General features: G+C 34.7%; 2 long non-coding RNA genes across 2 annotated transcripts in view; both read left to right on the forward strand.

Annotated features, from left to right (window-relative positions):
• The window catches only part of LOC140253466 (uncharacterized), a 14437-nt gene extending 6486 nt beyond the window's left edge, over positions 1–7951 (forward strand). The window contains exons 2-3 of the long non-coding RNA XR_011903858.1: positions 5187–5273; positions 7843–7951. This is a non-coding gene — a long non-coding RNA (uncharacterized lncRNA). The remainder of the gene's footprint in view (positions 1–5186; positions 5274–7842) is intronic.
• A 20613-nt stretch (positions 7952–28564) lies between these two features.
• Positions 28565–55371, forward strand: LOC140253394 (uncharacterized). Its single transcript, XR_011903843.1, has 5 exons — positions 28565–28592; positions 48350–48436; positions 50679–50760; positions 51363–51402; positions 54337–55371. It is a non-coding gene; the product is annotated as an uncharacterized lncRNA (long non-coding RNA).
• Positions 55372–72089: the final 16718 nt, after the last annotated feature.

The following is a 72089-nucleotide window of genomic DNA, read 5'->3' on the forward strand; positions in this document are numbered from 1 at the left end:
TAAAGGCCAAATGTGAGTAATGGGATAAACTGCAGTTCCCTAGAAGCTTGATAAGGATATTCTCAAGAGGGCAAGTAAAAACTATATAAATAAGACCAGAAGACTAGAATGTGATTATCTGTCTAGTGTTCAGAAGTATCGCAAAAAAGTATGCTCAAAAAGTAGAAAGATGAGCCAACTCTCTCTACTGGCTTCTTAAAAACAAACAAACAAAAAAAAACCCAAATTGAATATAATCATTGTGCATAAGAAAGAAAATATACAAAATATGAATAAAATTTTGTCTTCAGATTTCAACCTGTAAGCACATGAAAAGACAGTTTTATAAGGATAGAGTTAAATGCTGCTCAAAAGGACAGCAAAATAGATAATGTTAAAATATAATACCCTGCATATTTGATTTTTCATGCTAATGATCTATCATTATTGAACTCAGCTTCAAACTTGCAAGATCCTGAATTTCCCAGTAGTTCATAATGATTTATGGCAAACTGCTCTCTGGAGACTCCATACTTTACAAACTTGCCTTAGGAATGTTGCATGTGTATCTTTTTACATGTTTGTTAGCATTTTGAACTCTGTGAATAGGGTGAAGTAAAAATGCATACTCCTATTAGATGTTATTTTATACGTAAAGAATTTTGAAGTAAATATTTGTGTACTTATATATCACATTTCACATAGAAGGCAGGCAGCAGCTGCAGTCCATCATTAGTGTAGTTCAGTGACAGCAGAGTTTTCTTTTTTCATTACACATCAATGATGTAATGGTGCACAATATGTTTTATAGAGAGGACAGGAGAGAACATTTAATTTGATGTATGTTTCAGATAGATAACAGCTGCCTGTTTTGGAAGGTTAACATCAGATTTCATTCAGATTGTATGTGCTTCTAAAGAAGGAAACAAATCTTTCTCCCTTGTCCATTCTACTTTTATCAGAGTATGTTACCTAAATCATTACTTTTTTTTCTTTTGAAACTGAGAGGTCGCTATTGAGTCTCTCTGGAGCCCTTTCTTCACCAGGCTGAACAGTCCCACCTCTCTCAGCCTTTCCTTGTGGGGAAAGACTTCTACATAAACATAATGTAAAACATAAAACAGTAGAATATGAATTTGAGATTACTGGAAATGTGCTATTGAAAAACTTATTTCGTCTTGCAACTTAGTTGCAGTTCCATGAACACTCAGAATAAACAGTGTCAGGTATATACTGGGCTTTCTACCATTAATGCATATTCCCAGTTGGTAAAAGCTCAGCAAAGTAATGCAAACTTGTGAAATATTTTATACGTTTCTGTGAATTTTTTCCATTTCACATTCTAGTACTATTTGAGTTCTTTCCCAAATCAATTATATTCCATATTTTTTAATACATGAATTGATGTTTAAAATTTTCATCCTTAACATCTTATCATCAACTTAAAACTTCTCATTATATTGGACATACTCAGATAATAGCATATGAGAAATATACAAGGAAAATCATATGCAAGATATTTTGGTGGGTAATGACTGTATAGCTTTTGGAAATTGCCTTTTATTTTTTGACATTTCAGTGACCACAATATGAGGAAGAGACTATATTACACTAAAGCATTTTCAGTGCAGCCATCAATGAAATATATATTTTGTGAAAATTTTATCTTAATAAGATCATGGCTGCAATCAGATTACACTTGACAATAGTGTCATAATGACAGCAAGATGTATTCTGCAATATAGTTTTTTAAAAAAATCTTTTCTAGGAGTCATTGCTGTCAGACTGAATGAGCTGAAGTTATATGTAGTATTTCTTAGTGAAACAGGTTAGAAAATGAGGATGTTCGGAACTCATGGACTGTGTTCAGGAACCAGCACTGAATGACCTTTTCAAGCAGCAGTCCTACCTTGTATGTGGTCAGCAACTTCAGCTGCTTATGTTAATATTTCAAGATGGAAATGAGTAGAAGTGAAAATAAGGAGTGTGATGTTGATCAGGAACAAATAAAACAGTTTTTTGTATTTTCTGTACTAATTTACAAACACTCAGCAAGTGTAATCTTTATTTAGAAATCATGCCTACATCCTATTGTATGAAGTTATCTTTCAAAATAATTTTTAATATGTACATATGTGAACCTTTGTGGTATTTAAATACAACAATACTCCTAACTGGCTCTGTCAGGATTCAGAAAGGTGCATCTGCAATGATTCAAGCCCAAATCACTTTTAAAAATGAGATTTGGGTTTCTATATTATTTCTGTGGCACTTTCAAAAATTCTACTTCCTTTCCCAAACACATATTAACACTTACTGAGACTTCTAAAGATATGACATCTAATATGTAAAATAATATAAATACAGTGGGGAGTTTGTGTACTTGGGAATGGTTAATATTATTTGTAACTAACTGAAATACTGACATTTAAATATCTACAGTACTTAATGTACTCGGTGCCTCTCTGTCTAATCAGCCCAGCTCAGTCAGGGGAAATGTATGTTTCAATATTATCCTGCAAGTAACGCTGAACAATAAAACAGATAATTTTATAATGATTGAAAACGTTTTAAATGATTTAGTTAGTAGATATTATTGCATTACACAGTAGAACCAAAATTACTTGTTAGTGATTAAAGGTAAAAGAGGAATGAAGCAAATGTTTTTTCCCTATGTCATTTATTTACTAATTATCATAAAAACAAATTTTTTATACATTATCATCTGATTTCATAGTGAGTGTCATTTAGTACTGAAAATTCTTCAGACAAAAGAAATTGATGGCTTGTTCCTAATTACTGATTATGGCCCTTACACTATTTTAATTTTATTTGACCTTTCAGAAGCATTTAATAACAGTAGTCATGGGATCTTGCTATAAATTTTTAAGACATATAGTAGCACTTATGTTTCTGACTTTTTCAGTGTGCCTCTTCCTCCACTTTATCACATTATCAGAGTTACTGATGTGGCCATTTGTATCATTTTGCAACTATTTTAATTGAAAATCTAATCTTGGTTTAAAATTTATCTACTGCACAAGTTTTATTACATTTCAATATTTATTAACACATATTCGCAATAAATACTGGTACCTATGTGAAGATATTTGCACTGAAACTTAGCTATGAAAACAAGATTCTGGCAAAAGAATCCATTATAGAAAGACTAGAAAATGATTTGTTTAGTGAAATCATGTTTACATACTTGCTTCCGTTTTACTCAGTGAAAACAAAAAGATGATTTGTAGTAGAAGATTATTCTTATCTATGTCAAGGAAATCTTGTATATAATTTAGAAAAATCTATTTTGGACCTGCTAGTGGAAGGAAGTCCTATTGTCACATTTATTTGGTCCAACACACAGAAATAAACTGTCACAAAAAACAGCATTCAAATGTTTACCAGGGGAACACTGAAGAAAGAGTACTGAATGCACCCCATCCCCCTCTTTTTGTCCCCACAGCTTGCAAGAGAATAAGCTACTAGTGTACTAATGGTGTTTATGAATGCCTGCTTCTCTTCCAAGTATTGAACAAGATTTTCATCTTCATGTTTTTCTACAAAGTAGGGATGATTCTCAAAAGTAGCATGGATAGTAATTTCAGTGGCAAGTGAAATAGAAAAACAAGATTCTGATGGCATTGATGAATTTGAGACTGTATATTGATCAAACAGAAATACTGTTATTCAAGAAGGGTTACCTCCTAAATGTAGAATTCAAAAATTTTTGGCTGTTATCCCTGAGTAAAGTTTAAAAAATGGCTTATTTTGTAGTCCTGTTTGCTTATTCAGGGGATGCATAATTTAAAAGGAAGTTATTTTCCTGTTTGAATTGGGTTGCTTGCTGCTTAACTTCTTGTCAGTAACCTATCTCCATTTTGATCAAAAAGAATAAGATTGCTGTTTAAAATCTTTTTCTGCATTACTATCTTTCTTCTTTTACAATAATTTTGTGACAGTTACCAGGAACATAGCATTCAATCTAGGAAGCAGCTGATTATGATGTTCACTCATATATTCAAAAGAGAAGTCATTTCAAATAAACTTGTACCTGTTCTGTACATACATCTGTATGGACTGTGGATTAGGAAAGAGTACTTAGCTCTTCATTCTTGAGTACATTCTTGGCTTATAAAAAAAAAATAGGACAGCAGCTACATCTTTGTAGCTTAAAGACTATCTCTTTAATCTTTACTGACAACCAAGGTGAGGTAACTTTTGTTGACCACCCACATGAAAATTATAGATTGTAACCAAAATTTATTCTTTTACAGTTCAAGATGTCCCATTGTAATATATGAGAGGTATTTTGTTATTATTTTTAAATAATTTTGTGGGTCAAATAGGAAAAATACAAAATCTCAAAGTGGCTGTATGAATGGTCTCTAGGTATCATTAAAAGTGTGGACTGATGTGCTAAAGAACATAACTTCAAAAAAGGAAAGAACTTCCTTTGCCTAGGATTGATTGCCTCCCTCCAGCCCCAATAAACTTGTTCATAATGTAATTCAGATAATGTCAGAGGACAAAGGATATAGTGAGAAAACTGATATTGAAATGGACCAAACAACAGTAGTTAGAACACAAAACTACTATTTGATATTTCTTCATTAATCAATTAAATGTCAACTGAGTTAAACCAAGCACTAAACAATTCACCTTTCTTTAGCTATGACAGTAAAGACTTTTGGCTAGTTTGATTTTGAAATTGTAAGTTGTCAGTACTTGGTAGAGGACAATGAGTGAGAGTGTGTGGAACACAGAAGCAGCTTGCTCATATTACTGAGCATTTTTGTAGATATGAACAAAATAAGAAAACTGTCTCTTTTGAAAATCGTTAAGAATTACATCAATGTCCATTGTATTTTTTTTCTAAAAACTTTGATTAAGAAACAGAGATATATCGGCATTATGTTGCATTTGCTTCCATTTTATTAGTTTAAAATATTCTTACCTTAGAAAAAGAAGATAAAATGTCATGCACTTTGTAATATATAGAGAATGAAATTTTATACTTACAGAAACACAGTTGTACACAAGAGAATGCACCTTGTAGTTATTCATTGAATCACATTTGTTATGCATTGGTAATAATGCCAGTCTTACTTTTTCTTTTCTATCAATGGAAAGAACATCCTTGCATTCTAAATAGACCCTCTAATTTGTGACATTATCCAGCTTAATTACCTATTTGATACTTGCAGAAAGAAATGTTTGCTATATAGCAAAATCACTGAAGTGCATTTTCAGCATGAGAATGATACAAGATCTATGGACTCTGAACTTTAAAGGTTAGAAATGTAAAATTTTTCAAGAAATGAAAGTGTTACCAGATGATATAGGATGATGATGGTGTTGATGTAGTAATCTTTAGAATATTTATTTACTTATTTTGGCTATGTGTTAAACCTAGAAAATATTGAATATACTGATGGAAAAAGGGAGAAGTTTCTTTTTAAGTTTCTCTTACCTAAGTCCTTAACTAAACGTGAATAAAAATGACTATAATGAAAGCATCTGTCTAAAATATTTTTTTAAGTATGAGACAGTAGCTATGAGAATCTGGGGGAAGAAATTATCAGTACATTTTAAGAATTACCTTCATTATATTTCATTATATTACTTGAGATATCTGAAAGGAAAAAAAAAAAAAAGACAATTTGTCGTTACATACTACTGCATTTAATGAAAATTTAGAAACTCAGATTCACCACAGGCTTTTCATTTAATTAGTATTGTATTTCACTACAATAAATTTAATAGTTTTTATGGTGACTGTAATAGTTGCCAGACTGAATTAACTATATATTCTGTAACTATATAATACCAATATATTAGCAATCTGTTACTGATGTAGAAATCAGATATGGTGGTTTTCAAGTACTGTAGATCCCACAAGTAATTGTATCTAAAATATCTTCCATTGCATGGAATTTTCAGCTCATCTTAATAATAAATTCTAGAAATGCATTTGTTTGAAACCACATCTATTGAACAGAACAATAATGAATACACATTGTACAACTGAGCACATTTTCTTTTATTGCATTTAATCTTAAAGAAGTGTTCTGTACTTCTTCATTTTGACAAATCAACGTAAATCTAATCAGAAACTAAAAGTGATAAGTAGATCTTTGCAAACTTCTTCATTCGGACCTTAATGTGCTTGGTATTAGCCAAGGCTGATCTATAGTAAAAGAGAAGCATTCATTTCCCAATATTTTTGTAAGAACTTCCCTAATTGCTCAGTGAAATCCCTTGGACCCCTTTTCTTGCATGAATATGTCTTAGAATGAACATATTTTCAGAGGAAGAGGTATTTCAAGTTGCAGGAATGGTTTATATGCTTATATTCTCCTGTGAAATTTATAAAAATGTACTTTGATATAAACACTGCATAAAAGCAAAAACTTTTTCTCCATTTTATTCCTCAGGAAGAGATCTTTATGGATCTCTGTTTCTTTAATATTTTACATACATACTTAGCCATTAGTTTGGGTGCTCTTTTTGATTGTTTGCACGCATTGAATTTTTTCCTTTTACATATTTTTTTCAGATATCCAGAGGTAGTAGCAGTGTAGTAGTAGTAGTAGCAGTGAACCTCAAACATTTTTGCACTTTTCTTCCTTTTAACTTCTAGCTTCTGAAGTACCAGGAGGAAAAAAGTTCTTAATGTAATAGAAATATGTGAGACTTAACTGCAAATATAAATGGTATTTAAGAAAATGAGAATTCAGTTTTGCAAATATATGCTGGGGCAGTTTTCCAAGGAACAGAAAATTCAAGTCTTGATCTGAAGGTAATACTGTGCTTTCAGAAACTTGTAAATGAGCTGTGAACCACCTGAAATCCTGGATGTTATTACTGATTAAATAGTAAAGTGTGAGTTTATTCCCTATAAGTTCTCATCACAAGTTCTCTAGAAGTAATGTGTTCTAGAAATAATGAGCACTACTGTTCGTATAAAACAAAACAGATTTAAAAAAGAAAAAAATCAAGCATTATAAAACACTGTCATAAATGTTACCCAAGCAGGGAAAATGTAATTATTTTGGAACTACATTATGTCTCCTTCTGTGAAGAGATTAGAAACCTTGAAGAATATAATCTGCTGCCCAAGGCAGCTGCGAACCATTAAAATCTATTTCCTTTCTCCCAGAGAGGAAGATAAGCTTCATATGAAGTGACAAAATCATTGTCAGGAAACTGCAGTTGGATATGATTATGGTTATTATGCTTTGCACTTTGTTTCAAACCATAAATATTGCTTGAACAACTAATATTCAGAAACTGAAAAGCCAAATAAATAAAATTAATAGTACCTCCATGGTAACAGCTTTATGGATTTGTCATAGAATCCTAGAATTATTTGGTTTGGAAGAGACCTGTAAGATCACCTAGTCCCAACCCCCTGATATAGGCAAAGACAGCTGGGAATTAAACCAGGTTTTTCAAAGGCTCATCAAGGCTGGCCTTGAATGTTTTCAGGGAGGGAGCATCCACAGCTTTTCTGAGCAAAGTGTTCCAGTTTCTCACCACCCTCACAGAAAATAATTTCTTCATAATGTCTGGTCTGAATCTACTTCTTACCTTTTACAATTTAAAAATAAATAAAGGAAAACAGACTTTTCTGTGTAGTTGACATTTTGAAACTACTATGGATATTATCTGGTATTATTTGGATTGAAATTATTAGAGCTTTATTAGAACTTTCTGTCTTCGCTGTGGTTTTCTCAGTTTATTTTACATCTGTTTACATCTATAATCTGAGAATGGACTGCAATGGCCACAGTGTACCTCATTGTATCCTTGATGCAAATGCAGAACAAGAATTTTTAATCTCTGTGTATCTTTTCACAGATAGGATCTACTCTAGAAAGAAGCTTAAATTCTAGATAACACTTAATGCAAACCACAGAAGAAAATGTTGAAGCATTGCCTTACCCAAATTAGTGCTACAACAGATCCAAATGTAAGTATCTTTAATACAGTAAAGAAAAAAGAAAGTATCTTGATCTATTAAAAGGAGTTCACAACTTCAACCAAAACTTTCTGAATGGAACATTTGACAGGAAAAGCCCATGTTTACAGTTATGGAATGGAAATTTTTGTCAACATTGTCTATTTGGTGTGAAAGTTAATATTAAAATGTATCCTATTCCTGGACTTTGTTTATTTTTATTTTTTTTTAAAGAACCTAATCATATTAAAATCATATACGTGATAGAATAGTTAATGTTTTTATGTGAATGTAGCATTTTGTATTATTAAAGAAGGGAATGTGCAGAATACATGTTTGTAGACTGTGGGCGTAAATTAACCAGTTTTTAGTTTCAATCCCTTTTTTACTTGTTGGGTGTTCCCACAAATAATATTTAAACATTCCTTAAGTGTTATGAAACTTTCAACATTTGCTTGTTGCCCTGGTTGCAGTCTGTAACAGATGTGTCAAAACATAAGCCAGGTCATGAGCCAAAGAACTAAATAAATAGCTTAAAAAAAAAAAAAAAAAAAAGTTATGAAATTGTATCTTAGTTCATTATGTCAGCTAAGTTGCAAAATTTCCACTGACTTAGCTCTACCTTTGAGTCCTCCTTTGTACAGAGCCAATAACATACTCTGAGTCAGGCAGGCTGTTTTTTATATTATTCTGTGAAGTTTCAGACATAATGTATGATGTCTTTAAAATATACAGACATTTCACTGATTGAACGTATAGACATTAGAAAGAATGGTCCAAAACCATTTATTTTAGAATTAAGAGAGAATGAAAGAGCATATTTCTAATAGTCTTGGACCACTCTTCAAGGGAGAAATAAAGTAGATTTTCCACAATGTGTATCTCTCTCAGATGCTCAGATTTTTGTTGTTGTTGTTTTGGTTTGGTTTTTTCCTCTCTCTTTTTTTTTTTTTTTTTTTTTTTTTTTTTCATATAAATAACTATCACATTTCTGCTGAACATCTTGGGTCATTCTTTCGTGACTGGGTTCCTTGTTTGCTTTTTCCCTTGCTAATGTACTTGTATTTTTAGTTGCAAACAGAAACCTGAGCATATTTTCATAATCTAGAATTTTCTCAAGACAGGATACTTCATTCCCTGATTCTGCAAACAATGTTTCAGACCAAAACAAAGCTGCTTTTGCTTTGAGATTCTGACTAGAAATGATTATTGATCAGATACTCTATTTAAAAATCCCAGTGTTCTTAATAGAAAAAAAAGTAAAGATGTTTATGATATTTGTGATGTGCAATTAGATACTCAAGGTATTATGTGTTAATACAGTGTTCTTCACCAAATGATTTTGATTAGGAATTTGTGCTGAATAGAGGACAAAGGAAATAGGCAATTATTTTATATATTTTCCAGTTACATGTGACTGAATTTGACAGAAAGTAGATGACCTAGAGGTTAAAGCATTTAGAGCACTTCATTCCCAATTCTCTTATTATTTTTTCCATTGATCTTGTTGAAATTTGGAGGAGAGCTGTGAACACTGTAGGTCTGCAGGCTTTTGAATACAACCAGAAGCTATGTAAAAGAGACTCTCTGAATCCAGTTAAAACACTTACAGCTGACTGCTCACTGATTCCCTTTCAGTGATATGCTTGCGATTGTTAATATTATTGTCAACAATACTTCTTCTGGCAGCACAATATGTGACTTGCACTTACAAAGGTCAGACAGCTCCTATAGTTATTTGGATTGAGAACAGTAACACCAGCTAGGTTAAATCCAACCTACAAATTACAAAACACAGGGATCTGCAGAGCCAGGAGTTCAGCCAAGTTAAAAGTTCTTCCCTGCAAACACAAATGTGACTTCAGTATTGCTCAAGAAGAAGGGAAAAAAAAAATCACATAATTTGATGGATAAAGAATCTAAGAGATATAGCAGGCATTTTATTTACTTTTTAAAAGATTAATTGAATGCATGGAAAGTGTTGCTTTTGGATTTCTCAGCTTTCAAAACAAATATCTCCCTTAGCTTTTAAGAAGCTTACATGGAATGATAAACCATTCCATACATTCCTTTTCTCTTTTGTTTTGACATTAGACAAAAGAAGTTTGGTAACAGCAAAGCACAGCAACCAACTTGCTCACCTTTGAAAATTCATCTGTTTTTCCTGTCATTTGGACTTCTGCGTGGAGCACTGCTGAGGTAATTTAAGGTCTGTAGGAATTTAGTTGTGTATTAAGGACATGTCCTGCTGTACAATATAAAAAGAATGACAGCGTAGATACAAAAATGAGAATGGAGGCTCACTTTTCATGTCAATAGAATGTAAAAAATAATATTTAAAATTTTTAGTGCTACACATTTATACTGTGGCAGTAGTGGCATTAGGCTCACATTGCATATAGATGGTGATGGTACTTTGGTTAGTAGAAGAAGGAAATACTATGAAGAGTGTATTAGACAAGTAATAACTAGGAAGAATTACACATGAGCCTTCGTTGCCTAGGATTGCTTTCTGCATTTGAACATGTTGTTGTTATTATTAATATTATTATTTTAGAAATGTGATATAACATTCATACCTTTAGGTTTGACATCTGGCAGATTTTAGGTAGCATATAAACCATCTTTAATGGATTTCTGCCTGATCAGAGGGGCCATCTTTCAAGCAACAGTGACAATAAGTAGCTCTTGTTCCCCTTTAACTTCAAAACTTATTATATTCTCTTTATATGAAATTAACAAAATATTGGACTTCTTTACATCTGTTGTTATAACATTAAATATTCTGTGCTGAAAACTGTTAAAGTATCATAAGAAGATATGAAAAACGGTACTGTTCACTGATACTTGAACCAAATGTCACCAGATTTGTGATTTGTATTTTATTTTAAAAATCAATACATAATTTATAAAACAGAAGTATGTATTTTTATATATTGCTCTGAGTAAAATACTGTAGTCTGTCAACAGTTTATAGGATGGTTTGGCCTGGTTTGATGACTGGTGGGGTGAGGGGACTCACAGACCCATGCCCCACAAGAGGGAAAAGGGGAAACGGTAGGCAGCTGGGCCTAAAAACATAACAATATGAGAAGGAAAGCTAATTTACTAGAAAAGAATATCAGAATGCAAGATAACACTGTACAATACAGTATAACCAGAACTGAAGCTAATAGATCAAATAAAATGTGAGAGAGAATGTCCAAAAATCAAAGGCCTTACTCTAATGCTGAATGTGAAATGTGTAGGGAGCACACGCTGCCAAGAAGAGCAGAAAGGGAAAGGGAGGAGTCTTGGTATCTGCGAACAGTTTTTATCTGAATGGAAAACAGAAATGCAAAGTCCCCTGGGGTGTGTTGTTTTTCCCAGGTAGCTGGAAATACTGGCATTCCCTGAAATTGGAGCATTAACTCTTTAACTCCCAATCCACTACATGAAGCTAGGATGTGGACAAAAAGTCATAAACTCACGGCATAGACAAAAATTTATTTTTTCAATTTACAATGAAAAGCTAAGGGGAAACTCAGAATAAGGTGCTGCACTTGACCTGGGACAATTACAGGTATTTATACAAAGTGGTGGAAGATCTCCTTGAGAGCAGCCCTATGGAGAAGGGCTTGGGGATCATGATGGATGAGAAGCTGGACATGAGCCAGCAGTGTGAGCTCACAGCCTGGAAGGCCAACTAAATTCTGGGTTGCATTAAAAAAGGGGTGGCCAGCAGGGATAGAAAGGTGATTGTCCCCTCTACTCAGCTCTTGTGAGGAGGCCCCATCTGGAGTACTGCATCCAGGCCTGGGGCCCCCACAATAGAAAAGATGCAGTGCACTTGGAACAGGTCCAGAGGATGTCACATCCCTGGAGGCAATCAAGGCAAGGCTGGACATAGCTCTGCGCAGCGTGGTCTAATGGTTGGTGACCCTGCTCATGGCAGGAGGGTTGAAACTAGAAGATCTTTGAGGTCCTTTTCAACCCAGGTCATTCTATGATTCTATTATTTCATGATGATTCATTGAAAACTTTTAAACTGAATTTTCTGAAAAACAGTGTGCATAGAAACATTTCAACTAGCTTTGTTGATCCTAAAGCTCCTGGTTTATACTGTTGAAACTTTTGTGTACTTTCACAACTCATCTTTATATATATATATATATATATATATATATGTATGTATATATATATATATATCTTGTGTGTGTGTGTGTGTCTGGGTTAGATATAGTGTAGGTTTCTTAAAGTTACATTTTCTTGTGTTCTGTTTCTCAACAAGTTTGGAGTTGCTCTGAATTTTCTGTAACTTCTATATCCCTTTGTCTATCAGTCTGTGAGCTTCTAAAATAAGAAGCCACCAGTGTATCTTACTTGTTCTTTTATTTCAAGGGGACAAACGATTTCTTCCAATTGCAGCAAGACACAGGGGGGAGAAGGAACAGCAGCAAAAATCCACAGCATTTTCCTAGACCTGTTTTTAGTTTACTTAATAGGAGAGTAATGGCTTGAAATCCATTACTAGTTTTGTTATCTTGCAGGTCTTGTACTCTCAAAAGAGAGTGATGATCATGTTGTGACAGACCCAGCTGGAAGCAATGTCACATACAGGGTGTAATATAACACTTCAGATCATGAGTGGGAGGAGGGCAGATTTTTATCTATGGCAGTTCTCAAAGAAAGCTGTTCATAAGTGGTCGAAGTTTCTTTGTGTTCTCTTAGGTCTGCACTCTAACACAGGCTCAGGTGCCAATGTTAAGAGAGAACGAACTGCAACTAAGATGTAATTCGCAGGATGAGTACAATAGCTAAGAAACTGTTAGGAGGTGCGGTAGAGTTGTGAAATTATGCTGCTTGTTGATGTTGTCTTTCAGCATTCTCTAACTGTGTGAGTAAATGTGGATACTTTTGGAGAATCTGGAAGCTGTCTTCTAGAAATGCCTTTGTGAAAACAAAGCAATAGCTCCTCATTACAGCACAAAAAATTAAAACCTTATGTTACTCTTACAAGAATATTCTCACATGCCAACTTGGCAAGTAAAGGAATAAATAGTTAGATTTCCATTAGTATTGTCCTCTTAGTGAAAAAATATCCAATGACTAGAGGGCATCTTTCCTTGTAGATCTGTTCTACCTTCTGCTAACTCAGCTTTCTTGTTGTAATGCAAAAATTCAAATAATAAAACTTTTACTTCTTTTTTTTTTTTTTTTTTTTCTTGAGGTAATTGTTCTCTGCAACTCCATGAACAGAGTAAATGGAGAGGCACAGCTCTGCAATGGCAAGATGCACAGAAATGGTGCAAAGCTACCCAAGGGGAGATTTGGATTGAACTTTTGGAAACGTATCTTGAGTTTGGTCAAACCCTTAAAGTTTCTAGTGAGGTGGTTAATGTCCCATTCTTGTCAGTGTTCAAGAAAAAACTGAACAATGTCCACATTAATATGTGTAAACTTTTGGTTAGCCCTGAAGGGGTCTAGATGATCTTTGAAGGATCCTTCTAACTGAGCTGAGCTATTCTATTCTAGTCTGTTCTATTCTGTTCTGTCTGTTCTGTTCCATTCACTCCACTCCACCCCACCTAATCCCACACAATTCCATTTTAATTTTCTCTACTCTGCTCTACTCTATAGCTTCATACTCCAACTATTATTATCATTAATCTTGTAGTATCTAATAAAGTATGCTTGTGCAGTAACTGCTGATTGTTTTATTGTTTGTTTTATTCTGTTTGTATATTATCACTAATGCACTAGCAGGTTCCTTGCCTGGCAAACGACTACCAGAGATCCTGAAGGCAGACAACTTGAGCTGCATTTGTTCCTCAGCTTTGCAGATTTGAGATGTGACCTTATGACACTCAGTTACCTTCTCTACCTTAGTAGTCACCACTTGGTGAAAGACAAACATAAAGTACATTACTGACATACTTACGTACTGATTATGTAACTGCATTCTAACTTCCTTTCAAGGTTAGTGATGAAATACATTCATTGTTGCCTTTGCATTATAATGAAAAGTTTTCACTGTGGCTTGAACAACTGGTTGATTTACCTACTGGAAATATATAGAATACCTAGGCCTTGCAGTCTATGTAATGCAGGAGACCCTGCAAGTTCTGAAAGCTCCACTGAGAAAGACAGCTACCTTTAAAGATCTCTATTCTGCAGGAGGTTTGATGTGTAATTTAAAAATACATTCTATTAAGAAGCATGCATGGTTTTGGTTTGTTTGTTTTTGTTTATTTTATTTTATTTTATTTTGTTTGTCTTATATGTGGCACTTGTGTTTTAAAATAACAGAGCAAAAGAGCTTTATTATATCTAATAAATTATTACGCAGTACATGTAGAGTATTTGACTCGTCACTTATGCACCAGACACAACAGGTTTCAGAAAAGAGCTCTCCAAGATACAGAAAGGATTCTTCACCATCTACTACTGTAGATGTTGTCTTCAAGAAGACATTAACTTCACAGGTGAGGAACTGCATTTTTCCCCATAGAGACCCTTTGGAAGCAGAATTTAAAATATTGTTAAGAAATGTAATTCTGGACTTGCATGATACAATTGAAGCTTGCAGGGTCTGTTGCTAAAACAGAAGTAACAGAAATCACACAGATTGATTATTTGGAGATCCAGTTATCAAATTGTTGCAGACTTTCACTAATTTCCAATGTAGCAACATTCCTTGTGAAAATTTATGGTTGGATATTCTCTTGGGCAGCCACTAGAGGACAACATGATCACATACTTTTAAGTTAGACTTCTGTTAGTATCCACAGTAGTACACAAGCAACAATAGCCTTTGCTCTGCAACTCCTTCCCTCTGACAAAATTAATCTTTAAAATTACAAAAGTCAAAAGTCTTTAAAGTGTGAAGTAACAAGCATCTCACAGCTCTGCGTGAGAATCCTTATGATCCTGACCCCTAAGTTCTGATCCTTAAATTGAAGGTAGATTTTTGTACAGGTGGCAGGAAAAACAAACCAAAGGATTTTTCCCCCCTTTTTGTAAAGGAAGTAAATATATAGGAAACAGAGAATAATGCAAACTCTGATTTGTTGGGCTTCAATGCATCTGGTTAATTTGAAGTACCTTAATTCTATTCTTATAGTATTTTGCATAATATATAGTAACTAATCTGATGAAATAATGTTTATTAAATGCCAAAATAATTCAATTTTCCACATGCAGAAGTAAATAGAGTTTCTTCTCTTGAAACCTTACTATCTGAACTGCTAAGACTCAAAGGATGGGAAAAGGAAAGTGACAAGGGAAAAGAAAGACAAAAAGGAAAAGAATAAGGAAAAGGAAAGGGAAAAGTAAATGGAAAAGAAAAGGAAATGGAAAAGGAAAGGAAAAGGAAAGGGAAAAGTGAAAATAAAAATAAAAACAAAAATGAGTGTAGGGGGAGCTCTGCACCATGAAGCGGAAGATGAACAGAGAAGTAGAAATAAGCGTCTATTCCACAGTCGTGTTCTAACTGGCTCCCTGTGCCTATGTATCTGCACAAGGAACAGCAAACACTTTTTCCCTGCAGTGATTTCTCTTAATTTGAGATAAAGGTATTTGATATCTACTGTCATTGTAAAAACTGGAAGAACCTGTGTGTGCATGCAATTGTGTTTATATAAATCACTTGTTTATATTGTTGTACATGTGTTGTATGTGTACATTAGAGAAAGGCTGTCAGAATGAAAATTACCCATTGTTCTAGCATACCTTTCTCCTGTGTGTGGCGTCTAACCCCAGATTTTTCTCTGACAGCAATTTGATGCAAACTTCTTTTCTAAGATAGGAATGTTTTCCTTCTTCATATCTATCCACATAAAGCATACTGCGCAATCTTTAAACTTCCTGCTTTCCAATGCTTTTCCTTCTTTTCCCATTTTTGAGATTCTCCCCTGTAGTAACTTTCATTACATCCAATTTCCATCTGTCCACAATTTGCACAATGTGAGCCCCCCCGCCAAAGACCTCTTTGTCACAAGGATATGAAAAGGATTTTGCCTCATTTTACATTGCATTAGAATTTGCAACGGCAAGTCAGGGCTTCTGGCCCTTAAAGGGTTAGTAACTAAATGTGCGCTGAAGGCTCACTGGGGTGGGAACAGTAAAAGCACAAAGCATTAAGTCAGAACAGTAACAGAGAAACAATGTCAGCACAAGGACAATAAACGCTGTTATTCTTAGTGCTCCAGGAATAACAGCGATTATTGTTCTTATGTTATCATCATGTTGTTTTCATAATTTTACTGGACAACAGCATAGTGAAAGAGGAAGCTCTGAGGTGACCTATATGAAGATTTTAAATTTGTGAAATGAAGAGGGAGACAAATGCATTTTTATTCACGTTATTTTTGCATTGATGGAACAGTAAGTCTGCTAAATCACAAACATCTAGGCAGATGTGCGAATGCTTATTTAATTATTCTTGACAACAACACCTTCTGAATTATCACTGCACAAAAACAGCTATGAGGATGGCCTCATAAAGGAATATGGCCCCATAAAGGAATTCTTTCCCTCATTTACCTCCTCAGCCATTCACTGCTCTCCTACACATTTCCTTTTAATAAAAGATTTTAAGACTTAGAAAGGAAGATCCTGTGCTTTAGTAATACCACAGTCATGTTGAATGCTATTGAAAAACACCCAGAAATTCTGTGTTGACAGTGTGCCACCATTTCCCACATGAATGTTAATACTGAAAAGGTAATAGTGAAAAAGCTGCCTTCTATACATTTATTTTGTCTTTAACACTAGGATTAAGTGGATGCTGTGAATCACTATAAAGATTATCTGTAATGATGCTTGCTGGAATTGTAATCCCCTGTTTTTTTCTGTTCACAATCAAACCATATGCAGTAGTGTCTGCAGTGCCTGCACTGTTGATCAAAATCCACCTCATCACATAATAAGGGAATTTTCCCAAAGAAAATTTCAGTACTTCGTTGTATGCTGAGGTATACACTGCATACCACTGCACTGTTACAGTAGACCCAGAAGCACAGTATAGCAGCTGTAAAGTTACAGCTTAGTTTTCCCAGTGTTATTCTTCAGTGTTCCAACTCACATTTCACTGATGGTTTGAACAGCTGAAAACCAAGTGCCAGCTGTACAGAACAACGGTTTCAGGCCTGAAAGCATAGCTCAGCATAGTTCAGGCTTCTAATTTTCTTTAATGCCCATTTTGAAACACTTTCGTTAGCACCTGGCTCAATCAGACATCCTTCAACAGGATTAATTCCTAGGAGACCAGGGCTGATCACCAGAATAACATATCAAAACACTTTTAAAAATGAATGAATAGTAGCTCTTCTCTTTCTTTTCACATTTTTTCTTTTAATTGACAAACTTATGACTGTTGCTCCAAAAGTAATGCCTCCTATTTTATAATCTTGGCACACAACATCAAAGGTGCATAGTGGTGGCATGGCAGGAGAGGCTGAACATTCCCACCAATATTTCATTACATTTTGTTGCCACAAGACAGGTGGCAGCAGGGGGGCAGTCTGATAAATTGTCTGACATGCAAGTCCAGATGAAGCAAAAGTGTGTCACTGGATTCCTCTATACAGGAAAAAATGGCACCCACTGATATTCATTGATGCTTGTTGAATGTTTCTGGAGACAAAACAGTGGATGCAAGCACAGTGAGTTGGTGAGTGTTGCCAGCACTGGGGGAAGGGACATGAAAGGGAAGACACATTCCACACACAGCTGTCACATCATGAATTGAAGAGTGTCTTGATCAACTCATCCATGTGAACTGGCAAATTATGACCATGGAACTGTGTATTGAGTTGAATACAAGCTTGAATGCATTGGAAATGTTGGTGGCAACGTTGGAATATTGCAAAGTTTTTGTCAAGTTGGTCTCATAAATGATCACACAGAAACGAAAAGAACACCATTTGCATGTTTTTCAGAACCTACTGAACCAATACAAAGGTGGCATTTGCCTGGATTGCATCATTACTGGTGATTAGATGTTGAGTTATTACTATAAGCGAGAGTGAAAATGACAGTTTGGAGTAGCAGCATTTGAATTTCCCATTGAAGAAAAAGTTCAAGATGCAGAACTAAGAGGGTAAAGTAATGTGCAGTGGTACATTTTGGAATACAAAAGGAGTGAGATTTCTGGATTTCCTGGAGTCAGGACAGACCATCAATTCTCACAGCTACATCACACCCATCATATAGTCTGACTTCCATCTGTTTGGGCTGATGAAAGATGGAATGCATGAGCAACCTTTTCCTAGTAATAATGCCATCATAGCAGCTGTGAAACAGTGGGTCACCTCCACTGGTACTGACTTTTACAAACGCAGCATGCAGACTCATTCATTGTGGGCGAAAATACACATCTAATGGAATTGACTATGTAGAAAAATAGCGCTTTGTAAATGAGAATTTTCACTATCAAATAGTGTTATTGTGCTCTTTGTATCTGTTGAAATTTCCATGGAAATAAATAGGAAGCATTACAGTAAGTACAGGGTGACCTATGTACTTGACAAGACCAGTACCACTGAAGAGTACAATAAGCAGAATAATTGACTGGCTATTGAATATGCTTATTCTGTCTATTATGGCAATTTTCTTATTTTCCTGAAAACTCTGAAAAATAAAAGGCATAGAGATTAAGTAAATTATTATGTGTTCCAGACTAAAGCCACTCTGTTTCTTTCTCTCCAGAAAGCCCAAATTACTTCTAATTTCATGGTGTTTTATAAATACTTTGTCTTTATCCCTTTTGATTTCTACTGCTGTGGAAGCAAAGGAGAGGTGTGACACAGACTGAGTTATATTGGAAGAACTTTAACCTCCAGAATATTTTACCTTCAGAGCTCAGCCACTTCCATCTTGGATCCTTGTCAGAAAGCAGAAGGAAGGAGAGCATAACTAATAAAGCTATCAAGAAGCAGCAGAAAAAAAAGGATAAAGACAAAAAAAGCATGGACAGTGTAAACTAAATTGATCAGACCAGATAACTAACAAGAAGTCATTCAAACAAAAATCTAGCTCACTTTTTAACATGAAGAACTTAGGTTAGAACTTAATGCAGAAGCTGCATTTACACAAGACTTGAAACATTCTGGTCCTTGACATTCACAAGGCATGGAAAAATCTTTGTGCAGACATCATTTCAAATTAAGGAAGAAATAACAATAGATGCAGCAAGAGATTTCATATAAGGATTCACTTTGCACTTACACTGGAAACTGGTGCTGGATGTTTTAGGGGAGTCATGAATATGAGAGGTCATCCAGCATATGCCTTCTACAAAATACTGGTGCTTTGTGCATTCATGAAAAAAAAAAAAAAAAAAAAAAAAAAAGCCAGCAGGTATTATTTTAGCTGATATAAGTATAGTCTCTAATGCATAACTAAAATACAAGTAAGTCTTGTACAGAATGAGATTTGGAGGAGTGGTGAGATGGACTTGTAATTAAGTTATTGTAATTACTGGTGTTAATTTAGAAATCTTGAGCATTCAGTTCTATCACATGATGTTTGTCAATCTAGGACTGGAAAAGCATCTGTCCAAATAAACCTTGGAGAACAAGATCTCACCTGTTTCTAGGTAACTGTTTGGCTGCTGATGTGCCTGTGTAAGACATGAGTTTACATAGAGTGATCAAGCACATAGGCATTTCTAACCTTTCCATTACTGAATAATACTCAGAAGACTATATTGCCAGCAAAGGTACCAGTCAAAGCTGTGATTAAACGGTCATATTCTAACACTATTTTAAGTTCTGCATCCAGAAATACAAGTATTTACCTCAGGTCTGCTGTCCATATAGTTCTCTATACTCTAAATTACATGCATTTACATATTTCTTCTCCAAGACTTACCAGAAATATTTCTAAACAATGTGCCCAGAAATGCCTCCACTTTTCAATTCAGTGAAATTCAAGCATCACAAAGGCTGGTCACGCTTTCAATCTTTTACAGTCAATAACTTTCAAGTTATTTCTTAAGACTGACAAAGTTTACATTAGCAAAGGCTGTTTATTACTAGAATTTCCATTAGTTTGTGCCCTACTCTTCTGACTGACTTTGGTATGCTTAGCCAAAGACTGCCAGTAATCACATAAATGTAATAATTATTGACACAAAAGGATTTTGCAATGTTGACTCTAATAGCCAAACTAGCTGTTGGTGGTAATGGCTACAAGACATCTGTTATTCTTCCACTTCTTAAAAACAATTTGTTGAAACCCGTGGTGTTTATGGTCTTAAAATTAAACACTGGAATAAATCCCTGATTTCAAGCACTCCAGACATATTAAATTACTCTGCAGCTACTTAACCTTATCTCTGGAGAAATGAAGAAATGGGAGTTGAAAATGTTCTTTTTTTTTTTTTTTTTTTTTTTTTTTTTTTTTACTACATACCAGAATGCTTTGGTGAAGAAAATGTAAAATGTAACTATTTTTGCTATGTAGTCTTCCAGCTAAGCATGTATGGACATGAGAAAGAACAGAATGGAAACAAAAAGTAAACAGAAGAAAAGAGGGCAAGAAAAATAATAGGGAAAAGAGAAATATTAACTGATCTTAAAACAGATGAAATTCTGGAAAGTTTCCAAACTGCTGTAGTTTACCCCAGCAGGCAGTTAAGTACCGTACAGTCAATCAATCACAATGTGATGGGGGAAAGAATCATGGAAAAAGGACAAAGTAGAACTTGTGGGTTTGAGACACCAAAAACAAAACAAACAAAAAACCAACCCAAATCACTATTTACTAAGACAAGGCATGAAGGGAAAAAGAAAGTAAGAATAGTAATGACAATTATATTTTTTTTTACAAAACAGGTGATGTACAATACGATTGCTCACCACCTGCCAACCCATGCCCAGCCAGTGTCTCAGCAGTGACTGCCCACTGGCTGACTCCCCACTGTTTTGTAATTTTTTGCATGATGCCATCTGGTAGGGGACATCCCAGTTTATGTCAATTGTCCTGATTCTATGGCCTCCCAGCTCTTTTTGCCTCCCCTTTTGCCTGCCCTTTTGCTGGCAGGACACCATGTGGAGCTAAGATGTTGTCTCCATGCAGCACTGCTCAGCAACCACTAAATCATTGGTGTGTTATCAACATTGTTTTTCTCTTAAACATAGCATTTTCTCCTAAAACACAGCATCATATCAGACACGATGAAGAAAAATCAGTTCTGTCCCAGATGAAATTAGAACATAAACAAAGCTACCACATAGAAAATTTTACACATCATTGTGTGGTAAAAAATGTAAATTCTTCACCAGTGGTTGCAATAATCCCATTGGATTTCCTGTTTCAGATATTAGGAAGCTATCTAATTAGAAGGGGTTTATAACTCTTATTTTCCACTGTCTTATTTGCTTTGCTGCTCTTTTCTACCCCAGTCATAGAGCAGTAACTATGGACAGAGTAGATTGTAGGCCTTTTTAGCTAACATTTTCACAGAATCACAGAATTGTAGGGGTTGGAAGGGACCTCTAGAGATCATCCAGTCCAACCACCCTGCCAAAGCAGACTCCCTACACCATGATTTTAATTCAGAATAATTGCAGAACTTCATCAGCTGGAGCTCTGGTTCAAAATAATAATAAAATGAATAAATAAATAAATTAAATAACCCAATAGCCTTTAGTAAATTTCTACCTGAAGTGTGGATGCAGAGGTCAGAGTTCACTTTTTGACTGTATTACCTTTAGTCAGTTAATTATAACTGAGAACACCCTTGTGCTCTCATATGTAGATAGTTTTCCATCATCTTTTTTTCTTGAATTCTCTTTCTACATAAATTATGCTCTTTACAGTACTTTGTTTAACTTTTATGTTGTGAGCTAAAAGAGGTCACATCTGCCTTTGAACAGTTCTCCAGATGACCCTGGGAACACTTTCTGTCAGTGTCACTTAACATTTCCAACCTAGGGCAGAACTACATGCTGAGTCTGATGAGTTTTTATTACTAGTGATATCAGCGCTGCTCCCCTGCTGGGTATCAAGATCATGTATCTAAATTCCAACCCTATGGCAGTTTTCCCCTTAACTAAGCATGAGCTCGTTTGTCCCTACAGACTCTTTTAGACATATAATGCTTCCTAGATTTCACATAGAATGAAAAACTGTGCCTTGGGGGCATCCTAATTTATATGCTTTATCTGAAATTGCCCCTCCAGCAAAAGTCACTTTGTAAAAGTGATATTATGGCATCATATAAATGTACTCCCAATATATTTTTTAATATCCAATATTCATTTACTCATCAAAACATTTTTTTGTCTCTTTTCTGTAATTCTAATTCCAGCTCCAGTGTGGCAAAGATAAAATCAATGTGCTTCTGATTTATTTTATTGATGAGCTAAGTCCTTTAAAACTAACTTTGATACCAGCTGAAAAATTGTTTACAGGTTGCTCATAGTGATTTTTATAGTTTGAGTACCTCAAGGGCTTTCTATGCTGTACTGACTTTCACTAGATTGTGCCAGATTTAGTAAAGCAAGTAATTATTTTCCTGAAGGCATGAGTATGTTTTTAAAGACTTAATAAATGTTTATAGTTTTAAAGTTCAAAAATATTTAGACCAGGTGTCGAGAGTAATCAAATAGTTTTAAATGTGATGCTCTCACAGTTTATCTCCGTCCCTTTGCACCTGGTATAAATCAAAGAATGTTGCTGAGTGGGAAGAGGCTACCCTGGAGATTGGTCTCTGGAATCACTATTGGGTTGACATAGCTTTTTGTAAGACTATTTCTGTCATATTAATCTTATCCAGATAAACTTAGCATCAAATGAGCACATAGTTCAAAATATTAATTATAAAGAGAAAGACTGTTTCCAACATCCAAACTTTACTTCCTAAATGACATAACCATGATTATTAGAAGCATTTTGATTTTTTTTTAATTATTTTTTCTCTTTAGTTGGAAATTTAAGAATCTTTTAAACTCTTTTTGTGTCCTTATTTAAACAGCTAATGCATATTTCTTCACACAGATGTTCAGGACAGGGAGAACTTCTTTTTCAGATACAGTATGTTTTATACATCTAATACATTTAAGACAGGAATTAGCGCAGTAAAGCAAGATACCATTACTTCTCATTCTGTGTGACCTCTTACTAATGTACTGGAATCGTAAAATTCAGGACAATGTGATATTACTCACCACTGTTACCACTAAGAACATCCTGTGCAAAAAGTTAAGATTAAATTTATCTTAGCATGGATACTCAAGTGTTTTTGTTTTAATAAAGATAGGTAGTGGTCTGTTTCATTTCTGTTTGTATTCCTATAAAGTGTTCATATACTGAAAACTTCTAGGAACTAATGCAAATCTCCAAAATAATGAAGAGGTATATTAAAGACAATCTAAAGTTATTTAAACTGAACTCAAAAATTCATATCTCTGATCAACCTGCAGCAATATTTACACTGTACATCACAAGAAAATATATACATTGAATGAAAAATTAAAGTATTTCAAGACAAATTTATTTGACTTATTTTTGTTAAGGAAAAATGAGAAAGAAATATTAAACAACACCTGCCCTGTCCAATTTTCCTAGTTCAAATGACCCTTAGTGGGAATCTCTATGCTTCACAGCAGTGATTCTTTTTCTTTAGATGGTTACCTATATATCCTTTTGCATAAATGCAATACAGTTCACCAACAGGAAAAGAATTCTGAAGCTGTCCAGAGAAAATTAATGCATCTTTTTCCCAGCCTCCCTCAAAACAAGATCCTCATTTAGACTTTATTTTATTTTCCTTATCAGAGTGACCATTTGACTTGTCTATTTAATAAAGACATTGACTTATATCCATAATTTACCTAGAGACACTGACATCAACTTGATAATGCCAAGCAGGCTAGCCAAGCTTATGGTTGTTTTGTCTCACTAGATAGTTCCATGAAATACATAATTTATAAAATCTGATGCTTAACCAGTATAGTTGTATCTGTCAATAATGGGGCAAAATGTGAAATAATTATGCTTCTAGTGCATATTTTCATGGACTACAAAATATCTGAGATAAACATTTCCAGCTTCCAGTTCTAGACATATGTGGAATAAAAATCAAAATACAAATACTATTAACTAGTTGAAAATCTATATTCCTATCAGACACTAAATTTGCAGTAGGTGTCAGTTTAAATCAGTTTAACTAGTATTATCTGAAGTTTGGGTGTTTTGTCTCAGCCTTTACTTCTACAACAGACTGCCCTACACTTCATGTATTTCAACATACCTTTGAGAAGTACATGCCAGAGCCTCCATCATGTAATTTTATGGTTTTATTAGTATACAGTTTTAAGATACATTTTTCAGGAACTGCTATAATTATCTTGCAAAAATGGTCAAGACTGAAGTAAATCGCTAGCTCTCATGTTTTGTCTAATCTGGTTACTATCATCCTGATTATTTTTCATTCTTCTGTCTTCTGCTCTTCCTTTTGTACTAGTTCTGTATATGACCTGAGCAGAATGAGAAGCAAATTAAACAAAACATTTGCTAAGAAAACCTGCTGTGATATTTCCACAAGAAATTCCTCCACAAAGACAAGATAATCCAATTTTTTTTTTCTTTTTCTTTCCTTTTCTTATTTTCTTTTTTCTTTTTTTTTTCTTAGGTGATTAGTTTTTACTAGTATTCTAATTTAGTACCAACACCACAATATACTTCTGATTGTTTTCAGGCTGAGTTAGTGCTCTGTAAATGCTCAAAGGCCAGAGTCTTAAGGGCAGACTGGATTGTCCTAATGTATTAACTAGAATTAGTAGTTTAGTAGTTCCTTCTGGCAATGAAATATCATCCAGTTTGTATTTGTGATGGGTCAGCCTAACCCTGAACTTCACAGCAGTATGGTTTTGACCTGTGAATGAACTAGGACAATGACTGCCAAAATTCTCTTTTCACACAATGATTTTGAAGGACTTTTTAGGATCTTCCAACACCCTTGCACCCTCATATTTTCTTTACAGTGTATTTAAAACTAGTGATGCACTATCTCTTTTCTGTCATGGGTATAAAAATGTATTGACAGTTTCAAAAAAGTTGTCAAGGTACAGTTTGTATCATTCCTTAATGGTCTTCAGTCTGTGTCACAGCTAAATGAGGAAGATTTATTTAGGGAGTAGAATGTGGAGTTTAAATGGTTGATTTTGTCTATTTTGTTCCCTGTAGAAAGGCGCTTACTTAGTGAACAATAAGTACATTTACTGTGTGCACCTTTTCACCTATTTGCTGGATAAATTCATATGGTAGATAATAGAAGAACTAATGTACCCTGTTGTTTTTTTATTATTATTATTATTTTATAATTTAATTATTTTGAGTGAATATTATAAAAAAGTCAATCACACAGTTAAATAGTGCAAATCCAAATAATTACTTAAAAACATGAATTTGCCCCCCAAATCCTATGTAAATAGAAATGAATTGATCATTCAGTGTTGATCAGAGAGACATCATTACATATTTCTCACAAACCATTGATAGGAAAGGGTCAGTGCATTTTTATTCCTTAGTGCATTTTTATTCTTAGCTATCATTTGGACAGATGGCTAGTCATTGCAGTTGCTGAAACTTTTTTTCCCCTAATTTAAATTTAATGAAGTGCAAGAGATCAACCAAAATGTTTTTGTTTTTTAAATATTTCCTGGGGGAAATAAATTGCTCTCTTTTGCATCCCTCATACTCCAGCAGCATCTCTGTCTCACTGTGCAGCTGCTGCTTAGAAAATTATCAAAATTACCTAAAAAATCCTCATTCTAAAAAAAATGCTCAATAGAATGTAAAGTTTTATCAACATTTCCACAGTGAAGCCAAGACTTACTTGGAATCACTGGTTGTTTCTTCAGTATTTATTTAGTGGTTTAGGACAAATTTTGATGTAGGTAAAATCTTCCAAATTTTAAATATGTTTACTAATTTTTGAGTGCATTTTTGGATTGGGAACTTTTGACTTTTAAAAAATACTATACTTCTCTAGCATCTCTGATTTGCATACAGAAATGCAGTCTTTCAGTCAGAACAGTTAGCTCAGAAAGTCTATTCTCAGAACAATGCTGACCTCACTGATGATGTAATCACAGATGCTTTTGACAAATAATATAAGACAGTCATAAATAACTTAGTCTTTCTGGCTGGGAATTAGGGAGAAACAGGCAGAAATGTTTATTGGAATGGAAATAATGAACCTGGAAAAGAATGAAGTTTCTAGGAGGATAATACAAACACTGGAGGAAGAAAACTAAACACTGAATGATTGACCAAAAAAAACCTCTTGGATTTCAGCACTCCAGAGCTTCAATAAAATGTGGACAAAACAGATGGATTTGTTTCAAAGAAGTTGTTTGAAACAAGCTCTAGTAGTAACTATTAAGCACAGTCCTTACCAGTCAGCATTTTTACACACTGGTACTATTTCACCAGATACAAGTGAAAATCATTTTGCTGGCATTCAAAAAATTATTTTCATTTTGAATAAAACAATTGCTTGCTTTGCATTTTAGTTCCAGAAAATATAGTTTTGAAATTCATGTTACATGGCTCCATGGTAGGTGTGGAGTCTATTAAATGTTTTTGTTTACTGGACAGGTAATTGCAAAGGAACAAACTCAGGACTGTTAGATAAGTCTTTAATACCATCTTCTCTGAGTATATGAAACAAAGCACAGGCATTCTAGACATAAAACAGTGCTGGCTCTGAAGAAAAATATTATGCAAAGTAAAATTTATCTCCTCTAATTGCTATTAAAAATAATGAATTTAAGGCCTCGCTGTCTGCTGAACTGATGGAAACAGCTGGTCCACAGGCTAAGCTTTTTGATGCCAAAGGGAGCATCAACTTGACTATCTCCTCAGAATAGCTTCATCTATTAGATTAAAAATAAACAATGATTGTTGAAGAGAATGAGAACAGCAGTCAGAAATCTAAAAGTTTTGGCAATACATAATTAGTCTCTACTACTTTGGTAGAGAAACAGTTAATATGACCTAGTGAGCTCAGCCTGAACTCAGTGTGTTGACACAGCTGCAGACTGTGAGAATATAATCAAATTAAGTAACAGTAGCTTCTGGCCATGATAACTTTGGGATGGAAGTAGATTTTTGTGAGGTACCTCTGTGCGTCACTGCTAGTTAAGTAACTGGGAGATATTTTCAGAAGGAGCCAGAAATGCCTGTTGTGTAGAGAGAAGAAATACACTTTTATTTGTCCTTAATTTCTAAACAGAAATTAGAATTCTGGTGACAGTCTCAGCGTAGGACAAGCAAATAATTATTTGAGACCCATATTTTGATATGAAATTTTGTGGAGGGATGTTAATTGAGAAAGATTAATTACTTGTTGCTTAGATGAGATGTTCTGGAAGATGTACGCCTTTGCAAGGTGTATGAGAGCAGTAGACATGTATGAGTGTCATAGTATCCTCTTTCAAATGAGGAGGGTGCTGCTCTTTTAATAGCATGCCTTCTCCCACAGAGCAATATTTTTACCATAAGTGGTGCAAGGGACTCTGTGTTACCAAGTTCATGGAAGCAAGAAGCCATATGCTGTCTATCTCCTTTCCTAATTGATGAGAAATGTGTGCTTTATAGCTCTGATTTGAAAATTGCAGTTTTAACAAATTTTCAGCCTTGATCACAGTTTATTAAACAGAGGAAAAACTTTTAAGAATTGCATCAGAGGGGTTTTGTTTTTATTTTAATTGCAAAAATAAAAGTGAAATTAGTTTTAACTCGGTCTACTGAAAAACAAAATTTTAAGTACAAAATTTAGTATATTTGCTGAGCAAGGAAAAGAAGTTTGCAGTTTCTAACTGCACTTTCACCAGCCTGTGCTGGCATGTCAGCTGTGCTGACTGGGTGCTTTCAGGCTTTATGCTGCTTTCTTGCTCAAGTATTGTAGGTAGAAGCTCTGCTTTTCAGCTAACCCCAGCTAACTTCTCATGCCTTCAGACTGCTAAGAAGAATCTCATAGTGGTTACTTCTGTTTCATGTAATTCCTCTATAATGAAAATATAATAAACAAAAGCTTGTTTCAAATCAATTTGAAAATTTTGACTATGTAATATAATGACAATTATAATATTTCTATGCATTTCTATGCATACTTGCCTTATCGAAAACCAAAATTATAAGAAATGTCCGCTGTAATAAAGAAGGATAAAGAACAATGACATTTTACCTCTCTTTGGAATCTAGTTGTCAGTTGTCCTAAATGACACATCTTACAACATCACTCTAGCTGACCCTTATCTTTTCTTAGTCACAGGAAGTAATGATAGCAGAAAAACAAGAGGGCATTTGATCTTCATAGGATAGATAAACCCTGAGGACATGCTCCTTTTTTTTTTTTTTTTTTTTTTTTTTTTTTGTTATTTATTTATTTATTTTTATTTTTATTTTTTCCAGACAACCACTATCTGTCTTAGAGTTCTTGTGTAGTGGAAATGCTAAGTCTCAGCTTGAAACAGTGATTGTGCACCTGATGGGAAGGCAGGGTCAACCCATGGGAGCTCAGGTGCATGCAATGAACCAGAGAGACCGGATGGGGTAGAGACAGGATCCACCTCTTCCCAGACTTCATTTAGGGGTTGGCAGTGGAGGCAAGGGTTTTTGCTGGAGGTCCCTGCCTGCCTGAGGTCTTCTAAAGGTAAGCTGCATTTTTTGTTGCTGGTTTTTTTTTGTTTATTTGTTTTGTTTTCCTTTCTTTGTTTATGTGTCTACAGATGCTGTTTTTGGGCTTGTTCTCATTACTGTAGCCAAAGGCTTTGCTACTCTGCTATTATTGCTGTACTTTCATTGCATTATAGTGTTACACCTTGAAACTATTGCACAGCTGTTGAAGATGGAAATTTATTACTGCTCAGTCCTACACCTTTTCTTTCTCTTTTGTAATGACTTTTGTAAAAGCATTACTTTCAACATGGAAATGCAAATGTTGTTCTTGATTGTAGGTAGTTTTGCAGATAAAAGCACAAAATGGTTCAGTTTTGGTCATTACTGGGAATAAAATATTCAAAGGGTTACAGGAATTTTTCTTCCTTACCCATTGCATGCAGCAGTGATGAATGTGACACAAAACCCTCCACTGTGAGGACTGACAAGCCCATTTTTGGTCTGATGGAGCCAGACTTGGCAGACGCTGGGGCTGTTTTCACTAGGGATAGCCTTAGTACAGGGGCTCAGTCTTACATCCCTTCTGATAAGTGTATGCCTGCTTTCCTTGTAATGAGACTCCTTGGAATTTTAACTTTGAAGATATTCTTCTTGGGAACTATTAGTATCTATCTTTGCCTCACCTACAGATTGTGAAGTTTTTTTCAGTCAGAAGAATAAAAGGTTTCACATCAGAAATTAGTTGCATGTATTTGTCAATATTGTTTCCAGCATTGTTGTCTCAGTGAGGAAGCTGCAAAAGTCTAAGGTGTATTTTGTGTTTTCTAGCTTATTAAGGTCATCAATTTATATATTTTGCTTGAGAACTATACTTCAAATCTAATCTAATAAGTTACAGGTTTCAGAACTATCACTACCTGTCTGTATTTCCTCCTACACAAATCTTGATTCTGTCCTACAGTTTTTGGCAGTTTCCATTTGCTTTCAGCTCTTGGTGGAAAACACCAGTGAAAAGGAGAATATGCTATTGGTTTGGAAACTAGTGACACCATGCAGTGTAGGTTTCTGACACCATCGCTCCACCCCAGTATTTCAAGTGTTAGCACAGTCTTTCCATCACCACACCCTTTTCTCAGTCATTAGTAGTTTTGTTCTGGTGCCATGTTCTCTGCTAGACAGCCTTCCATGCCTATTTATTCTGTCCTTACCTTCCCCTGTAAATCCAGCATTGTTCATTGGTTTTATTTCTGATTTCCTCAGGCTTGAGGAGGGTGCATTTTGATACACAGATTGAGAGTATTCCTGCAGTTTCTAGTAAACAGTTTATATGCTGCTGTTCCAGCAAGTCCTCTTTTATGGCTTTTACCCTCTGTGTTTTAATCCTGAAAAAAGTCTTTGGCTTAATTCAGTCCTGTCAGCAAAAATGTTGAAAACTACCATACTTGACTGGGGGGCAGGAAGTGTTATTTGCACCACTATTTCTATGATCTATCTTCTATGATGTTGTGTGGTACGTGAACTGTTAAGCTCGAGTTAGGAGGAAGTGGAAGTAAGATTGAAGCCAAATACATAACTGTGGAAAAGGAATAAAAGGAATAGAATTTTCTTAAACAGCTGCGTGTATAGGCTTTCTTAGATCATATTTAAAAAAAAAAAAAGTGTGGAGTGAGCTTTCAATATAGAATAGGAGAAAAATCACAGAGTCATAGGTGTTGGAAGGGTCACAGAATCACAGAATGACCTGGGTTGGAAGGGACCTCAAGGATCATGAAGCTCCAACCCCCCTGCCTGGCAGGGCCACCAAATTTCCATGTTTACAAGATCAGGTTGCCCAGGGCCATCCAACCTGGTCTTGAACACCTCCAGGGATGGGGCATCCACAATGTCCCTGGGCAGCCTGTTCCAGCACCTCACCACTCTCTTAGTCCAACCTAAATCTTCCCTCTTTCAACTTAATTTTTTTCCCCCTTGTCCTGCTATTATTGGCCCTTTCAAAGAGTTTACTTCCCTCCTGATTATAGGTTTCCTTCAGGTACTGAAAGGCTGCAATGAGGTCACCCTGCAGCCTTTCTTTCTTCAGGCTGAACAAGCTCAGCTCCCTCAGCCTGTCTGCATAGGGGAGGTGCTCCAGCCCCCTGATCATCTTTGTGGCCCTCCTCTGGACTCCCTGGGTCCTCTGGAGATCGCCTAGTCCAACTCTTGGCAGAAGCAGATTGCCTATAATAGGTTATATCTGCATCCAGGTGGGTTTTAAATACCTCCAGAAAGGAAAACTCCCTTGGCCCACAGGAGAATAACCTCATTAACCCTAAGTTTAGCCAATGGGAAAATAATTCTGTGTCTGAAGAGGTATTATGTATGGTCATTCTCTTGCCATATTCAGAAAAGAATGCCTCACCAAGAAGGTACCATCATATTTTACAATACCTAAGATTTTTTTTTTTTTATTTTTCACCCACAAAGCTGGCCAGTATCTGCTACTTATGATTTTCAGTGTTTCTCTTAGTTTTCTTTAGGAAGTACTTCTGTGATCAGTAACAAAGGAAAGCAGGAAAGTAAAAGGTTTTTGTTTTCATCAAAGAAAACCTATTGAAGCAGCTGTATTTTGATTATCAGACATATTTAAAAAATAAAATTAAAAAAAAAAATCTACTCCTATGGATATGTTCTATAAAGTTAATATTATATATGAAATGCTTACTGATTTTATTTACTATTTACTTCTCTTTTTATTCTTGAATATATTAGTGCTGATGTTTTAAGATGCAATACAAATAACATCTTAGCCTAATCTCAGCCAGAATATGCAGTATAGCCACAATAGGAAAGTCAAGTTAGAAGAAGCAAAATCAATCTCCAGAGAGAAATAATTATTTAAATAGACGATTTAAAAAAAAAAAAAAAAAAAATTAAAAAAAAAAATCAATTTCCTCTGAAGAAGATAAGGAATTGCATGGGAATAAAATTACATAATATGGCAAAATGCCTCGCTGCCCAAAGGAGATGCAAGCAATCTATAATAGAAGAAAAAGATTACAAAGCTACAAGGACAATCAAAGCAGGAAAATAAAAGAATGTTTCAGCATATTCTGTGATATGAACTTGGGACATGGAAAATAGATGAAAGAAAATAAATTTTAGAGGAAAATACATGAATGCATTTTTGTATAAACTTGTTCATGCACTCATTTTCTTGCTGTGCAGATCCATGCTGCAATGAAAGGTAACAGAAATTGTCTGGTTTTTTTTCTTCTTTATTTTTTTTTTTGTTTTGTTTTTAAAATTGCTGCAAACAAACAAAAAATCAATATTTCAGGATCCTTTTGGAATTCCTTTTGTATTTGGACTGTTGGATACAAATTGCATTTCACAACAATTAGCCTAACAAAGTAGTGTGTGTGATATAGAAAACTTTGATTACTTTCCTTTTCACAGATAGTAACAAGATATTTTTCCTGTAATATCGTGTTTTTCTGCATTTACTGGTAGTTTGCCTATTCTTGTTGAATCTTCAATGCTAATGTTGCACTGATTGCCTTAGCATGTAAGTTAATATGTAGGTCTTTCTGAAAATAATACCTCTTATTTAATTCCATGGAGATTACGTACGAAGAGCATAATAACACTCTTTGATGGAGAAAATTCTCAGCTACAAAACAAAGTTTTCAATATCCTTGCTACCATTAGCTACACATTTTCTACAATGAACTAGAGCCTGAATGCCATACTCATGGAAATCTGAATGGCTGTCCAGAACATGGAATATTTTTCATGTTGCTGTTACTGCTGTTAAAATGCACCACACACAACCTTGCTGTTCTCTTGTCTACTGTGATGTCTCTACTGTTATGTCTCCATGAATATTAACAGTCACAAATGTTTGCAGAATTTTGCAGTGACCCAGAAGAGTTAACTGAGTTAACTGAGTTCACTCGTGAATCTTTAAAAAACAAATGTAATGATTCATCCATTCAGACTGCAACTTGTAAATGTTGACTACAATATCATATTAATGTAATTCTATTAATAACTTAAATTTTAGGAAAAATACATCATTAATGCTTCTCAGCTTAAAGTAGAAGGCAGGAGTAAATTATTACTTCTCATGCTGGATGTTATCTGCTGCAATACCTGTTTAGTATAAATGACCTGGGAAAGGTAATGAATGATGCTGTGACAAGGTCTGCTGATCGTTTTTATTGCTCTGAATTAATTTGTATCATAATTGATGGTAAAATAATGGGGAAGTCTTTCAAAGAGCTAAGTGACAAAATGATAAAATGACGGATGAAATTCAATGACAATAAATGCTAACTAATGCATGTGGGGAAAAAAACAGCCCTAACTAAAAATACCCAGTGATGAACTCTGATTTGGTTATTACTGCCTAGGTAACAGATTTTGATTTCATTGTCTCTCCATCAAAATGTTATCTCAGCGCTCAACAGCATTCAAACCAGAAAATAGAATGCACGAAAGTTTAAAAAATGGTTAGAGGACAAAACAGTAATGCTATCTGAAAAATTGTGATGTAGGTATATACTAAATACTGTATGAAGTTCTAGTTATACCCAAACTGGAAACAGTATTGTCTCAAAACTAGATAAGAACACTGGCAAGAATCTGTGTGTTAGGTTTTAAAGAATTTGGACTGTAAAATAACTGAATTTTAAATAGTGTTCTTAAAAAGGAAGATTCTTAATAATTATCTAATTTGTGCAGTGCTTGCTCTCTCATAGGTGTGAATTAAAACCAATACTAAACAATGATGTGAGCATGGGTCATTAAGAGATATGGTGATATGAAATTGAAATAGTAGGGAAATGGAACAAAGACAGAGGAAACTTTTACATTTTAGTCACAGAAGTCTAAGACTGAATATGTAAATGTTGGGATTAAGAATGCAATATGTCTAAACATCAGATTAGGCCTGTAAAGAGCAGAGAAGGTAGATGGTGTAAATGAGGAATACTTCAGAGGGTCATGGCAAGGGCAAATACCAAGATAAATTGTCTCTGAATCATTAGACAAAGACTTACCAATAAAGACTCTCATATCTTTTATGCTAGCTATAGTTGCCAGGCTGTCACAGTTCATTTTATGCTAAGGATTGTTTTAGTATGTGTCTATTGTAAACTAGCTTTGGGCTTTAAAACTGGAATGAAATCAATGTTCTTTATAGCCTTGTTATTAAGATTCAATGTTTCTGCAACAATGAAAAATGCTTTAGAAAAAAGAATTAAATTTAATAATCAGACTATTAACCAAGGATATTCACTGCACATTACACAGAGACAAATTAAAAAGTCTGCAATAGTTTCCAGAAAACATCTGTTAAACAATGTCAAATTGATGATAAAGAAAATTGAGTTCCCTTTGCTGTTAAGTTTAATGCATATGTACGCAGCTATAAAAGAGCTATCAAAGACAAATTTCCATTTGTTGTTAATTCAGAAATGTTATCACAGGGAATCCTTAACACCCTTAACTTTCTGCCAAGTTTTTCTTTTTCTTAATTGGTGGAATATTTAGATTGATTTCTAGCTTTCATACTAGAAGACAGAGGTGCACGTATGTTCTCTACCACTAGAAGGAAAAGATATGCTTTTAGTTTTCATTTTCATGTAATGTCAAGTGAAGAAAAGTGATACCATTTGCTAAAAATAGCAAATCATGAAAGAAGTATGATTTTACCCATCCTTTTAAAACACTGGTGATTCCAAATATAAGATTTTGTGTGGATGAGTTGCAGCCTGTTTTTCAATCCAGTACTAAGTCAATAGAAGAATTTCACTTAATTTTGTTGAATTTTCATCTGTTTAAAATCTGCTTTAGGTGAGACTCTTTGGGTGTTTTTTTGTTTGTTTGTTTTGTTGTTTTTGTTTGTTTGTTTGTTTTTTGGTTTTTAGTTACGTTCAAGTGCTTTAACTCCTGAAAACAACTGCTGTGCCCTTGTCAGCAATTGGAGCGTACTAGAGAGAAAATAACCAAAGACAGAAACTTGATATTGATGCATTTCAGAAGGATCTGCTTTTGACCAATTCTACTCTGGTCATGGTGACTAAGTGCCCATCAGTAGTTACAGGGTTTTTAAATCTAGTTTTATACAAAATAAATAAAATCAGTAGCCTCTAAGACCTGCCTGCACCATGAACCAAAACAAAGGGAGAGAGGATGATCAGGAGACTGAGCTTCTCCAGACTAAAATACTAACATGAAACCCCACCATGACTAGTTATTAGAAATTAAATAGTATTAGCTAATATCTAAATGAGCTATTTCCATTATTTCTATTTCTGATAGGTATGAATAGCTCCCCATTTTACTTTTTTCTTAGGAAGCTATGTATTTACTTTCTCTACTGTTCAATTTATTAGATTTTGCTTATCATGGAAAATTCAGATATAATTAGTTCCTGTTTCCAGAGCCTCTTTTTCCACAGAACTCTGAAAGACTTCTGTGACACAAATGTGGGAGCATGGCAGATACGTTAATTTCAACAACCTTTATCTCACAGTTTCACACAAGAAAATCAGAGACCTAAAGATTTTTGCCTGATCACTTCTATTTCAGCTGTTGGAAATGTTAAATAGGAATATGGTACAAAACCAAAAAATCTTATAAGATTAATTCTATGTATTCTTTAAGCTTATCAAAAATGAACCACCTGAATTAAGTCTCTGTGTGTGTACCTTTTTGAAAATTTGACAAACTATTCCATGTCAACATTTCCTGTAGGAAAAAACAGCAGACTCAATACCAATTAGTCTACCGATTAAACTAAAGAAAAGATGTTCCCTTAAGGAAGAAATAAAAAAGTAATATTAAATTGATAGTCTGGGTTTTGATCCTCCTATTAACCTGTAGTTCTTGTTACCTGCTGACATCTCTATAAAGTGAGTACTGAATATGTTCATGTTGAATTAGTAGGTTTTTATGCTCCACTTTGCAGCTGTAAATGTCTACAGTATCTTAATATTCTAGCTTCCATTTCTGAAGAAAAAAAGTCACCAATTTCTTACATCTAGGATCAAGGAAGGCATCACTGCAATTCATGATGCAGTTGCTATAGCTACCAGTTACCTACTAAGGTCTGTTGTTGTTTCCTTAGAATAATCTTAGAAAATAAACATAGCTGCTCAAATATTTTAGTTTTGGGGTATTCACTTCTTAACAAGTAGAAAATCTTCTTTACTGAAGAGAATGGTATGTGAGTTTCTAAATAACTAATAATCCAAATGTATTCGTGTCAAGTAGCAATTTGAGGTTTAGAAAAAAACTGCCTTCAACACAGGATTGAAGCATTTGAAATACATTATCACTATTCATCTGTATATTTTATTTTACATTTGTGGATTTCTAAGGAATAACTTAATAGTATTAGGCACGTAACAGTGAACAGCATACTCTCATTCCAATAGTTCCCAGAATCTGCTTTGGATAACGACTGTTACAGTGATTAGATTATGAGAAAAAATAAAAAAATAAAATAAAATGGTGAGCACCATGTCTCTAACACCTTTCAGTCTTGAAATGATAATGAGAAAATGATAGACATTGCATTGAATGGAAAATTACTGTCCAAGACACAAAGGTATATTAAAAAGGTGTACAAGAATTCAGAGGCTAAGTTTTCTTAGTTTACTTTTAGTTTCATTTACTAGTAAGCTTCCACACTTTTTTTTTTTTTTCAGTCCTTTGAACAGAAGAACTGTGGGGAGAATGAGAAATTTGAGAGAAAAATGAGTCCCAACTGCTTTGTTTTGTATCATATCCCTTCATCCCTTCATTTTCTCTTCATTTACTTCAATATAAACAATATAATATGTATGTAATGAAAAATCTTTACTGGTATCCAGACTTCACAATTTCAAATTTTTATGGTATTCTGAGATTTACAAAACCTAACCACAATTCACAACTTTTTTTTTTTTTTCCAAAGCATGAAATATTAATTTACTTAATTTTAACTAATTTTACTTTTTTTCATTAGATATTTCATACTTTTGACCAAATATGATGGCTTTATTTTTAAGTTTGCATGTGTTTTTCTATAATTCTGAACTCAGTTCAATCCTTCCAATATGGGTGCTTACCAAAGTAAGCCATAGAGTAGTGCCATAGAGTTTCTCTCTATTCTTTCTCAGTAATTGCTAATATCCTATTTACCATATTAATAGCTACAGAATCTTGACAATTTTAAAAGCTGTTGAATCCAGAAGTTTTCGAAAAACCATTTGTCGTGATTCTAAAACCTTCTCATTTTATGGAAATAGATTAATTAGAGCCCATAATTGAATTTCACCTATCGTTTTATCATGTGTCTATACTTAAAATATCACAAGACCTTTTTGTATACCTTTTGTTTTTCATCTCTTTGCAGAGAAAAATCAAAGAGAGCTTTGATTTCCTTTACTAATTTTATATTGTGCAAATTTTGTTATTTCAATCTCTATCCATTATCCAGCCTGTACATTTTTTATATAAGCCTGTACAGGAACAGTGCAGATCCCTAGATGACTCGATATAAGCTATTCTACTTGTCAATCACCACATTTTTGCTTAGTCTGTTGTCTTTTAAACATATCCTTTAAGTCAAGAAGATTTCCCCATCCACCCCCCTCTCATTTTGAGAGCTTTGTTTCTGTCAGAGTGATCTTGTGAGATTTGTTTTTCAGTTCAGAAACATTCAAGTCATGCATTTTGCCTTCTTTGCATCTTCTCTTTCTGTAGTCCCTGTCTATATCTCACTTACATTGCATCTTCTCCTCTAGTTCATGACCTGTGAGCCAGAGAGAGGTTTTTGACAGGACCTGTGATCAGCTCTAACTAATGTGCAGAGTAACCCATGAGAGAGAAGTCATTGAGTTCCAGCTGGTAAAGGTGGAAGATGGGACCTTCAAAGCCCCCTCCAAAGTCTTATTCCCTAGTAGCCATTTAATGTCACTTACTGTCTCCATTTTTAAGAATGGTGTAGGGAACCTGCTGTGGCAGGGGGTTGGACTCAATGATCTCTAGAGGTCCCTTCCAACCCCTACCATTCTGTGAATGATATTTAAGGGTGAACTGATGAGAATGTCATATTATCATGCTTCTACTTGTCCATGAATTCAGTTTACCTAGTAGAATATGCATTTTTAATGTTTAAAATATTTCTCCTCTATCTTGTACCAATCTTCCAGAATCTCTAGTACAGAATAGCATAGATTTCTAAATGTCATATGCACTTCCTGGAATTATCTTTGATGAGACTATGAACAATTATGAAGGAATTGTGAAGGAATGTTATTTAACTTTCTGCTAACGTCTCCTCTTGACCTGTGGCTACACAGATAATGTTGACTCTATTTCATTTTGAACCTTCTATCTTCACTTGGCTCAAGGTCAACAAGATGATACAATAACAAGAAGGTAGAACAAACACTGTCTACTGGAACCAACATTTATTAGAAAGCTGTGATAGCAACCAAAGACAGCAAAGGAATGTAACTTTTTAACTGAACAATGGCTGACAGATTCAATAATCAGGGGAAAGCTTTAATTGATGACATTTCATTAGCATAATGAGTTGAAGCTGGGAAAAGAGAGTCTCTTATTAATTAATCAAACGAAGCACAAACTGTTTCAGTCCCTTACTGTCTGCCATTTTCCATTAATCGTAAGACTGTATATTAAAATCCTTTGAATTCACTGGATGGCAAGTGTTTCTGTGGGAAAAAATATTGGCCGTGTGACATACTCAAGTGAATGCACTTATGCAGGTATAAACCACATTAGAAATTCATGTTTGCGGAATTAAACTATCATCGCTACAGGAAGTTTTGATAGTATTTCTTCAAAAGCCACCGGCCCTCAAAAGCCACTGTCAGAAAGCATGAAACTGTCTCTTCTCTAACAGTCTCCAACAATTAGCTGGCTGCAGGTGTTTAATCCCTGGGAGTGGATTTGTGGTACAAAATATACAGGGGACTATGTTGACTGCTGTCAAAGTAACCTTTTTCTAATACTATTTGCCATGGAGCATTTTTCTTATTACTCCCAGTAGAATTTTCTTTGTCTTTTACTCTGCTTTTAAAATGCATATATGTTGCTCTAAATATAATGCATCTGATTTATTTCCATGGAAACTACAGCAGATACAAAGATCACAATAACACTGTTTGATAGAGAAAATTCTCAGCTAAAAAATATTATTTTTTGACACAGTCAACACCATAAGTATGCAATTTTGCCAGTGATGAATGAAAGCCTTCATGCTGTACTTATAAAAAATCTTCACCATTGAAGGTAAACAACTGTTTCACAGCTGCTACAACAGTGTTGTTGCTAGGAAAATGTTACCCATGTAGTCCATTGTTCATTTAGGTGGACAGATGGAAGTCAAAAGGTTTCAAATCCTAACTGTACTGTGGGTGTAGAAGGAAAATCCTGCCAGGATTGGCAATGTGCTCCACAGTCTTCAAGCTGGTATGGGGCCTGCTGTAATTGTGTTGCAAGACAAAGGTTGTCATCTTTTCTAGCCTGGTTGGAAGTCTGAGCCTTCAGTTTAGTCAGCACAATAGATATGCCTTTGCAGTTTAGGATTTCATAAAGACAGCTTCAGATATTTACTGATGAGGAAGTGAATGATTTGAGGTTAGATACACCTACCAATTTGTTTAAGAGGAAAAATACTGTCATATTCCTATTTGTTTATTTATTTATTTCAGGATGCTATGTTTTGAATACAGCTTACTTCTTCATGCTCATTGTCTCTGAGCACAGCTCCATGACTGGGCCATGAGACAGTACAAGCAAATTTTCACATGACATTATTAATTGCTTGGTCCTCCTGAGCTTTAGATTTGGTTGTTCAAGTTCCTTTTTCAAATATACTTCTGTGTCTAAATATCATTGTAAATCTTGACACAAATATTTCTATGTTCATTGGGTGACAAATTCCATTCCCTTCCCATTTGAAAATACAATCACTAGATAAGAATCATTTCTGATAATCCTCTAATTTAATTAAGTAAGGGCAGAGGAGAAAGACATTTATTGGTTTGAGACTTCAGACTTCTGCCATTGTGCTTGGATATTGCTATAGCAGATAAATTCTTAAAAACAAACTGCAATGCACTAATATAAATTAATTTGATATCGAAAGATTCCACAACATATGTACACACATTCTACATTATCTAGGTTTGTATTCAGTGAAAGATTTGATGAGCTGCTCTGTATCATAGAGCAACATCAAAATTGTAGTACTGTATGCTTTTCTGCTTTCCAGTTTAAATATCTAGGCTCTTATGAACTTTGTACTGCCAGAAATGTTGTATGTGTTTTATAGTCATCATAGTTAGTGTAGAACAGCATTTTTTCCTTAGTTTCAAAACTTTTAAATTTGAAGTTAACTGTATTCAGGCTTCCAATTGTATGTCTGTTTCTCTGTATTCACATATAGGGCATGTTCATAGTTCACACAGAAGTGAATAATATTCACGTAGCTAGCATGCAGCAGATTTTTTTAGATGTACTCTCAATGGAAATCAAGCTGTAGAGTAGAATGAATCAATACACCTTGCTTAAAATGGGAAGATATATTTCATTAAAAAATGCAGATTTTTTGCATAATGAAGTAGCATTTTTTTCTCTGTTCACAAATATTTTATTGTCTGTAAAAGCATATCTGAGGAAAAAGGAAAGCTTCATTTTCAAAACTAATCTTTGTGTATCCTCATTAGAATTAATCAATTTGTAATTACCTCGAAATCTTTGTCCATTTTTATCTATCTAATATTTACGGATTTTTTATTTTCAGAAAAGTTTCTCTAAATATTTCTATTGCAATCTATTTTTTAAAGCTGTCAGAAGTTATTTGGTATTGAGCTTATTTTATTGTGGAATGACTAAATATTCATGATTTGTAAAAAGATATTCATACTTCTAGTGAATACTACAAAAAGTTGAAGTAAGATACGGCCATTATACTTTTCCTTTATTTGATATTGATAATGTAGATCTATCAAGATGGCTACAAGGTTTTTTTGTGCAATACTGAAGGTGCATCATAGCTGCCCTTTCTTCCATATTAGTGAAATGCATTCTATAATCAGTAGCAATAGTTCCTTAGCTGACGAGTAGACACCATGAGTTTCTGGGGTTAAATGGCTGGTATTCTCTGGAGACACCCTCTAGCAAGAAATAAGCAATGCTATTTTGGCTTTATTTACAATAGAAGTTTCACATTCTTTGAAATTCAAGAAAAGTCTGAGAGAACCATATATGATTAGAATAATATGGACCATTGCCCATAAATTTCTGAGTTAATATGAAATAAATTAAGTCATTATGTGCCATAAAATCAATGTGATTTGAAATTGACCAGCTCTTTTTATCAGTTTTTAAAGTGAGACTTGAGAGTGCTTCTCTCTTGCTTTTCTCCAGTCTTTTCTACTATATGCCAGGACATATAGTATCCTCTTCTTTTAATTCCTTAGTTACCAAACATGTATGATTATTCTTTTTCAGTCTATCCAAATATTAAGGACTTCCATGCCTTCCTTTTTTCCCCTCTCTGCAACCCGTCCATTTATTTATTTATTTATTTTGTGTAAGTGTGTTTGATCTTTTTTCGATACTTCAACAGATAGATCAGTAATCAATTCTCCCTCAGTATTCTTCTTCAGCTTTAATAGGAACAGAATGATTTGTGTTGGGTGGGACCTTAAAGATTACTCAATTCAAAATTCCCTAGCATGATGAGGGACATCTTCCACTAGACAAGGTTGCTCAAAGCTTCACACAGCCAGGTCCTGAAGACGTCCAGAGATGGGCTATTCACAACTTCCCTGGGCAACCTGATCTAGCACCTCAACGCTTCCATAGTGAAAAATTTCTTCCTTACACATAAACTAAATCTACTTTCTTTCAGTTAAAGCTATTACCTGATTTCCTTTCACAACATCCTCTTAGAAGGCATTAATCCTGACTTTAGAGGAGGTGATCCTTGAATATTAGGCACCATTCCTGAGCCCCTCTTACCTCCAGGTCTTTATCCCATGTTATTCTACTAATCGGATACTTCAAGAAGCCCATCTGCTTTCCTGAAAACCATGGTACTGAGTTTACTGTATGCACTTCTCTAGTTGCCCTAAGGATCTTTTGAAACTCCACCATTTCATGGTCAGAAAACTGTCCTTGAACTTCATACCCTCTTAATGTTGAATAATTAAATGACTTACAATTTACTTAATTTCTATGCCTTTAGAAGCTTTATATATATATATATATATATATATATCAGATTGTCTTATCTAGTTTAAACCTTCTTATCTAGTTTAAACCAGTTTTGAAAAACATTGCTGTATGCTATTCCTGTGTATTTCTATGCATCATATGTATATATGGTAAACAAACATGTTTGACTCAGTGTAACTAGGATGCCTGAAAAATGTACATGAAAGGTATTGATAGCAGCTGGTTTCAAAGTCATGCTGGGGAAGGGAAACAGCGGTCAGGCACTGGAATGCACTGCCTAGGGAGGTGGTGGAGTCATCGACCATGGGGGTGTTCAAGAAATGTTTGGATGTTGTGATGAGGGATATGATTTAGCTGAGAAGTATTGGTGATGGTTGGACTAAATGATCTTTTAGGTCTTTTCCAACCTTGATAATTCTGTGATTCTGTGTGACTTAGAGATTTCTAACTATCTCTGGCTAGAAAAAGCTACAGTCTTGCAACCTTCCAAAAACAGCCAGCCTAAATGAGTCTTTTGATCAGTCTAAACATCAGTCTTTTCTGGTTAGGGAACAATTTTTAACCACATAAATCTAGGAGCTGGACTTGAGAATCCTTGTGAGACCCTTCCAGATTAGGATATTCTATGATTCTGAACTGCTTCAAAGATTATTGGTTTTAGGGACTTGTGCCTTATTTTGGTAGATCAGTGCTGGTTTAATTAAAGGATATGACTTGACGTTGTTGGCAGAGCCTTAATTTCAAGTTCATGAAATTAGAACAAAAGTAATATTATTCAGATTGCTTTATGTTATTTTATGATATAAGTTAAAAAGTTAGGAACTTTTGCCCTGTGCATGCCTTGTATCTTCTGTTCCTTACTCTCCTGCCCACAATAACTGTTTTTCATGTATGGAATCCAGGATATCACAGGATACAGCCACAATTTTCTGGTAACACCTTTCCCTCTCCCTTTCCCTTTCTTTTTGTTCCCAGGATGAGTCTTTCCAGAAAGAAAATAAACATATACATTATTGGTTTGGGGTTTACATGGTATATCATTCCAGTGTTTTCTGAAGCAAAAAAACAAAACAAAAAAACAAAAAAGCCACCAATCCATTTCCTCCCTTCAGTTTCTTTTAAAATTAACTATGTTTGATAAATTAACGAAGAATGAAGTAATTAACTCCTCTTATACTGTTGGTATAATTTTTAAAAATTATCATAAATTGCAAATAAAGTTTATTTATTCAAGAGGTAATGTCTTATGCATATCCAGTAATTAACATTTGTAGCTGTCATGATGTGCAAAAATTCCAGTATTTAAATACTTTTTGTTTACCCCTTAATAAAAGAGTAAATAATTTTTTGTTCTAATTAAAAACAAAAAAAAAAAAAACATATACTGGATATGCTGCCAAATGCTTGTTTTATTTTTTATTTTTTTAAGAGAAACATTCATTTCTCAAATACTGAGTCTCTAGACCAATGTGAGATGAATGAACACACTGTAAATGCTAGTATTTCTTGCCCACACAGAAATGTATGAAAAACTCAAGACTCAATTAGGTGCATCTCATAAGAGTTTTGTCCTGACCTCCACTTTGAGAATTTCCTTTGTTTTAAAAGCCTGTGGAGATTTTAATGATTTGTTCATTAAAGTGTGGTGTACCAAATTACATTAGAGGCCACAAAGATTGATTATGATTTTCCTCGACAGTGAAGAGGTTTTTGTATGTGACTCCTCCATCTTAGTGGTTTCTAGGAATAGACTCTGTTACTCTTTACCAATAATCAGATATTTAATTGGTACTGTTACAGCTTTCACTTAGATTCAGGACTTGTGTTACTATTGTACATAGATAAAATGTCATCTTAAAATGGGATTTGTCATAGATGGTTTTCCAAGAATTTTCTCTTTGTTATACCCTATCCCTTAGTGTGATCTTGCATCCCTATAGGAGGCAGCACACGACTGTTCTATATAATGGCTGTTGGCAAATGCAAACAATGGAAAAAATGCCAGTTCTTCCAAAGCCAATGTCTGTCAATGCCTGCTCCCTGGTTGGCAGAGAGCACCCTGCTCAATTGCTAAGAGGTTTGTTGGCTTCACTGTCTGCTATAATTCACCCTGTTATGGAAGAAAACAGCTGTCCTGCTATCATGACCTGGAAACGTGCCATCACAACACACTGAGTTAAAATCCCAACTTGACTGCTAGTACTAGGATTCAGTCTCATGACTGCTGTTGAATGAATTGCAGAGTAATCTCGAGGGGATAGAGTATAACTGATTAATTTTTAATGCAATGTCTCAAAAATGATCTGCACTTGAAAATCCTGAATGCAAACACAATTAATTGAGATCTGACAATTTATATCTTCAGAAGACAGAGGTCAAACAAGAAGTGTGCAGCCACACCCCAAATGCCCCCCAGATATGTACTGGATGTTATACATGCTGATAGGATTTGCTATTCAGTTGACAGCTATAAATGCAGAGGATGATCTACCCATGAAACTCTGAGACACCTATATATAGCCCTAAAGTAAAATAAGCCATCTTTCTTCCCAAAAGGCATTTTTCTGATTTCTTATCTAATCTGCACATCAATTTAATACCATGACACTGTGCTAAAATACTTTGCTAAAGAATTCCATGCAATTAGTTCATAGTCATACAGATTCACAATTGGAATACAGAGATATTAATTAAGAAAGATATAAGAATATGTTTGGGCCTTTGGTAACTTTAATTAGTTCATTTTAGTTATTAATCATCTTTAATTAAAAAAAAAAAAAAAAATTAGCCTATGTGTCATAAATTGTGACTTCCAGCCTTTGTAAATCTGAAGGTTACCTGTGAACTTTTTAATGCCCTGGAAAGTATTTCCAAAAGAGCTCCAAAACAAACAAAAACTTCCACTGGAAGAGCTAATTTAGTTTTCACAATAGAAAAAGCAGGAAAAAAAAATATATTCATAAGAAAAAACCACAAAAGTAAAGAATGTCAGATAAAATGCTGTCAGTTTATATGGTAGATCAGTTCAGAGGTCTCAAGGCATACCTGCAGTCATGTATGCAGATTGGTTGAGCATCAGTTTGTTTTGACATAAGAATTTTGAAAATGGAAAAGGAAGGTTCCTTTATGTATATCTATTTCATTTTTGTGGGTATCTACTTTAGCTCTGGTAGTAAATGTAAGATATTTCAGGGGGATGTCATTATGTAATACAAATGCATATCTAGACTGAATATGAAATACTTTCTTTATATATCTCTACTGTGAAATCTGCTTTGCTGTATTCAGTGACATTTACAGTTAAGTTCCAAGTTAAACTCGGAACTCTTCAGGGCAGCAGCTATGAACTCTATTTATAATGAACTCATCACTTATATTTTTATCCCCACAGAAGAAGCAATAATGACAGTAATAGCATTTCCTAAATATAAACATAAATATTTACAACCTGATAAAGGCTGCTTGAGAAACAGCTTAGAGATACACATGTGAGACTTAGGACAGCCAGTTTCTTCCCAGCAGTAGAAGATACTTGCTTACCTCTGCTAATTTGAATGAACAACTAGGGATTTCCCTAATCTAGAAAAAAAACAACAAAGACGGCTTGAAGCCAAAATAACCCAGTGTTTAGGGTGCTTAAAAGTCGAGGTCACAATGTTGATTTGCATTTCAATATTTACTAATGTTGTGCAAAGAGAACAAACTATCTTTAATAGAAAACAAATGTATTGTCTTGGCATTCTAAATGTCACCACAGTTTGCTTAACAAAATTTAAACATGTTTTTCTGTATGTATTGTTCTTCTGAGTAAAGTTCTCTAAAGTCTTCTGGTATAAAACTGTGATCTGATTTGTACTTCCTTGTAAGAGACTGAACAAGTGAAGTGAAGTGATCAAGAAGCAGAAATTGTTGAGTTTGATTCTGATCCTTCCAGTCAAAGGCCTTGAAAAACTTTCATAATATAGTGCTATTCACCATGGTTAACAGAATTTGGATTTTAGCACATTTCAATTTCTTGCCTCGGATTAATATTCATTTGTTTACTCCAAAGGCATATACAGTTCCACCAAAGGATTATACAATACCAGAAACTTTGATCTGAAATCGTATTCTGCTGCCAGAAAGACAAGTCAGGCTGCCAGACTCTTCAGTTCTACAGGCACAGATGCAGACCAGCACTGTATTCATAATTTTTGCTAGTACAACTAGAATGCTCCCTTGTCAGCTAGTGACTTACCATGATATCCAACAGGGTGACATGCAGGAATCCAGGACAGATGTTTCCCAGATATGACACATTAAAAATCTACTATTGTTTTTAGATGTGTAGGACATGCTGTGCATGTGATGTAAAGTCCAACTGTCTGTGCAGGGTTGAAAGTATTTAGAACATTTTGGATGCCCAGCACATCAATATGAACCCAAGAGGAGTCCAAGGCAGAAGGTATTGAACTTCCTGCTTTTCAGCCTTCCAGTGGTGCTCAGATTAAGTATTTATTCTGGCAATTTACAATAGTGCATTTCCCATGTTCTTTTGAATGCTTGAAAAAATACAAAAATCTTGGTAACCAGAATCACTTTCAACTATGATAATCGATTGCTAACATAAAAAATTATTGTTAATGAGCAAAACCAGCACTGACATTTCTCAATAAAAATAAGCAATGGACTTTTTATATTGCCTTTTATAGAAAATTATTACAAAGTAATTTACAAAGTTATTAATTAGAACTTAACTGCTACTAAGAGCATAAGGCAGCCCTCTATGGCTATGGAATGCAGATCTGTCTGTACTAGCCGACACTGTCTGGAAATCAACATTTTTGTTTTCTGCAATTAGAATATGAAAGGAAATCTGAGCTATGAGTATTGTCAGATTAGAAAACAATATTGTATTATTGGAGAAATTGTTAGTACACAAAGCACTTTCCACACTGAGTATGATACTCAAGCCTAAGTAAAAGCTTATTCAGGCTCTTGTATAGAATGATATGCATTCTGTGTAACTATAGACCCTTCTGTACTGCAAGTGCCCTCTGCCTCTTCCATCTTTTCTTTCTCCTTTCCATGTGGAATTCCATTGTGGGAGCACTGTAGAAATAATTCATGTACAGCTTTCACATTTGAAAGGCTGTTTCAGTGGAATTAACTGCAACTTATGAAAGTATTATTAATGCATCTATAGGCATTAAATAACCCTATGGGGCTATTTTGGTATAATTACAACATATTAAAAGAACCCTTTTCTTCATCTTTGTTTGTTTTTAATTTACCTTATGATTTTGTTTTCCTAGTGCTAGATGCAGTTTCTCTCAGGGATTTATGTTATAATTTTGCTTTAAAATCAGTGACCATAAGCAGTGTTAAGTCAAAATGTCATAATTCAAATAAAGACATCAGTTTGGCTTTTGTCTTGGGTTCTGAAATACCTCTGGCATGCACAGATCCTATGGAAACAGGCGTTAAAACTCTGTTCTCACCTCTTCTTGTTTTCATATGCATGAACATACTCTGTGTTCATTTGTAAGCAATACTTAAATTTAAATGTATGTTACTCAGAAAAAAAAAGTAATTGTATGCTTTTCCCTTTGGTCTCTTGATCCATAAAATTTAAGTTTTTTAATAAAATATTATGCTTTTATCTGGCAGAATGATGCAAAATAATGCTTTATTTTTATTACTTTTTCATTTAATATTCTTGGGCAAATCACTATTTGCTGTAAATCTGTAGTTTGATTGGTGCTCTGTCAATGTACCTCAACAGAAGTTATAAACCACAATATTTTATTGTAAGGACAGACTCAGAAAATAATAAAGCACCTCATCAGAAGCCCTTAAGGTGTTCTGGAGACATTCACTGAATAAGCTTTATTTTGCCCACTTGGGATAGACAAACATACAAACATTTAGAGTTGTTTTGTTAATGAGTTGTTTCAAGGGAAGAGAACTACTTTTTTAGAGGAAATGATTAAAATGTCTTAAAAAAGCAGTTCTAAAGTAATTACTGAAGTTAACAGGGATATCCACTTGACTGTAACTTCTCTAAGCATGCATAAAACTCCTATCTAACCACCTGCCGAATTCCAAAGGTGTGATTAAAATACTTTGATGGAGGAGGAGGATAAGATAAACATTAAAATGCTTACAGTCTATTGTTTTTTGAGTCCTAGATCAGATTCACTGCATTGACATAGACTCAAACAGGTGGAGTAAAGATACAAGCTACTGATTTGAGGAATAGTTATGGAATGCTTTTCATGTAAGCCTTATTTATAAATATACTTTTATAAACATTTCAGTAGAGCATTGTAGATGATGTAGATATTTATTTTAAATAAATTGAATAATAAATTGAATAAGTTGAATAACACTGGTATACACGATAGATTATATGAGTGACCTAATTATTCTGATATATATATATATATATATATTTTACAAATTTGTAGAAACTACAATCTTGAAGTTTTTGTAAAACTGAAAACATTTTTATGTATGCGATGTATTTATATATGACACTGATTGATTTTTATGGCACTTCTTCCATAGACCAAGAAGGAAGAAAACATCTGACATCACATCTAGAAGTATGCTACCATCTTTGGAATGTTTCCAGTGTCAGAAGTCACAGCAATGGTAAATCATAACTCTCTTTGCAAGGCCACTTTTACCATTCAGTGTTTTACTTTATCTACCTTTTCAGTATGCCTTAAAGATCAGTTTTCTATCTATCTCCCTATCTATGCTATGTAGCCATCTATTTCATCCTAAATAATCTCCTTTATGTTATCTGTATGTGCATATATACACATTATTTTATTTTATTATTTAATATTGGGAAAAAAATGTTTTTTTTTTTCCTCTTTCTCAAATGTATTCCCTATTTACCCTGCTTTTATCATCACCATCTTCCTGGAAAAACATGTAAATAAATAATTAAAATATGATAAAATGAAATAAAGAAGACAGTAAAGGCTGTTAAACAGCCTAGCTGCTTTTCTCTCTTAATGGAATGAAACGAATTTGCCCACTGAAATGCTTATACCTTCTCCCTTACCAAACCATGATTTTATTGTTATTTAACTTTATAGATCCAGCTATGGACATATGAGTATCAGTCCCAGTAAAGAAAATTAGCAATCTGGGGCAATACTGTGTAACATTTAGTCCATGAAACAGACTGGATGTATTTTTAGTCACTGCTTGTTTATAACCTAATTTTCTCTCATTGCTTTACAAAGGTGACCTTGTTTTACTACCATCAATGCCTGATGTTATAAAAGAGAAATTCTTTTCAAATCTACTCTGTTAATGTGTTCTTGCTCTGAAACAAATGCAAGATAACATTAACATTCTTCCCACAAAATACCTACTAATTTGCTTGCAGTGGAGATAGAAAGCTTTTCATTACATATCACAAACTTCATTTGTGCAGAATGAGTCACCAGGCCTTCTGAAAAGCCAAATGAGTACCTAATCTCTAATGCTGCCTTCAGCTATAACATCAATCCTCCCTGGTTCTAGTCATCTTTTATCAGCAATTCAGCTTTTAAAATTTTCCATTCTGTTATAAAATTGTTCACCTGTCAAAACAGTTTTGATTTGTGTTTTTCTAATACCAAGGCTTCAGAGAAAAAGCTCACACAAGTACACTATTTTTTAATAGTGCCTACTAAATGAATGTAATGTATAAATGATTAAATCTGTTTTGCACAATTGTTGATATCATTAACCTAATAATAGTCATACTGTCAATTATAAAGTATATGTGATACTCATCGTGCATACCTTTTCCTGATTTTCATTCTTTTGTAGAGATCATTCTGGAAGATGTAAATGCTGTATGCATATATGTTTCATGGTAGATGATAAACACTAGTATACACAGTAGATAATATGAGTGATCTATTTATTCTGGTCTAGAAGTGGCTGCCCAATTACCATAATATGTTTGTATGTTAAAAAAGAAAGGAGGGAAAATATATTTTAAAAAATAACTATTTTTTAATAACCACAAAGAAAATGGTGAGAGAAAAAAGTACTGAAAGAAATACTCTTCAGAACTGGGAGCCTTTTTTTTGTATGCTTGCTTCGAGAACCTCATATATGCACTGTCAAGCTTAATTAAAACAAACAAACAAAAAACCACAACTTTTATTTGTCATAATGAAACATGTACAGTGGCCTTAAAAAGAAAAAGCAGCAAGTATGTCTATATGTATATATTTATATTTATATGAATATATGCACAAATATTGATATATGAATTTAATTTTTTTGTTCAGAGCATAAATGAACAATAGCCCAGACGTTCTGAAAAGCTTCACTTTAATAAATATACTCTATTGCTACATGTAATATTATCTCTGTAGTTATGAGTTTAATGTTTGATGCGTCACAGTAAATGGTATCCCTAGAGGTCACTGTTTTTCCAGATGAATCTACATACTTACAGAATTACTGTGCACTAAGAATATGACCCTTAGAAGTGGAACATACAAAAATAATTTCTAGATAATTGAGCACAGTGGTAGTTCTACTAAATAGGATACTACTTACAGTGCATGCTGTTTCCAAATTGCTTGATTACTCTTCAGATTTAGATAAGGATTTATATTTTCATAGGTAATTAAGGAATTACATTTCTTAGGAAAACCACAACCCCTGGGGGAAAAGAAGAAAAAAAAAGCACCTGTGTATACATATACTTCAATTTTAGACACCAGATAGTAAAACAATTTCTTTTGATGCTCATAATTTAAAATAAAAGAAAATAAAATTTCTTATTCTAATTTCTATATAATGACCTAACATGAACAAGATAAACATATAACCTTTCATCTTTACCTTTTTTTTTTTTTTTTTTTTTTTTTTTAAGGTGGAGTTGCTATTGATGTTCTCACTCCTGTTTAATCTAGGTCATTCTTCACTTCATACAATATTTCATCTTTCCCATCATGGTAAGTCACATACCTATTACCTCCCATCACTTTCACCTTGTGATTTCTGCTTCATTAATGGTATCATGTATTCACCAAATTTAGTAACTGGACTTACTTTGGCCAGTGACACAGGCAGTTTTGACAAATGCTCCAATGAGGTTTAATGGCAACAAATGTAAGAAATAGAGTGCAACTTTTAAAAAAATTTATCTTCAACCTTGCTGTGCTTTGCCCCCCAAAATTGATATTAATGAGATGCTTTGTAAATATTACATGCTACATGAACTGCTTAGTATTATTTCTTTTTCCCTATGAAACAAATCAGGTCTAATTAAAATTTAAAACACAATTATTTCACCCCGTCTTTGAGATGTTACTTTTGAAATTACGTTTTTGTATTTTTGCTATTGGTATTCCATATCATAGCATCATATACAGCATGGCTAATTAAGGAGTTAATACTCCAGTTCCATGGACTGACAACTTTCTAGATACCTACTTCTCAAAAGAGAAGAACTATATCTCCCAGGGGACCTCATGGTCAGAGGAGGAAGATATGTCACAGAAGTCACAGGATCTTGTTCTTGGACGGGATCTCACTCTCTCTCTTTCACTGGCAGGGGGTGAAGGTGTGCTTCCAAGCTGTGTGCCTTCATTCAGGTAGGCCTTTCCATTTTGGAAACTTTTACTTTATTTATTAGCCCCAACTTCAATTAGATTGTATTATATTGAGTTATCTTGCATCTTGATATAAAAGTTGGTAAAATAAGCTTTCCTCCTTGGATTGTTGCCGCTGCTCTTTTTCTCTCTCTGAGCCCAGCCCCCATTACCCTACTCCTTTCCCTTTTCCTTTCCCATTTTTGGGAGCCAGGGGGTCCACAGGCCTACTGCCCCCCTGTCACGGGCATAGATTGATAAAGATAACTCCATGACAGTTTCTGAAATGCTCAGCGGTGACTTATCCAGAGATTCCATGTTTCCCTTTTGGGTCTTTCATTATCACCCTGAGATTTTAGAAGGCTATTCCTCTTGCTGAAAATTTTGCCCAGTCATTGAATTCACAGAATTAGTACGTGATTGACTGCTGATGACTTTTGCAGAGAACAGGGGAGTACCATGCATTCAAAGGTTTTCTTGCAAATCACATCTTTTCTTGTATTTTCTTCTCTTTAGGAGAATTATTTATGACTATCTTATCAAAGTGTAGAGATTAATTTCATGGTATTGTTTGAATGTTCAAATATTTTGACACTTTACTTACCCACTGAGAGTGCTTATTAATGAACTTGCAGCAATTTCATGAGGTCAAGATAAAGATCTCAGTGTGTACATATACTTTTAAAGAGATGAGGATACTTCACAGACTGATTGAATATGTTAAAATAGCACTTTCTAAAAATGACAGAAGAGTCAGAGTGAACCGCTGAAGTTCAACTTTCTTAGCTTTTAAAGGAAATGGAGAGGGTTATTTATTGTTGGCAATAGCTGTAAGAACACCTTGAGTGACAAAATGGTTTTTAAGAGGATTAACATTTAAAGAGACTTTATTGATGATCTGAAGCTAATGAAAAAGTGCCTGTGGAATATTACGCTCCAAGCATCTTGCTGCTCGTTACTATTTTTAAAGTAATGTTTTGAAAGTCAAGAAGATAAAGTGTGTTTTGATTTAAAGGCCATAGTCTTTCTATTGTGTCAGTCAACCGCATTAAGATCATTTTGTTTTCATTTATTGTCTTCCATTGATCACCATTATCACCCATCAGCCCCTGAACAAATATCACATTGTCCATCTTCCCAGGCAAGTACTGTAATTACTCAATAACTGCAATATTGATTCTGAAGAACTGAGTCTTACTGGCTGCCATACCGAGCTGCTTACTAGCTCAGAATTGCATCAGACAGAGTTGTTTTTAATGTAGTTCCAAGCAAGAATTAACTCAAATCAAATTAAAAGTTTTTCTCTCACTATTTGATGCCTAGAGTTGCTGAGATTGTATCCTTAAATCAGATTTGATATCATGTGTGAACTGACGGCCTCTAGCTTTGTAGAGTTTTATCTCAGACCCCAGAGTAAGCAGAGGCATATCAGAGGATGCACAGATCCTTTATAACTACAACTGCAATGTATCACCAAGATGTCATTTTGTGAAACAACAAAACCAATTAAGAGCAATCCCAGGGTAAACCACCACATTCATATCCACAATCCGTACAGGGAGAGTGCTTACAGCTTCTCGACTATGAAGCTGTTTTCTCACTCTCACAGATCTTTCTCATTTTTGCAGTGCTTCCAATAGCAAGCAATCAGCCTACATCACATTATTAAGATAGAAATCAGTCTACTCAGCACTTGCATGTGGTAGGACGTAGAATCTATTTGTGAAAAGTCATATTGAGTTAATATTGCTCTGCCAATTGTTCTCAAGTAAATTAAAAGATTGCCATCAAAGAACATCTATAGATATAGCACTGATATTTTATTATAACCAGGAAACTGGAATGCACCACAAATACAGACTCAGTGACTGCAACTAACTTGATCAAGTCCATGACACAGAGTGTTGAATATGAATCTGCTGGTACAAGACCCATTGCTTTCTGATTTTTTTCCCTTAATGCCATCATACTCTTGGTTGCTCACAGCAATACAAGACATGACGGGATGCAGAAACAGTGTGTGAGATCAGGTCAGAGCCATTCAGTGGGACCTAGTTGTCATGGTTTCTTTTAAAAATGTTTTCTGCTGTCATGTAATCTGTGTATATAGGAAGTTAGAACTCTTTAGCTCTGTTTTGTAGGAAATCTTCATCAGTCTGCTGATGACTGATTTAAATGTTAGCTCTGCAGGTTGGCTTTATTTCAGGCTCTCCACAGTTTCTCTTTTTTTTTCCTCTTCCCATTTCCCCTACATACTGTTTACCCTCACCAATTGCAAGTGGCACTCTGTGCTCATTTAGATCAGCTGACTCATAGAACTGTTTGGTCTAACATTTCCCATTACTTCTTAAACGGAAAGATGACTATAATAGCTCTGAATCTGAGAGGACAAGAAATAAATATACCAACAAATGCAAACTGGTGTGAACAAGTCAGTATTGCAAGCTCAGTCATAATCTTCATGTTGTACTTTTATTTTCTATCATAAAGATCAAATCTTATATTACTATACTAGAACAAAACTGATGCAGTACTGAAAAAGCAAACCTTGAGACTGTCTCCTGATTTGGAGGATTCTGCACTTATAAGCCATCACAGAAGTCCCATAATTATGATGTCTACATATACACCATCGTTAAAGGCATGTTAGAGAAGGAAAGATCTTACAAGTAATTAATAGCCAGAGTTTTCCAATGTTTCTTTTATCATGTCATGTTCAGTTACATTTAGAAAGAAGATGGTTAGAAATAATTCAGAGGTTAGAAATGATTATGTCCAAAACAATCATATGCAGAAATAATTTACAATAAAGGAAAAAGAAACCCCAAATTTCCTTTTTCATTTCAAAGGAGTGTTCTTTGTATCTGAAATCTGCCTTCAGAATACAACTGCCATCTCTACAGTGCAGGAAACTAATGTATTTTCCTTTGTATTCAGGTGATCACCATAGCAGGATTACAGAAAGGGATATAAAAAAAGCATGGAAGCAGACCAAATTATATATCAGCTCGTTATGTTCTTTAGTTCCAGTGAGCTCCATTGTGGAGAGGTGAACAGATTTGGACCAGCCCGAGCCCAGGATTTTTCACTAAACTGTTTATTGTACAACAGCATTATGGAACTTCTGAATTTTGGGATCCTCCTCTGCAGGATCTTGACTGTTCTCACTCTTGGTGTATCTACAACTCCTAATTTTTCTTGATTATTTATTTATTTATTTATTTAGTTGCTTTTCCTTACATTGTGTAGATAGTAAGGCGTGATGGTGTGTGACTTTTCCAGGGGACTAACATACTCTTGGGGCAAATTATTTAATATATTCATTATTAGAAAATCACTAAGCTGTCTTAATCCAGCTAATTTCTGCTCAGAATGTAATCTAGCTCCTGGCAACAGCTGATTTGGCAAGGCTGTTACTGCTGAAAAGAGTTCATCTTAAATTTTGCAGGAGTCAATGAGTTCTGACTCTGAAGAGCCTGAACCCAGCAAGGCATGGTGAACCTTACCAGCTGCCACTAAGTCACAAATCCACAGGCTCCAGCTCACAGCTTCCACTGAGTGCAAAACTCATCAAGACGTAGGTGTCCTCATCTCCCAGAATTGATACATCATCTCAAGTTCAGTAGAAGCTTCAAAACCAGCAAAAGCTGGAATCTCATTCTTGCCCCAACAATGCCTGCTAGTTCCCACCAAGTTCTAGCTCAGCAGGAGATAAGAGAGAAGCAAAATACTTATAATCAGAATGAGTGAGTGACTCTCAGCTCCTGCTGTGCTGAGAACCTCATAAATGCTTTTTTTCCCCTATCATTCAGTTAATGCTAGAATTCTGCAGTGCACTGATAACTTACACAAACTCCTGCTGAAATCAAAAGAAATCTTTCCAGCTATTTCTAAAGTCCATATGTGAGGTCATAGATCTTGGCTATATCAGATTGTGCTTTTAAAACTCCTCTATTAGGTAATAATTTTTTCTTTTTCATTTGAAGCTATCACTTTCTAGGAGAAAGTGACAATATTGGAAGTTATGAACCTCAAAAATGCTTTAAACTGCTGGGTAAGAATTTTATAAAAGAAAAGAATTGTCTTCCCAAAGTCATATCTGATCTTCAGGAAAAATAAATAAATAAATAAATAAATTAAAGTTAAGGGATTGTTTTCCATTCAGTGTAGTTTAATACAAGACTGGCAGCATCAGTTAGATTAGCATGAAATGGGAGTAAGACAATAAAGTATTTGCTACATAGTAGGACAAGGAGTTCCAAATAGAATTATTTTGTTTCCATTCATTCATTCTAGCAATCCATTAATGTGCTTATTTTCACCCTAATTTATACAGAATGTCTTTATTTTAACCCTATCTTTTTCTCTTATAACACATTTGAATTATTATTTGAGAAGCATTTCTAGAACATTTGCTTGTTTGTTTTAATTTCTGTATTCATAAACTGGCTGCGAATGTTGATTTTGGCATATTGCCGCTTTTTTGCCTTGGGGAGCGTTTCTCAGTGGCTAAGAGTAGGTGCTGAGTCCTGAAGTGTCGGTTCAGAGAAATGGAGACAGGTGCGCCATCAGCAGGAGTAGTAAAGTGATATGCCACTGTAAATATGAAACTGTGACGACCCACAAAAACAATCTATTTTTTTCCTTGAAACTTTCAGGCATGACAGTTCCTAAACTTTAAAAGGTAGCTTCACATAGAAAAAAATTCACCACGGAGTTCGGGAGTCACTTTTTATTGTGAGATTCTTTTCCTTTTTAGTGATATATAGGTATGTATGTATGAACAGTTAAAAGGGAAGATAACATTAAATAACAAAGATATTCAGATGACAACATTTGGAGAACAGCCTTACCCCACTTACATGTGAAGATAACTGCACATGAGGTAATATTTCTCCTTGAGAAAACAGAGTGATTTATAGCATATTTTATGTAATATTCTAGCTGGTAAGTCAACTAAAAAGACAATTAATATTAGTATTATCATTATTATACTATTATTTTTATTTGACAGTTTTGAAGTCTGGAATTGCTCTAAATGAGCTTTTTTTCTTCATTTTCTATTGCTCATATCAACATGCATAAATTAACTGGTTGTCATCAGTGCTGAAGAAGGTAGTTAAGAAATTCATCCTAATGGAGTAAAGAGTTTTGTTTTCATTTTGTTCTATAATAGAATGTTTAAAGATATCTTTAACATATCTCATTACTTTGAGAGAGTAAAACTGACTACACACTTCAAATTTAGAGAACATGTCCATCCACAAGGCTCTTAGAATTTAATGAATAAAGGAAATTTTTTGGCCTTCAAAATCTTAAGATATCGCTGGAGAGTTTGTGAGAGAAGTTGCTACAGGTTTTGTAATTAAAGTAGTAAACTATTCCAGTTTCACAATCAAAACCACATTATTTATAGGTATTCTGGTTCACTTCTAAGGACAAATAAGTGGTAGCTTTTGCTATTCTCTGAGAAACTCTTTTCTAAGTGGAAAAGAAAATAATCTGCATGTACTGCACATTTTACAGTATTCCTAATATTGGGGCTGGTCCAAAAGTAATGCCTCCTGTTTTATGATGTTGGCCCACAATGTCAGAGGCAGATGTTTGTGGTGTGGCTGTAGAGGTTGAACTTTCCCACCAATATTCTGTTACGTGTTTCAGTGTGACGTATAGCAGCAGAGGGGCAATTGTCAGAATGACATCTGATGTGGAACTATATATGAAGCAAAGGTGTGTCACTTAATTCTTCCATGCAGGATAGCTTGCACCCATTGACATTCATTGAAGCTTGCAGAATGTTTATGGAGACCAAACAGCAGATAGGCACAGAATGAGGCAGTGGGTGGTGCATGTTAGTGGTGGCAACAAGGACATGAAAGACAAGACATGTTCCTGATGTTCCATGTATAGCATCAAGCCACAAAATGAGAAGTGTCTCAATCATCTCATCCACATGAATCAGCTCATTATGACCAGAGATCTGTGTACAGAGATGTACACAGCATCGATGCATTGGAAAAAATGGTTGTAATATTGGAATATTGCAAAGTTCAGATCAGTTGGGTCCCATACATGCTAACATAAGAACAGAAGGAAAACTGTAGGCAGATTTGTCAGGGCCTATTGAACCCGCAGAAGACTGAAGGTAACTTTGTTCTTGATTGCATCATTACCGATGATGAGCTGTAATGTCGCCTCTATGAGTCAGAGTCAAAATGGCAGTCTGTTTAGTGGTGACGTGAATTCCCCACCAAAGATGCAGCCCTAAGTAGTTAGAGGGATATGCAGTGTCTTTTAGGATAGGAAAGGGGTGACCGTTCTGAATTTCCTGGAATTATTTATGCTGCTATTTTATTCGTATCTTTTTTATTTATTTTTTATTTTTTATTTTTTGACTGGCACCTGAATATCTTTGCCAGTGATGATACTGTGTTGCTTAACTCTGTGAAATAATATTTCATTCTTTACTAGAAAATAATTTTAAGTGTAAGAAGAGCAGTTATAAAAATGTTGCATTGTTAAACCACTGCACCATCTCATTGTAAAGGTGGCATTTCATTGGTGTGTTAAGTGACACTGAAATATTGATGGAGTAGATATGATTCTTTTTGGTTTTGGAACACCTTTAGAATACCTTTTGGAGTAATATATATAAACATAAGCAGCTACTGCTATCATTCTGAGAGAAAACTCCAAGTTATTCTTAACTACTGCAGTAGAAAGATGGAGTTTCTATCTGGTTTTTTTTAGACAATTCTGCTGCATGAGAGATGGAGAAAATTTGTAGTGACTATCTAGAGTATAGCAAAATATCTTGAGAGTTGATCTGAAAGTATAAACTCATAGCATTCAAATACCCTTGCACATTTGTGTATTTGAGTGCATTGTCTTGCATCAGGTTTTGAAACTGTATACTTTTAATAAACTGGTTATTGGCATTAATAACCTTTCCTTTTTTTAGCCAACAAATATGATCTGATGAAAATCTGAAAAAGGGTTTTAACTGTTCAGCTCCTGAAAACTAATAATGCCTAGAAAATATATCGCTGAAGACAATTTTTAAGCTTATAGCATGGCTCCTTTAAGTAGATGTTATTGGGATACGCAGAAAGTTAATGTCAATTTACTCATGCTGTCTTCTTCTGCAATGAATGTGTAAGAAATAACTATGAACACATTTTCTTTTTGCATTTACTAGAGCTATTATATATTCAAACTAGTTCCAAGGTAATTGCTTCTCTGCACTGCAGAAACACTTAAGAATTTAGTGCAGTAGGGTGGGAGGATTCAATTTATATGGTGGCTAAAGGAATTAAGATCAATGCTAAGTGATGCTGGATAGCCATAGCAATTTGTAGTGCAGTTTGAAAAATCAGGATGTAGATATATACTGCAAGGATTTTAAACCAAAAGTTGTTGGACATGCACACAATGAGAGATCTTTTCTGTTAAAAGTCAAACTTGTTTTCCGTTTCTAGAAAGGGTAGGATGAATCTACTCAGCTCTTTGTAAGCAAATTTCAAACATCAAAGCTAGAAATAAGAAAAGCTAATTTTATACTTTTAATATTGAAAATAAAACTTGCTTGTAACAGATCATTTCATATTCAAAGAAATATAACAGTAAGATTACTACAACCAGCTACTATAATTTAATATATGAAAATTTAATAACATTGCAGTGGATAGAGCTCCACACTGCTTAGAAAAACATCAGCTTTTAACTGAATACAGTTTCTCTTTCTGGTTTTCTTTTTCTGATAAATCTTTCAAGGAAGGTTTTGGTACACTAAAATGTTTTTAAGATTTATTTCAGATCCATCCAAAATTAAAATACAATTTTTTAAATTTATTTTTTAAATAGATATCTCTCAAAGTATCTAAAGAATACCACAAAGCAAATGAATTATCAGGGGATCTTAATGTGCTTCTGCATTATTTGAAAAACATGTATATAATTTTACACATTTTCTTTTAAATACAGTAATGTTGTTCTCTATCTATTGTAAGTAATTGATTTGAAATTCAAAGAAAAGTCATGAATTCCCATAGCAAATAATTATGTGAGTATTATTCCATAATGAGAAAGCATAAACTGAATTTATTAATATGAGAGATGCATGTTTTCAAGCTGAGATAAGGTATTGTTATAATAAATAAATGCATAACAAGTGTACTTATTTATACATGTTTACACAAATACATGTACACATAAGTATTTGTTTTATAAAAATGTACATTAATAAACATATATACTTATCAAAACTGAAAACACAGCTGCAAAATGTACATCCTTATTAAGTAGAAGTTCAGGCTTTGCCTATTTTTCCCACAGCAAGAAGAACAAGTGACAAAACTATGATTTTCCTCTGAAAAGAAAATAAGAGGCTTTCTGAAAAATTCCATGTAACGAATGCTAGACCTCTTAGTCTGTCATTGGAAGGCTCTTGGTTCCAGTAGCTAAAAGATTTACATTGAAAAGAGTCTCGGCCATGGAGGTATGGTGGGAGGGAAGCCTCTGATAGCACAGTAAATAACCAAGGCAGCTACCTTTCTGCAATAGAAAAATATATTTTGATTTTAAAATATTCTGGAGAGAATGTTGTTTTTGTGGAATAGGAAATTGTCTGAAAGATAGAAAGTATCCAATTTGATTGTGGAGGTGTCAGATGCTCAGCTTTATTTTGAGACCTTCAAGGAATCATTGAGTCCTAGAACACCTGCTAGAAAAACACAAATTTTAGACTTGAAACTGATTTAAAATGATCTGAGAAGCATCCTAAGTTTTTTGGTCCTTGGATTCCCAAATGTTGGTAGTTACTCATTTTGTCACAGTCAAAAGGACCACTGTAAAATGAAAACATTAACTTTTATTATAATTTAGCCAGGGAATATGATTCTTCAGCTTATGTGGAAAATAATGTGGAAGATCTTACATGCTTTTAGTGGCAAACCTTTCTTTCTAAAGGAATTTTCTGCATTGGAAATTTTCCCTTGATCTGGATTTTTTAAAAAAATATTTTTTAAGTATCTTTTTCATGAGAACTGAGAATTCCAAAATAAAATAAAAGAAAAGAAAAATAAAAGAAAAAAATAAATTTAAAAACCTGCTGTTATATCAACAGGTTAATGTTTCATTTGAAATGATCTGGTTTACTAGTGTGACCATACCATTCTGTGGCTGCAGGTGGCTGTCTGAAAAAGACACAATGCAATGTGTGTACTCTCTGCAGATTCAAGATACATAGTGGGAGGTCCATGTGTCTTGCCATGAAATTAAGTGTAGAAAAAGCATGAAATTCTAACCTCTTGTTCCCTAGAGGTCACTTAATGGCATTTATGCCATTTTTACAAAAAATAAGTTTTTACCAAAAAAATGTTAGTTATAGCAAAATTAGTATTTTTCATCCTCTCAGCCTCAGAAGATAACTTGCTGCTATTGAAGTTTTCACAAGTTACGGTAAAATATTGGTCCCCAGAATGAGAAGTAGAAAGCAACTGCATTTTTTCTTAAAAAACAAGTGGATACATGCTCTGAGCCAAATGCAAATCCCTGTTTATGGATATTAAAGACACATTTAACTGATGGAGAGGTTATCCCACAACTACTTCCCAAAGGAAAACGTAGTGAGATGTAAACTTTAACAAGAACTGTGTGATTTTTTCACAGAATGCAATATCCTCAAATGGGTAGTGTAGAAGGGACTTGCTGAGACAACATCTGAAACAGTTTTTGACTGCCTTGTTTAATAGTTGCAGGAAAGAAACACCGTCATCTTTGTTGTGGATACAGTGAATTCCATGTAGTTTGAGAAAGCTTTACACTTCCTCCATTCTGTGAATTTCTAATACACCAAGGGAAACATCTGGATTAAAATATGTTGTGATGTTTCCAAGTTTTCTCAGTATTCTGATTTGTAATCTTCTCTTATTATTTACTATCAAAAAAGGAGCATTCCCATCTGTGTTATCTTATTGCCTGTTTTAAAGCCTTGATTTGCCTTTAATGAAAGAAAACAGAGGCAGCTTGAAACTGGCCTACCTATTCTACAGTCCACACAGCCAAGTCACCCTCAAGGCATCCTGGATTCCAGTTGCCCAAATTCATTATAGATATCTCTGTAAGGCAGCACCTCAGAGGCTCAAAATAGTTTTGCTCAAGAAAACTGCAATCATGGCAGTTCCACAGATGATACTTCTTTTTTTTTTCACATGATGGGAAAAGAACATACACAAATGTTAAGTACACATTTATTTATTAGAAGTCTACTTCAGCCTCCTTCACATACATGTCCTCTAAATGCCACTGGATGCTTGACATATATGGCCTGAGAGGAATATTCCAATATTTTTTCCAAAGATTTTTTTGTTTCTTTGTAAATGAAAATTCAGTCCAGACTACTTTTTTTCTTTATTTTTGCCTTTAATTTCTTACTTCAATAAATTATTTTTAAATGTCTACTAATACGTTTAATTTAAAACTTAGTATAGTATTAGAGATGAACTCGTGTCCCTTCTTCTTTAATAATAATTTTTTTAAAATAAATTTTACATATAGACTCTAAAATGTGTCTCAGGGATCTTAAAATTCCCTTGCTGGGCTACAAGAGTGGAATCTATAGAAGAAAAAATATTTACTCTACCCAAAAGAAGCAGAACTTAAAGGTTCTCTTACATTAAATACTATTCCTAGCAATTTACAAATATACATATAGCTGCCTTACAGTTGACTTTGTTGAAATATGTCACAGGGCAAAAAATATAATTGAAAATACCAAATATGATTTCAGCTGTGGATCCTGAAGTAAACTCCTTTGTCTGGATGATGATGCTATCTTTAATGACACAACTACATGTGATTTTGTCACAGAATCACAGGATCACAGAACTGCAGGGGCTGTAAGGAACCTCCAGAGATCATCAAGCACAGATCTCCTGCAAAGCAGGCCTTGTACAGCAGGCTACACAGGTAGGTGTCCAGACAGGTCTTGAATATCTCCAGAGAAGGAGAATACACAACCTACCTGAGCAGCCTGTTCCTGTCATCCACCAGAAACGCCAGGTCCTTCTCCACAGAGTTTTTCTGTAGCAGGTCTTGCTCCAGCCTGTATTGATACTAAAGGTTATTCCTTCCTAGGTACAAGACTCTACACTTGATTTTGCCAAACCTCATCTGGTGTACTGTTGCCTAGCTCTCATGTCTGTCCATGTCTTGCTGAATGGCATCACAGCCTTCAGGTTTGTCAGCCACTCCTCCCAGCTTTGTATCATCAGCGTACTTACTGAGTGTGGACACTATCCCTTCATCAAGGTCATCAATGAAGATGCTGAACAAGACCAGTCCCAGTATAAAAAACGGGAAAAATATTTTGCTAATAATATAGGGCTAGATTTTGGTAGCAGATTGAGGGGAAATATAGAAAATGTCCACACCTAACAAACTGTGGATGGGTCATGACTTTGGCATGTCCCCCTTTCTGGCACCACCAGGTAGGAGGCAGGGCTAAGAGGGGACACATTTACCTTGGGCCAGACACTGTTGTCAATAAACAGGGGGTGCAGGGAGATGGGTACTCCAGTTTTCTGATTGTGTAGACCAAAATGTTCATAGGAGGGAGATCTATGCCTGAAGTAAGCTCTGGCATGTTAGTGCTCACTCTCAGCTATGCCTAGAAGCAGAAATTGGTCTCCTGTGTACAGTATATTTGAAGAAAATGATTGCCCAGAGGTCTAAGTGATGGACAGTTTTATTGCATATATCATAAATGTGTTTCCAGCTACAAAATTTTCAATTCAACTCAGGAGGTGAGGGGTAGAACAGTAAATTTTAAAATTTAATTTGTGCAGCCTAGAAATATGTAAGGCCTACACAATACTGCATCTGAGCTAGGAAAATCTGCTCCTTTTGTGACAGAAGCATATGGCCGCACTCAATCACACTTGAACCTGAAGATCTAGGACACTCTTAACAAGAAAAAGCAAAAGAGAAACATGACACGAGGTCAGTTTTGACAGCTTAAAACTGTGGTATCTGAAGAGCCAATAGGACTGCCTGATTTCTCAGAACATACAATGGATTATAGGATAATACAGCCTGCAGGCACTCTCTTTGGATTTATGCCCAAGACAGACAACAGCATATGCTCAAGTACAAGGACATCAGGGTAATGGAATATAAAAAAGTTGCGTGCTCATCATGTGATGTGGGAAAGCAGCCAGAGGCCTGTATTCCCGAGGGGTATTTCTAGGGGCTGGTGCCTGATGTTTGGTGTTTGGTGCTTGACCGTTTGTAGTTATCATTTGGCATGGAGGATACAGCACTAGTGAGAAGAGAGGTGTCAGATCACCTTCAAGCATGAAGTGCTTCTGTCACAAGTAAACAATGAGAGATGTTAAAGACTAATAAATCTTTATGATGGATCAGTACAAAATGACTCAGGAATGGTGACTGTGTAATTTCGATTCATTTGAAGAAATGCTTGGTGCCTAATGGTCCTCAAACATCCGTCTGTGTATTGAAGTTGTTAGTGTTGTAATTGTGAGGAATGCAACAACAAATTTTTGAAGGCATGCTGTGGTACCTTCATTTTACATTCTGTTTTAATTTCTTATTCTGGGTGTAGCTCTTTTCACAGCAGAAGTGTGAGAACGTCCATAAGAGAGAAATATTAATGGTTAATTATCTTGATTTTGTTGTTGTTTTGTTTTGTTTTGTCTCTAAAGGAAAGGTATTTTTGTCAAAAAATGTATCTGATCTTTTCCTCTTATATTCAAAAGATATAAAAGCTGTGGTTGATACAGTAATGCATTTGTGTGCTAGAAAGGACGTATTTATAAAAGGAGCCAGACAATATGTACAGCAAAATCCAGACCTAAACTTCTGCATCTGGCAGACAAGTAAAGTTACATGAATGTTTCTGAATAGTCAGCAGAGGGCTTCCAGAGCAGGGAATCACCCTCACCACCTGTAAATTCTGATATGAGGATTATTTCTTAGCACTGACCAAAATTTAACTTTTGCACAATGGGAAAGTGCCTCCTGCATTTGAGAGTTGTAAAGAACAATTAGTTCCCAGTCTATGCTTCACTGCACTGGTCCCTGTATGTACAATGGATTTTGCTGTTCAGAGGAGGAATAGATTTGAAGACTTCAACTATTCAAATGTGGACATTGTCTTGAATCTAGAATTCTGAAACAAATTTGAAATAAACTATCAATATACTTTCTGTCCACAACTCACTCATTGTGCTAAGTGTCTAAAAACACCTTAGCAGGGCATAAAACTTTCTTTGGGAGATGACAGCCCATGCAAATTTTTTTAGTAACCTCAATTCAGTTACTCTATGGCATAATAAACATTTGCTTTTCTTCACCTAAAAAAATCTTCAGCTCAGTAACTGCTAAGGATCTCTGCAGGATATGCTCTTAACCCAGTCATTTTAAGTGTTCTACTTGTGTGTCATGATTAAAAAGACTTCTGAGCCTGTCTCTTGAGCAAAACAAAAGCTTGGAGTGCTGATTCAGAACTGTCATCACTGTCCTAGTCTCTAAGATAGCTGGGTAATAATATACGTGGACAATGTCTTTACTCTTTATTTTTTCCTTTAATATTTCCTAAAATATATTCCTCTGAACATAACTGAAAATGACTGACCTTTTTATTGCTATTGCTTCTGATTATCCTTGCTATGTGCATTCAATGAGTTTATCATAAAAGCAAACAACAAAATTCAGACTCATTTTGAGATGGCTCTCATGAAGATAGAAACATTACATTCAAGGTGGAAAAAAAGAAAGTAAGAGTTATCAATTGCCATAGTGAAAGGAATACACTAACAAAAAGAGAAGTTTACTTCCCCTGCCACACTGCACCCCTTTTCTATTGCTTAGCAACGAATAAGATGCCACTTATTTTCAGACAGGAAACAGAAACAGCAAGAAAGCTGCACACAAAGCTGGTATCACTGCAAGTGTCCTGTAGAGCTCATTGGTGCATGGAGACTTGGCCTTTAATGAAGAAATTTGCATTCATATGCAGGCCTGGATGTGTGGACATCAGTGCAGACTCTGGGACTGTTATTTCATTGAGTCAAAAGAAATTTGCACATGAAAGCCACATCCGCATTACTTAACTCTGCAGCTCACTCAGGATTGCCTTCCTTTTAGACAAAACTATGTCTGAATCCCTGACTAAATCTCCAGAGGATTTATTTTATTTCTCTTGGATATCTGCTAGGTTTGACAAGTGGTGAACACATTCTGTGTAAATACTATTTGAGGCGTTACTTACCCATTCCCCATTTCTGAATCTCTTCTTAGAACAAAGCCATATAACTGCAAAATTTTCTTTACCCCCTCATCCAGTCCTACTGCCAGATGGCAGTGTAAAGGCATTCATCTTTTCAATATATCCATGCCATTCCAATTTAATTGCAAACTTTATTTTCACATGCAACCAGGTTGCATGTCTGATGGTAAATACTGATTTCAATAGTCTGCAAATTGTGTTGCAATAAGATTGGTTGTCTGAAATAAAACATTATACTGGGAGTAGATACTGGTCCATAGCATACATAAAGATCATTATCCATATGGTCAATTCTTCTGCCATCAGTGCACATGTACAAAGTGCTGTTTCTGGCTCCTCAGTTGCAAAAGTACATTAGTGATTCTCTACAAATCGCATTACTGATACAGCAGTTTGCACTTAATAGGAAGGTCATTTGTTGGCCTTTTTGGCTCATATTTATGATGTAAATATAATTTCTCTTTCTCTCTCAAATAAATACATAAGTGAAGCAGAAGGGAAACCCTTGGTGTTTGTAATGTTAGGAAATGCATCATATTAATGAACCTGGTCCAGAAAAAGCTCTTAGGCTTACAGTTACAGATACAGCACTGATAGTGGAAATTCCTCAATGGTATCCTGTTAATGTGCTTCAGTTCTGACCTGAAAGAACCTTTATGGCTGACAGGATAGTTTAATTTTCATGCCCATTCAATCTTTGGCCTCTGTGCTAAGACTGCCAACAAGGGTGCAAATTAACACCAATTATTCTGATGTTTTATGTACTGGTCTGAGAACATCGAGTTATTTTGCACAGGCCATCACCCAGCTGTCAGATGTTAATGACTTTTGGTTATTTCTGACCTGTTTCAGATTTCTTTGAGTAGATTAGTATTGAAAAGGTCTCCATTTCACTAATAAGATACTGACTTGTATAACCTTCCTATCATTCCCTTTCACAAATTCAAGTGTAGATGTTTATTTTCCCATTAAATAGTAACAAAGGGCCAAACTCCAGTATGGTTCAAACTCAATGGATTTAAGCCAGTATAAAATTTAGCCTATTCGTGTTGGTTGCATTAGGCATAGACAGTAACAAATGCTTTATAATTAATGCCAATCAAGTAAAGGAATATATACATATATGTATCCTCTGCCTTAGAGTATGAGTGTCTATAAGTTGCTACTTCCTAGTAACTACTGTTGGCAAGGATAATTAGTTTCCAGAATAGACTCTGAGGACATGTACAACAGAGGACTTTAAGGCATGCAATTTTGCAGATTACAGAAATCAAGCAAGGAAATCTGAAATAAAATATAGCTATTGTATTCTGGACATTAAACTATTCTAATCTCTTTTCTCCCTTCTTTTCTGTTCTAAAGCTTTTTCAGAATTCAAGGAAAGGAAAACATATCTGAGTATATTTAGTAGTTCTGCCTAGCAAAGTACTAGAATATATTTGTAGAATTTATGTTACAATTGGTAGCTCTCTTGCCAACAATTCAATGAGCTGACACAAAGCTTCTTCCCAGCTACAGAACAAAAAATATATTAGAAGCTTTTTTCACTCTAAGATTTTCCAAACTCTTCAAAGTGTTATGTGCAGTTAAGAAGTAGCTTTAGTGGATGCAAACAAATACAGGTTACATTAGCATTGCAGCACAATGTAGTTGTTTCAAAAAATATAATAGATATCCAGCCCAATACTCTTCACAATCTTGTGTTTTTCAGTTTTAATAAATAAATAATGAGACAACCTGCTAGGTCTTTCACTCCAGTGTTAAGTAAATAATAGTTTAGATCATGGTTAACCTCTGAATTTTATTTATCAGTGTGGTTGCAAAGCTTGTGACAATGTTCTACAAGATGAATTAACTAAACTCTTACTTCAGAGCTTAGTATCTCCTTTTCAAGATGGATAAAGTATATGTTAGAATACAGCTGAGAGCTGAAGTTGAAACTTTTTTTTCCTTCTCCCTCCCCCTTCAACCCATTTTTTTAAAAATTATTATTATTATTTTGCAATTTAGGGAAAGAAATTTAATCTGATAGGGTAGTCTCTGGCTCAAAAATGGGCCATTGTGCCTGCTTTAATGTTTTTAATTTAAAAATTCCAAGGGAAAAATGAGAAGACTTTTCCTCTTCACATAACTGTGAAGTGTTTGAACTAGTGTATGAATATGCTGTATTACAGTATCCAAAAACTGAGTAATGGCACCACCTGGATACTGAAGGCTGACTCATGTGTATGGCATCTCTTGCTTGCACTGGAAGGAACTCATCTCTTCTAAGTACAGAAAGTACTCTTTCTAACTGAGGAAGGGAATGACATTGCCTTGACCTATTATCCAGCTGCCCAGAGAGTAGTTCACACACAGGTCTAAGACTGTTCTCCCGACCAAAAGGAAGCTTTGGATGAATTGCTCATTCATCATTCCAGGATCTTTAAATCAAGCTCTTCCTCTGTGTTGTTGCTTTATTACTCCTCAGTACTAGCAAAGAAGCCAAGTTTAGCTAAGGCTAAGACAAACAAGATAACTTTGTACTCCAACCTGCTGTTCAGTTAGCTTTCAATACGAATCTGTCTCATGGTAAGATTCTCAGTAGAGGAAAGATGAATAGAGTATGTGTTAAATTTTAATGCTTGTGTTTCTCAGACTGAAAGAGATTTGTACTATCTTTTTTTCCTTGTGCTCTGAATTCTCTAGTAACTTTTTTCTCATGATTGAGAACTCAGGATATAATCAATCCACATGCTGAAAAGTACATGCAAAGAAAAGATTTAAAAACAAACAAACAAACAAAAACAAAACAAAACAACAAACAGAAAACCAAGCAGGCTCTTCTATATCCTATGAAAAAAATTAATCAACAGGACCTCTATACATACAGGTCTGGATGTTCATACTAAAGCAATGAACAAATCTTGTCATTATTTTCCCAAATCTAAACAATACTGAATTAATGAAGAAGGGTTTGTGAGCTCAGTTGAAGATCTCATGAGTAGTTTAGTTTTTTTTAGTTTAGCACCTTTTCAGGTGCTGTAGTTACAAACATTTGGAGAATTAAATGGAATATATACTCATTCAAAAAGTAGAAAGTTTTTTATTTGTGCTTCTTTCTTACTTTATTCACTTGTTTATTTAATAATTTATCAATATTTGCTAGTCTGTCTGGATCAAAAGTGTCTCAAACAGAACAGTTGCTTATGTGGGTTTTGTTTTCCACTATGGCTAATGTGAAGAGTCACAATGGCAACCAGGAAATATATATGTTATGCATAGTTATGTATATACAGTTTTTTTATATATAACTTTTTCAAGATATAAAAATAATTTGTTCTTTAAGTACTGAAGATTGTATCACATTTCTGGGTAAATTATTACTTTCTTCCTTGTTTATTCATTTTCTGTGTTCTCTTTTTTAAATAAATGTTTGCCTCAACTGCTGTACACATACACAACATAACAATCATTTCCTTTCTTCAAATTAACCTACTTTGATTTTCCATCATGACAGAGTAATAACTACAGGTGTAGATTAGCTGGCTTTAATCATTAGTTAGATTAGCATTGGGGGCTTGAAACTTCATTTGTGACAGTACAGAAGTTCTGTAGCATGTTTCCACTGAAGCCAACAAAATCATTGTCTATGACTTAATGATGCAAATCTATATGCTGTTTAAACTACTATATTAAAAAAAAAAAAAAAAAAAAGTCCCTATTGAAAATTTAAAGCAGTGCACTGTAAAATGTTTCATTAATTTTTTTGAAGAATCATATATAAGTTATTGAGAAAATTTGAAAAATTTTAAGTCACATCCTAGTGAGGAAAAACCCAGTCGCAAGATAAAAAATCAGATATGATCCATGAGAGTATATTTTGTAGAATCATAGAATCACAAGGTTGGAAAGCTCAAGCTCATCTAGTCCAACCATCCTCCCATCCCCATTGCTACCACAAGCTACTAAACCATATCTTGTAGCACCTCATCCAGATGCCTCTTGAACACTACCAGGGATGGCTACTCCACTTCCCTGGGCAGCCAATCCCAGTGCCTGGACAATTCTCTGAGAGAAAAAGTTTTTCCTTATGTCTAATCTAAATCTCCTCTGGTGCAACTTGTGGCCATTTCCTTGGGTACTGTTTGTTGCCTGGGAGAAGAGGCCAAACCCCTCCTCATCACAACCTCCCTTCAGAAAGTTGCAGAGTGTAATGAAGTCTCCTCTGAGCCTTCTTTTTTACAGACTAAACAATCCCAGCTCCCTCAGCCGCTCCTCATAAGATCTGGGCAGCAGACCCCTCACTAGTTTCCTTGCCCTTCTCTGGATGCATTACAATGTCTTTCTTGTAGTGAGGGGCCTGAAACTGAATACAGCACTTCAGGTGAGGCCTCACCAGTGCTGAGTACAGGGGGATGATTACCTTCCTGCTTCTGCTGGACACACAATGCATTGGCCCTCTTGGCCACCTGGGCACACTGTTGGCTCATGTTCATGATTTGCTGTCTTATCCTACTCACTTGTCTTGATCTACACTTTCTACACCTTGCCCTACCATAACAGTAACAACAAAAAAATCCCAACAAGTAATCTTATATTACTTCCTTATCCATAAACATCAAAATGAGCTTCTGGATATCTGTTTATCTCCCATTTAAAATTGATTTTATTTTTAAATTAAAGCTATTAATGGGAAAATTATTTTTTCTTCTTTATTTTCAGCAATAATATAACTGAGTTTACCAACCCAGATACACTGTATTTGAGAAACTGAGTTTTTGACTGTTGCTGCAAAGATTATGAAATAATGAATAGACATATAAGTCTGAAATTCAAACAACACCATTTTGACTCTGTTGCCTCTGGTTACAGTAACTGCAGTCTTGTCAGTTTATGCCCAAAATGCATTCTAAATGAGAAGGTAGTAATTTTGAAAAATGGGAAAGCCTCTCAGTAAAAAGGAAGGCTCAAAGCTTTCAGCCAGCAATAGAGCACAACCTCTGTTATAGCAGCCATATGTTTGTCAAGCTGATCACTCAGCCAGGCTACATATAGGAAATACTGCAGTCCTTCTCATCTACTAGCTGAAGCTTTATCTTTCCACTTTAATTCTCTGGCACATGCAGTCTTAACCCTGATAAAATGTAGGGTAATTCTTTGCAATCAGAAGCAGTAGAAACATACTTGAATTATTTATTAAGATCCATTTCTACTACTGTAGGTGAAAAGATATTATGCACATGGGTGAGTGCAACCCATTTTCTGGCTAAAAGACCAACACGTCTGCAGAGAGAATCAGATATTCACCTAATGTCCCAGCTGCTGCATTCCACATCTGAATTACTTAGCAGATAGATGTGTAAAAACTCACATAGGCAAGGCAAAACATCAGTGTACCCTGACTGGCATTTTAAGCAGTAAATGCAGAAGAGAGACACATTGTAAAGACAAATTCAAATGTTTCTATCAGAAATTAAAGGAAGTATAAAAACTTCTACTTTTGACATATGATGTCTTCTAGAGGACAGTTATGACAATTAAATGCAGCATACAACTTTGAATCTTTTCCATATTTTGATTAACATATTGTTTAGCCCAATGAGCAAAGGTACACAATTATTTTCACTCCTAGTTCACTATTCCACAAATATGTGGACAAACATGCAGATACATATTCATAAACAGATTGAGACTTTCAAATAATTCCTTACGCTCTTCAGAAAATACTCATTTAGTCTAATCATTTTAATCTAATCACCAGTGAAAAATAACAAAGCAAGACGCTTGCAAAGAAAATACTATGACCAATAGCTTCGTGCTGCTGCTTCACTGTCAAAGACAGTGCTGCACTGCAGCATTGATGATATTTTCCACTTAGTGGTAAAAGCTTTTTTTATTCTTCAATTTTTTGCTTTTTTTTTTTTTTTTTGGCTCCTTTGTCTTTCTACTTGCCCCTTTATCCATCTAGTACCACTCAGATGTCATTGATACATTTACCACACCCCAGTGATTTCTATCCACCTACACGATGTGCCTATAGCACAAATGCTGATGATGCTTTATATGTCCAGCACTTTTTGCCGCAGTGACATTCCTCCACAGAGTGCTGCCTAGAGGCAACTAGGCACTCTCTTATGTAGCAATTATTCAGTTAGATTACATGTTGGTGATGAGCTATTAAAAAGCACTCATGCAAGGCTTTCTATTTATCAGCAATCATGATATTCTTCTTTTCTTTTTTTCTAACATCTAAAAATCTAACTGGAGATCAAAAAGACAAAACATCTGAAAGGTTCTTAAAATGTCTGCAGTACCTTAAATTAATTAATGAATGTAAATGTATCTGTACTAGCTATACCATTTCTAAAACAAAAGCTCAAAGAAAGTGGGAGAAAGAGGG

The sequence above is a fragment of the Excalfactoria chinensis genome, chromosome 5 (genome assembly GCF_039878825.1).
Source record: "Excalfactoria chinensis isolate bCotChi1 chromosome 5, bCotChi1.hap2, whole genome shotgun sequence".
Taxonomy (NCBI): Eukaryota; Metazoa; Chordata; class Aves; order Galliformes; family Phasianidae; genus Excalfactoria; species Excalfactoria chinensis.